Below are 72,089 nucleotides of genomic sequence, written 5' to 3' on the forward strand. Positions count from 1 at the left end.
TTACCAAGAAATTATCATAAGTCTTGTTCAACATGGATAATCATCAATTTAAGCATGGACAGTGCATAGTAAGAGTCACTACAGTCACAATATAAGACTCACGGGCATGCTCGATACCAACTTATAGATACTCGTCACCACACTTATACGTCGTACTCAACACTAACACATAGCAAATAAGACGACAACACCTATTCCCTCAAGCTAAGGTTAGGCCAATACTTACCTCGATTCCACAGCCAAACTCAAGCCTCAAATACCGCTTTCCCCTTAGATTCCTCTTCCAATTCACTTGTATCTAGCCATAATTAACTTAACAACATCAATAAATGCTAAATAATTTAATTCCAATGCTTAATTATAGGTTTTCTATCATTTTCTCCCAAAAATAAAAAATCGACCCCGGACCCGCTTGATCAAAACTCAAGGTTCGGACCAAAACACATTCACCCATTCACTCACGAGCGCAAATGTGTAATTAGTTTCGGAATCCGACCCCAAATCGAGATCTAAATTCCCAATTTTGTAAAATTCCTAATTCTTCCCAAAATTCCTAATTCTACCATGAAAGAACAAGATTTAGGCCTAGAAATCTAATGGGTGTTGATGTAAAATGAAAAAAAATGAGTTTAAGAACACAAACCTATGATTTGGTGTTGAAATCCCTCTCCAAAAATCGCCCAAGATCGGTTTTTATGGAAGAAAATATGAAATTGTGGAAGACTCCCGTTTTGATTCTGTTTTTAAAACACTGGACAGACCTTCTTCGCGTTCGCGATGGTCTTTCCCCCCTGACCATCGCGTTCGCGGGCCTTGGACCGCGTTCGTGAAGAACAACTCGGAGACTCCCCCAGCCCCCCTCCATTACACTACGCGTTCGCGTATGGTCGGTCGCGTTCGCGAAGAGCAATCCCCCAATGCTCCGTGTCCGCGACCAAGGCCTCGTGTTCGCGTAGAAGAAACCCCTCCCCAGCCCAGCTTGCACTTCGCGTTCGCGAGAGTGGCTTCGCGAACGCGAAGCACAAAGCATCAGAATACTAGAAGCAGCAATACAACCGAAATTCCTAAGTCCAAAACATCCCGAAACCTATCCGAAACTCACCCGAGCCCTCGGGGCTCCAAACCAAACATGCACAAAAGTCTAAAAACATCATACGGACCTGCTCGCGCGATCAAATCGCCAAAATAACACCTAGAACTACAAATTTAGCATCAAAATCAATGAAAATCTCAAGAACTCTTAAAGTTTCTATTTTCACAATCGAGGGTTCGAATCACGTCATATAAACTCCGTTTCTTACCAAATTTCACAGATACCACTTAAATACCATATTAAACCTGTACCAGACTCCGGAACTAAAATATGGGTCCGATACCATCGAATTCAAGCATCATTAAATTTCTAAAAACCATTATATTTTCAGTTAAACAATTTTCTTCAAAATTGATTTCTTGGGCTAGGGACCTCAGAATTCAATTCCGAGCATACGCCCAAGTCCCATATTTTTCTACGGACCCTCCGGGATCGTTAAATTACGGTTCCGGGTCCGTCTACCCAAAATGTTGACTGAAGTCAACTTAATTCAATTTTAAAGGCAAAATTTAGCATTTTTCTCAATTTTTCACATAAAGGCTTTCCGGATATACATCCGGACTGGCGCACGCAAATCGAGGTGAGACAAAAGGAGGTTTTTAAGGTCTCGGAATACAGATTTGACATCTAAAACAAGAGATGACCTTTTGGGTCATCACACAGATAAATGAATGAATAAATGATCAACGTACGTACAAGAGGGTCGGTATATCATCGTTAGAAAAAGAAAAATAAAAAAAATAAATTTTATTAAAAGACCTCTTATTGAGCTTTGGCTATAAGCCACCAATATTGTTGAGCTGCCCTGCCATACATTGTCACCTCAATTTTATTAATAACCAGGTAAACTAATTAATATTAATGTTCACTTGCCCAACTCGACAGTGGTGGAAAATCAAGAATTTGCTTAAAATAAATTAGCATCTCCTATCCTCGATACTCCAATATTTAGATGAGCAGCCTTCTTGTCTTTATCATGAATTTTAAAATTTTGATGGATTGTGATTTCCAACCAAAAGTGCAAATTTGGCGTTTATGCCAAAAGGGTTGATCGAAAGTTGAAATTCATTTATAGGGAAATCATTTTCTTTGTTTGGTGATGTAACAAGAGCAGCGTGCACGATAAGATTTTCTATTTTGCGTAGGTCATTATCTCTTAATCAATTAATTAGTCCATTAACTAATAATCTGACCAAAACCAAAAAGAAGAGAACTTAAAAGGAGGAAATAAGTAGATATAATTTTGAACTCTTTGTTATTTGGATTATGTAGAAGATCTCTATTTTGCCTCCAAGTGGCAGCTTTTGTACCCTCTGCAGTTTTCTTTTTCCATTATTTGAATATTTTGACCTTAGATCAAAGCATATCAGACCTAAGAAGAAGACAAGGACTAGGTTGTATTAACAAGAGGCGGAGCCAGAATTTGAATCTTGTGTGTTCGGGATTCTAGTTTGTTTATATTACTAGATTCTAAATTAATAATTTATATATATTTAATAAATTTTTTAAAGATAAATATAGATTTTGGACCAAATTTACTGGGTTCAGCCGAACCCGCCAGCGCTACTGGTTTTAACCTTTTTGCTTAAGTCCAACTGCATGTAAAATCAAAGAAATTTTTACTACCCTATGTTTGCACATCCTTTTCAATATAATTCTATCATTGCGACTATCAATAATAATCAATTTAAGGACATTGATTTCCTCATCATAGTTGTGAAAATTTCAATTTAAGTCCTAAGAGTTGTGTTGTGGCGAAGCCAGAAATTTCTTCAAGAGTGTTCGAATTTGAAAGAAGAAAAAAAAAATCCCGAAAAGAGTGTCCAATATATGTTATATACCTCTAAAACCTAATATTTTACAAATATACAACATGCATGCAAATTTTCAACAAAGGGTGGTCAATTGACCACCATTAATCCAACGTAGCTTCGCCCCTAGGTTGTGTACTTATAATTACGATCAAGAGCGAAGCTGCATGCTTCAAAGAAGGTTCAATCTCTTCGTTAAAAATATAATTACATATCGCAAAGAGATTGAACCTTCTTTGAAGCATGCAGCTTCGCTTTTGATCGTAATTATAAGTACACAACCCAGGGGTGAGGCTACGTTAGGTTAAGGGTGGTCAATTGACCACCCTTTACTGAAAACTTACATGCATGTTGTATATTTGTAAAATATTAGGTTTTAGAAGTATATAACATATATTGGACACTCTTTTCAGAAATTCTTTTTTTCTTCTTTCAAGTTCGAACACTCTTGGACTTAAATTGAAAATTTCACAACTATGATGAGGAAATCAATGTCCTTAAATTGAATATATATATATATATATATATATATATATATATATATATATATATATATATATATAAACAGTTGAATCCTTTTCATAAAAAGAAATTTCTTGCTAGCAATCAAAGGTGGTTCAAAAATTGCTTCAAATTGTAGGTTTTACCTATGATGCTCTTTTATTTTTTGAATCCGCTTGTAATAATTTCTAGCTTCACCACTAAATATGATTTGGAAATTAAATACTTAGGATATAACTCATTTTGATCCATACAAATTTTAAAATTCATAAAATTTCATTCTTGACCTAGTTATTATAGTATGTTATAATATTCACTTGTTTTTCAATTATGAGGGTTTGCAGCACGAGTTCTCATGCTATTTACAGTTTGTACTTTATTAATGTACCGTTAATATAGCATAGGTAAATCCATTAACTTCTCCACTTAAATGCCCGGCACAGGAGAATACAAAAATAGCAACCAATTAGGGTTGTGGTAGAGTGGTAAGTACTCCTTCATCCTTAACCAGATGTTTCAGATTCGAGTCCTTGGGTATGGAGTCGCCTTTATTAGGGAGCGCTTTACCCTCCAATGTGGGACTTCCCGGCGCAATTCCGGATTTAGTCGGGTCCCAATGTGGGTACCGAACACCAGGTGAGAAACCAAAAAAGAATATAAAAATAGCTCATCTTTCAAGTTTCCATGAGGGATTGTTCCCATGCTTTAGGAATTTGTAAAAAAAATAAAAAATTAACAATATTATCTTAGATCCAAAACTCTCCTAGTTATGACCAAATCAACAAGGATAGATTAAACTTTTGAAAATAAAACACTATTAAAATAGGGAAGAATGAGTCATCCTTCAATACTAATACCATCTTTATTTTTTATTTGGAGATAATGAAATCAGAATATTACCTAATACAAACAAACTTACAAACATAGGAAAGCAACAGAATATGAGACAAGAGCACAACTTAACTTTGATTTATAGGTATCTCAGATATATATAAAGCTCACATTAACAGAAACAAAGACATGTAGACAACTTTCTCCACTACTATCATTCAGACCAAAGAAGCCTCAAATACTCCTCCTCCTCCTCCTCCTCCTCCTACTACTACTACTACTTTCTTCTCCCTAAAAACCTTTATTGCAATGGAAATTAACTTCCAAAAACAGCAGCAAAAAGAGGCAAAAGTGACCAAATTGAAGGGCAGAAACAATAGAAGTAACAAGTTTGTTGGTGTGAGGCAAAGGCCTTCAGGGAGATGGGTAGCTGAGATCAAAGACACAACACAGAAGATAAGGATGTGGCTTGGAACTTTCGAAACTGCTGAAGAAGCTGCTCGTGCCTACGATGAAGCTGCTTGCCTTCTTCGTGGATCAAACACACGAACCAACTTCGTTACTCGTGTCTCAGTTGATTCACCACTTGCTTCGCGGATTAAAAATCTCCTCAACAGCAAGAAAACTGCAAAACAAAAGAGCCATGATCAGAAGGAGCAGCTTTCAGCTTCTTCTACAACTAGTAGTCACAACATCAATCAAAATACTAGTAGTGTGACTAGTAACAACAGCAATAATTCAAGTCCAATGATCACTACTAGTTATTTTGATGATTCTGTTTCTAGTCAGAATATAGAACCAATCCATCCTCTTGAACATCCAACACAAGCAGAAGATTACATGGCTTATGACCAAACAAGACTTTCTTGTAATCAAGAATTGCAACTACAAGAAAGTCAACTGTTTGATGACACATATAAGCCTGATCTGAGCAACTGCTCTGATGAATTCGACGTGGGATATTCGTCTTCTTCTGGTTCTAATTCATTTTCTTTTACTAATTCCTCACAGCATGAAATGTCATGGAATTTTGCACGAGGCTATGAATTTGCACAAGAATTGTTGGATCATCCCAAGAATGTAGTTTTGGATGAGACAGCTGAGATGGGGCTCACAGAATTTGAGAGAATGAAAATGGAAAGGTCTATATCCGCATCACTATATGCAGTGAATGGAGTTCAAGAATACATTGAAAATTTCTATGATCCTTCTGAGCCTCTTTGGGATCTTCCCCCTTTGTGCTCTTTGTTATGCTAAACAAATTCGAGGGTCATTTTTTAATATTAGCTATCTCATGTCTTCCTATTTATTTGATTTTACCTTTCATTTCTGGTCCTCTATCCTTGTCAACCAAGAGAGAGTGGGCAATTGAAATGTAGTTTTAGAATTGATTGCAAAGCTAAATCAAGGATAAACATTTTAGAAAAAAGGAAAGGAATATGAATACCCTTAATATGTTTTCTTGCTTCAGTTGGCACAGAATTAGACTAGAATATTATGGATGTGGAGCCTCCATGACATCGGTCTAAACAATTATTCTGAATTAAATATGGTTTATATGACTTGGGATTGTGAAAACTACCTCTTTCTTACATTGTTATTTTATAGACCTTCTCCTTCTTACATTGCTATTTTATTTATCTTCTCCTTGAGTTGTTATAGCAAGTGAGTACTAGTTAAATGATTATCAAGTACTACAGAAGTTTAAATGGTAATAAAAATAACGGCAAGATTAGAGTCTCGGAAGCAGGTAAAAGAAGAGCAAAGCTGATGTGGAAGCTACTCCCTTTAATATCAACGCCAGGTTTCCATCCTGGGACCTGTGGGTTATAGGCCCACCACGCTTCCGCTGCGCCACTCTGTTCTCAACTTGTGTTCGAAAAAAATTTCTGCAAAAGTAAAACAAAACAGAATAGAAACTGCAAAAATAAAACAAAATATTCTGTAATACCGGCAATGGAAATTACAGAACATTTTTGGTGCTAAAGCAAATTTTTGGTGCTGAAACCACTTCTTCTTAACTGTGTAAGAGCTAGAAGATGTGCTTCTCTAAATAAGCACAAAGATTTTCTTTCCATTGTCTGATGAGGAACAAAGTACATTGGTAAAGGAAACAACTTCAAACTTTTTGTTTCCTCCCAAATCGTTTCTCTCCATTTCCCATTGACACCTCTTAACTAATTATATTAAAACCCAACAATTCCAACCTAACCTGGGCCAATAGGTGTTCTCGCAGATTCAAAGCATAAGAGAGAACTGACACATACATGGATATCTGGTATCTATTTGCTCAAATTGCAAACTATGCAAGCACAGCTACTTGTATGCTAAATTTTGCTTACTGGGGCTATCTGATGCCATAGCATGTCATTGACTAGCAAACATTTCTGGTATGAAAGTCCGTACATGTCCTCGTGCATATTGTTATCTTCAGATTCAGATTCTTGCTCATCGCATCATTTATTGAGAATAATTGCTAAATGAGAGGGAGAAGAAAGTGGATAAGGCTATTCATCCAACTTATAAATATAATTTACTTCCAGAACATCCTTGTGCTAACAATTCAAGAAAGCATATATAGACTACTTTGCCTTCAAAAAATTAGAGACCATCAAAGTAAAATAAAATACACAAGCAAGAAGATTTGCCCGAGGCACACAAATCATCGTCGTCGTAGCAAGACCATTTTTAGTATTCTTCCCCTTTCTCTTCTTCATCAGCACCTTCTGCTCCAACTTCCTCGTATCTTTGTCGAGGGCAGCAAGGTCCTCCGGGGATTCTGACAATTCATCTTCCTCCATACCTTCGCCAACATACCAGTTGGCATACATGAGGTCAAACTTGTGTCAATTTAGGAGAAGATCTCAGCAACGACAGTCTTGTTGCTAATCATGCAGAAAGCACACTGTACACAAGCAAGATCACCACCGTTGGAGGCTGATAGTTGATGACACACTTGAAATCAGGTGGGGCACCTGAAATTAAAAGCAAGTTCATTGGAGAGATCGAGCGAAAGGAAGGGGGATTGGACTGGACAATCAACAAACTGAACTATCCGTTTTGCCTAATGGTAGCAAAAGCAGTGCTTAACATCCTTAGGAACAACACATAACAGATAACTGTTCATGGTAAGTGTATTGGGAAAAAACTGAATTTATATTAAAAGATGATGTGGCATGACACGTGGATTAGTTAAATGGTCAAAGCGCAACAATTGACTAAGAGGCACGGATAGAAACAGTCACGAGAAGAAGAATTTAAATAGGCACGAGACAACGTATAGATACGAGTCTCGTACCAATTTAAATTATCTACAGCCAACGGATAGAAGGCATTGAAAGCAAAGATCTGGTGACAGAAAGGAGTCCAAATTCATTATTAAATACTTGATACGTTATGAAGTCGGTATTTAATAGGAATGATTGTATAACGGCTTATTTAATGTCATTTATTACTCATGATTATATCATTAAAGCTGAGGCTTCATTCCTTTACCTAGAATTATCTATAAAAGGAAGAAGTATCATCATTTGTAAGGACACGGAATACTATTGAGAATTTATTGAAATATACATCTATTTGCTTCTTTACCATCGTTCTCAAAAGTATTTTATTTTTGTCTCCTGATTATCAGTAACCCGAATTTCTTTTTAGCTTTGACCAAAGACTCAGATTTTTGGTTAAACAAATTGGTTCCGTTACCGGGAATCTGATAATCTTTCCTTTTAAGCTATATCTTATCTATTGTCGTCACCATGTCAAACAACAACGCCGACAACAATAGTAATAACACATTGGGAAACCATGAGAATCAAATACATCAAAATCAAGATGACGTGGTTCCCTCTCCTCTAAATTCACCACGTCAATCTCGTGAAGGCACTCCTGTTACCGAATCACGTGCTGATCAACAAGAGCAATCTGAACATTTTGAAGGAGTTACAACTGAAGCTTTGCAAAAGCTAATTGATGCACAGGTCGGCAAAGCTCTTCAGGCACTTGTTAGTCGATTGCCTGTTGCGCCACCTACACCAACTCCTAATAATAATACATTGGAGAACCCCCGTTCTGGTCTTGATAATTCTGGAAACGGAGCAACCCCCAGTGAACCACAAGAAGGGGGACCAGGTAATTTAAATAATTCGTATTTGCAAAATTTAGTACTAACCTTGCAGAAACAGCTTAAGGAACAAAATGAGCGTATTGAACAAATCCCTGGAGTTCCACCTGTAATAAAAGGAGTAGACATGGACAAATACTCACAACAACCATGGAAGCCTAGTGCTGCTCCCCTTCCAATTCCGAAAAAGTTCAAAATGCCTGACATCCCGAAATATGATGGTACTACAGACCCACGTGACCACGTAACTGCATTTACAACCGGCGTAAAAGGCAACGACTTGACCAAACAAGAAATTGAATCAGTATTGGTCAAGAAATTTGGAGAAACACTCACCAAGGGTGCATTAACCTGGTATTCTCTTTTATCTGAAAATTCTATTAATTCTTTTGCTGAGCTTGCAGATTCTTTTATTAAAGCACATTCGGGAGCACAAAAGGTTGAGAAAAGGATGGAAGATATTTTCAAAATCAAACAAGGGGATTCAGAGTTGCTTAGAAACTTCGTTGACAGATTCCAGCGTGAAAGAATGACTCTACCTCGTGTGCCTGACATTTGGGCTGCTATAGCTTTTGCAAGTAATTTAAATGACAAAAGTTCTGAAGTCACGAGACGACTCAAAGAAAGTCTTAGAGAATTTCCTGCAACCACATGGAATGATGTTTACAACAGATATAGCACGAAGCTGCGGATCGAAGAAGATACCGTACCTAAGCTCCATCATGAAGAAAGGGGCGGTACTCGAAGGTCAGAAACCGAAAAAAGATCAGGTAAAAACAGGTACGATCCATATATGGGACCCGCAGGAAAGGACCCACGGTCGAAGCAAGATAGCCAGCAATATGATCAAAAATCAAGGAATCGGGATTCTGGTTCTTCTTCAAAGTTCAGGAATGATCGGAACAGACAAGAATCACGAGATGATGACAGGAGTTTAAAGGCACGATTCGGTGGATATAATTTTAATGTCTCTACCTCCGAGCTCGTAGCTGTTTTAAGAAGCATGGGAGATAAGGTACGGTGGCCAAAAGAGATGCGGTCAAATCCAAGTAGACGCAATCCGGATCATTGGTGCGAATTTCACAACGATCACGGGCACAAAACTTCAGAATGCAGATTCCTGCAGAGTGAAGTGGATCATTTATTAAAGCAAGGATACCTTACTGAGTTATTTTGAGAAAGGAAAACAAGCTTATATGAAAAACAGAAAAGAGCCACCACAACCTCCTTCACCCAAAAGGACAGTGAATGTCATAAGCGGGGGAAAGGACATTCACGGCGTAACCTATACAGCCTCCAACAAGGTTTCTAAGGTAACAATTACACACGGGAAACGAGTGCGGCAGGTCCTTGAAAATGAAAGTATTTCATTTGATGACGCAGATACCGAAGGAGTAACAACTCCACATAATGACGCACTGGTAATATCTTTACTTGTACATGATACTAATGTAAAACGAGTTTTGATTGATCCAGGGAGTTCTGTAAACATTATATTATTAAGGGTACTACGAGAGATGCAAGCTGAAGACAAAATGATACCCAAGGCGCACACCTTGTCAGGCTTTGACAATTCAAGTGTAGTAACAAAAGGTAAGGTATTTCTAACAACTTTTGCTATGGGTGTTGTGAAGGAAACTAAATTTCAGGTAGTTGATATGGAAATGTCCTACAATATGATCATGGGGAGACCATGGATACACGATATGGACGTTGTCCCATCAACTCTACATCAGGTGATTAAATTCCCATCACCATGGGAAATTTGCCAAATTCGTGGGGATCAGCAGATGGCTAAAAGTGTCAACGCTTTAACAAGTACGAGCACCGAGAATAAAGAAAAGTAGCAATTACAGGAAACAGTTGAAGGTAAAAAAGATCAAACTTCAACTGAACAGGAAAAGACGGATTTGGACTCAAGACCTGACACAATTCAAGAACCTGAAGAAAATGAAAGCATCAAAACGACAATTGAAGATCTTGAGGCAGTGATGTTATTTGATCAATGGCCTGAACGGAAGGTTTATGTCGGGGCCAATTTAAGCACGAACATGCGAGGTATGATAATCGAATTTTTAAAAGCTAACTTAGACTGTTTTGCTTGGTCCCACGCTGACATGACAGGTATTCCACCAAATGTGGTCACTCACAAACTCAATGAGGACCCCTCTTTCACACCAATAAAGCAAAAGAAACGGAAATAAGGTGCTTTCAAGAACCAGGTGATTCAGGAGGAAGTCCAAAAGTTATTAAAAATCGGATCAATCCGTGAAGTAAAATATCCTACTTGGTTAGCTAATACGGTGGTCGTACCCAAGAAAAATGGTAAGTGGCGTGTTTGTGTAGATTATACCGATTTAAATAAAGCCTGTCCAAAAGATTCCTTTCCCTTACCGCATATAGATCAACTAATTGATGCAACCGCAGGTCATGAACTTTTAAGTTTTTTAGATGCATACTCAGGATATAATCAGATTAAAATGGATCCTGGTGATGAAGAAAAAACTTCTTTCATCACAGACAGGGGGACTTACTGTTATAAGGTAATGCCCTTTGGTCTCAAAAATGCTGGGGCAACCTATCAAAGGTTGGTCACAAAAATGTTCCAAGAACATTTAGGGAAAACGATGGAGGTATATATAGACGATATGCTCGTCAAAACCCAGCAATCTCACGACCATGTTTCTCATCTATCTGTTACTTTTGAAATTTTGCGAAAATTTAATATGAAACTCAACCCAGAAAAATGTGCATTTGGGGTGGCATCAGGTAAGTTTTTGGGTTTTCTTGTTTCTAATCGTGGTATTGAAGTGAATCCTTCTCAGATCAAAGCAATAGAAGAAATCCCGGATATACTTACTAATAAAAAGGAAGTACAAAGATTAACGGGAAGAATTGCAGCTTTGGGGAGATTTATTTCCAAATCCTCGGAAAGGTGTTTTAAGTTTTTCTCTGCACTTAAAAAGCAAGATCATTTTGAATGGAATGAAGATTGTCAACAAGCTCTTAGAAATTTGAAAGCTTATTTGTCAAAACCACCGTTGTTGGCAAAACCGAAGGTGGGGGAAAAACTTCTCATTTATTTGGCCGTGTCTGAAGTCGCAGTAAGTGTTGTTTTAGTCCGCGAGGACCAAGGTAAACAATCTCCTATTTATTATGTAAGTAAGCCCTTATTGGAAGCTAAGACACGATACCCATAGCTAGAAAAATTAGCATTAGCTTTGATCATGGCATCTAGAAAGTTAAGACCTTATTTTCAATGTCATCCCATAGTAGTTGTTACAGCTTTTCCACTTCGAAATATATTGCATAAACACGAACTTTCAGGAAGATTAGCAAAATGGGCTATAGAACTAAGTGAGTATGAAGTTATTTATCAACCCAGGACCGCTATAAAGTCTCAGGTACTAGCTGATTTCGTGGCTGATTTTAGCCAGAGGATGCATTTAGAAGCAGAAAAAGAATTATTAGTTTTTAATGGTGCGAACCCGGGGACTTGGGTTTTATACACTGACGGTTCATCTAATGTAAAAGGGGCAGGCTTAGGAATAGTCCTCGTACCACCTGCGGGTGAGACCATTAGACAGGCTATAAAATGTCATTCTATAACTAACAATGAAGCAGAGTATGAGGCTGTAATTGCAGGTTTAGAATTGGCACGAGAACTCGGCATAACACAGATTATAATCAAGAGTGATTCTCAACTCGTGGTTAATCAGATGCTGGGGACTTATACAGCCAGAGAGTCACGAATGCAAGAATACCTCGCAAAGGTACGGGAGTTAATAAAGCAATTCCAAACTTGGAAAGTAGTGCAGATCCCAAGAGATGAGAATGTAGAGGCAGATGCTTTAGCAAACCTTGCATCCGCAGCAGACGTGGCAAACAATACAGATGCTTCAGTCATACATCTATTTCATTCCGTTCTTGAACCTGATAAAAACGAGGTAAATTTTAATCATCTAACATGGGATTGGAGAAATGAAATTGTTGCCTTCTTACAGCACGGAACCGTGCCTAATGACAAAGGAAAGGCTTACGCGCTTCGCAAAAAAGCTGCACGATATTGTTTATATCAAGGTAATCTTTATCGAAAGATGTTCGGCGGACCACTAGCAAGGTGTCTCGGTCCCTCTCAAACCGAATATGTCATGAGAGAAGTACATGAAGGACATTGTGGGAATCACGCAGGAGGACGGTCACTGGTAAGAACGTTAATTCGCACAGGATATTATTGGCCTAAGATGGAAGAAGAGGCAACCAGTTTCGTGTCCAAATGTGATAAATGTCAAAGGTACGGCAATAATATGCACAGACCAGCTGAGTTACTACATCCTGTTTTAGCCCCTTGGCCCTTTATGAAATGGGGAATGGATATCGTAGGTCCACTTCCACAAGCAAAAGGTCAGGTAAAATTTCTACTTGTACTTACAGATTATTTCACTAAATGGGTAGAAGCAGGGGCATTTAAACAGGTACGAGAAAAAGAAGTTAAAGACTTCATATGGCGAAATATAATATGCCGCTTTGGAGTACCAAAGGAGATCGTGTGTGACAATGGACCACAATTTATTGGAGCACAAGTTACAGAATTTCTTCGAAGTTGGCAGATCAAAAGAATAACGTCTACGCCATATCATCCAGTGGGGAATGGACAAGCAGAATCAACTAACAAAGTTATTATTAATAACTTGAAAAAGAGGTTACAAGATTCAAAAGGTAATTGGCCTGAGGTGTTACCTGGAGTACTATGGGCTTATCGTACAACGACCAAAACAGGCACTGGAGAAACACCATTTTCGATGGTTTATGGTACGGAAGCCTTAATTCCAGTTGAAATAGGTGAGCCAAGCACACGATACGATCAGGCAACGGAGGAATCTAATAATGAAGAAATGCGGGTTAGCCTAGATTTACTTGAAGGAAGAAGAGAAGCTGCTTTGATAAGAATGGCAGCACAAAAGCAAGTAATAGAACGATATTACAATAGGAAAGCACGCCTCAGATTTTTCAAAATTGGGGACTTCGTGCTTAAAAAGGTGTTCCAATCTGCAAAAGCTGCTAACTCAGGAAAGCTAAGTCCAACATGGGATGGACCATACAAAGTCCGTGGCATTGCGGGAAAAGGAGCATACCAGTTGGAAACAATGGATGGTAAAATTTTACCCTCACATTGGAATGCTGTCCACTTAAAAAGATATTACTTTTAAGAAAGTACCTACGGTCAGGTATCATCATGTTAAAATTTCTCTATTGGTTTATTAATATTTTACTAACGATTTTAGATGCTAGGCAAAATATCCTAACTCGTGCCAAATGAAGAATCACAACCTGCAAGGCAAAATGGAGTATTCTTAAATTCCTAGCCCAGGATTGCAATTAATCTGATGGAAATACACACGAGTTAGGCAGTCTTAATCTATAATCGCACCGTCGAGTCCCGTATATCTTTCTGTTTCAGGAAAAGGTCCAAAGTAAAAGAAATAAACAAATGCTCGAGGCTTCATACTTCACCGCTCAAACACTTGGGGGACTACATATTATACGCAGATATGTGTAGAAAGAGACAGATACGAGTATCGAAGAAAAATCGGCTACAAAGAAGCAAGTGTTGAGAAAAAGTTACGAAGTCTTCAGCATTCATGAGAACAACAGAGTCATCTCTCAAACTCATAAACAAAGTCACCTCTCAAACCCTTCTTAACATGTAAAGATAGGGTCATGACTATGTACTGAAACAGGTTATGAAGAAAAACCTTGTTTATTTTATGTTATTTACAAATCTGTTACAAGAAAAACAGTTACGAGAAAGTTGTAGATGTATTGTAATACATGTAACAGTCAAACACTTGTTAAAAGTTTATGAATAAAAACTTGCCAAAGTTGTTTCATATAAAACGTGTGTTTTCCTATTACTTTCATCGTATTATAACACCATTATGAAGTTGAGACGTCTTCTTCATTAAGTGTCGATAAAATAAAAGGGCCCTCTTTTATAAGCCTCATGTTAATAAGTCATGAGAAGAATCATAAAGCATTTTCAAAGGATAAAAATGCTAAACTATTCTATAAGTCCTAAATAAGTAAGGTAAAGGCAAGAATAGAACACATTGAAGTACTAACAAAACTTCTTAATATAATTAAAAAGACTAAGTAGAAACTTAGTCAATAAAAGTTTATACAAGTGCCCCATTATGATAACTGGGGACTTTCACCAAAAAATCCCTTAAAAACTAAGGGATAAAACCATCATCCAATTGAAGGGGTTGTCACGGAAGCTTCAACTTCCACAGACTGGGTTATAGAAGTTTCACCCTCTGAAGCTGGAATAGCAACATTTTCAGCTGAAGCAGGAATTGTAATCCCAATTGCTGTAGTATTCACTTCCTCATTTAAAAGTTCTTCTGTTCCAGGAACTTCAAGTGCAGGAGAAGGAGTATTAGTAGACTGTTGGCTTTTCTCGATGGTATCTATGACTTTGGCCAGTTCAGACTGCAAGTCAAAACCTTCTTGAGCAGCTTCCGTCAAAGCATCACGACGAGAATTCAGGAAAGCCCAACTCACTTCTATGTTAAAATTTTCCTCTAGAAGTCCATATTCCTTTTTCCCACATAGCAAGATCGTTTTTTAAAATTTGATATTCAGCTAAATGGGAATCAAGGGAAGCTTCAAGAGAAGCATGAGAATTCTTCAAGGCATGAATCTCGTCAGAAGAAGTCTGTAAGTCAGCCTGAGCTTGAGTCAAGCTTTGCACTAACTCTCCTGCATATTCTTCCTTCCTAGCCAAAAGTGCCTTCAGCTCTCTAACTTCTTCACTAGCCCTGGATAATTGTTCTGACAAAGAGCATTCCAAAAGCTCTTTGTCTCTTTTCAATTGGCTTGAAGAGGCTTTGACAGTTGCCAGTTCAGAAGTTAAACCACGGTTTTGCTGCTCCAGGAGATTTTTATCTTCTTGCAACTCTTCTATGGTCCCTTGAGCATTTTCGAACTGCTCCTTCCAATTGGTCGCTTCAAGCTGGGCTCCCCTAGCTATTTCCTCAGCCTCGTGGACAGATTTTTCAGACTCACGAGCTTTTCTTTCCAGTAGGGAAATTCTTCTCATTAATTCCGTGCCAATAAGGTTAGCCTACAGAGGTAAGTCATGGAAATGAGAGATTGAAGATAATTTAAAAAAAAAACTTGTTGGTAGAAATACCTTCAAAGTAGAATGAACTACGTCATTCATCAAAGTTAAGCAGCTATGGCTCTCCATCTTCTTCTTCTCGATATCTCCAATTAGAGGTTCGAGCCAAACATCGGCTATGCCGGTCTTCCTCAAGAGGCTATGATTGGCAGGAACCTCCAAAGTAACACTTCTCATTGTCATATTTCCGCTGCTAGAACCTGTCTTTGTATGATGAACAGAGGGAAGAGGAGCAGTGGAAGGAATGGAGGGAAAAGATGTATAAACCAACACCGGAGCGGAAGCAGGTGCGGTCGAAGCAGCCAAGGGAACGGATATAGAAGCGGTAGAAATTGGCAAACAAACGGAAGTTGTCAAAACTGGTAAAGAAATACTTACGGCTGGCAGAGGAATGGAGGAAATAGGAACAAATGAGGAAAGAGGAGCTTCATCAAAAATAGGTCCGAGCTCGCCACTCCCGAAACCACTGTCAAAAAGGTGCTGAATTGACTCATTATTATCTCTTGGTTCGGCATCCTCATCAGATTGAATCAAAACAGGCTCGGTGGCGGAGGTACGAGCAGGAGTGTTTTCAATTTCATTATCAATGATTATTCGTCTCCTGGCTCTTGGCCTGGTAATTAGGGAGGTACCCTCCTCTTCTTCTTCAGAACTTTCCTTTGTAGCTTTTCTTTTAGGCAGTAAGGCTCGAGCCTTATCTAAATCCAGAGCAGCATTCGCAGACATGCGAATGGCCATAGCTACTTCAGCCGTCATTCCTCTAATGCCAAATCCTGATTAAAGAATGGATATACATGATTAAAGTTGAGGAAAAAGTGCTTAACATGTAAAACAAAAATTTTTAAAAAGGGGGGATACCATGTGTTTTGACTTTCCAGCCATGTAAAGAAGAAATTGATTTCCAAGTTCTCTGCTCCCTAGTAGCAATCTTCAAAAGTGAGTCTACCCAACCACGAAAGTTGGGAATAGGTTCCACATCTCCCATGGTTGCTACAAAAAACCAAGAAGGGACGAGGTTAAAAACAACATTCTTTTGAAATTCTCAAAAGTAGGTACGGTAAATAAGAGGAAACTTACGTTCAAAATTCCACTTCTCAGGAAAGGGAATATTTGTTTCGCCAATCAAATCCACTGTACGGACAGCAACGTAACGGATATACCATCCACGATCTTTATCATCCTCAGGATTTACCAAAACCTTTTTGCTCCTTGCAGTTAAGGTAAAAACCCCATGGCGTATTAAGTTAGGATGGTATAGATGAATGAGGTGAGAGAAGGTGAAATTGACATTGGCCTTGGAAGATAAATATCTCAAACAAGCCACTGTTCTCCACACCAATGGACCGATTTGGGCCAAACAAATTGTAAAGAAACGACAAAAATCGAGAATAACTGGGTCAATCGGAGGATTGAAACCTAAAGTGAAGGGGTAAGTGTAAACAGAAGAATACCCACTTCTAAAAGAGGAAATTCTTTGATTTGGGGAAGGAATTGACATTCGGAGACTATCCTTCCAGTTACAATCTCTTCTTATGGTGGGGATTGTAAGTTCGGTTACTATTGTTGGGTAAGTATCGGCTCTTTCTAAATTTTTAATTTGTTTTTGAAGAGACGTTTTGTCACTTTCAAAAGACAAATCGCCGGGAACTATATCATCAACTGAGGGTTCTTGAGAAGGATCAAGAATTTCCCTACTTTTAGAAGAAGGGGCTTTTGGGATAGAACTCCTTGAAGAAGAACCAGAGGAGCCGCCTCGCGTAGATTCTAACCCTGTTCGAAGCCTACCTCCTCCGCCTCTTCTGTGTCTAACAGGGGCGTTGGGGAATTGATCTAGAATTGAAACTTTTTTACGGTTAGGGTTTGAAGAAGACATTACTAAGAAGGAAGTATGTGCTGAAGATTTGTGAAGAAGACAAAGGAGGACAAAGTTATGTGTAAAATGGGAACCGTCAACTTTTTAAGGGTAATGATGAAAAGCCTATAATAAAGGCAGCTATCACTTCGTAAATAGTGAGAGTGAAGAAGTCTCGAAAAAGAGTATGAATAGTGGAATCAATTAGAAAATGACACATGGGCAGAACATTAAATGGAAAAGACTGATGAGACGTTAGTACTGTCATGAGCATTAATTGTGGTAAAAATTCCTTTTACATGAAGATCCACTTCCCAATTATTTAATTGATAAAAAAAATGGAAAGTGGGGGGACTATCTGTATTGGGAAAAAACTGAGTTTATATTAAAAGATGATGTGGCATGACACGTGGATTAGTTAAATGGTCAAAGCGCAACAATTGACTAAGAGGCACGGATGGAAACAGCCACGGGAAGAAGAATTTAAATAGGCACGAGACAACGTATAGATACGAGTCTCGTACCAATTTAAATTATCTACAGCCAACGGATAGAAGGCATTGAAAGCAAAGATCTGGTGACAGAAAGGAGTCCAAATTCATTATTAAATACTTGATACGTTATGAAGTCGGTATTTAATAGGAATGATTGTATAACGGCTTATTTAATATCATTTATTACTCATGATTATATCATTAAAGCTGAGGCTTCATTCCTTTACCTAGAATTATCTATAAAAGGAAGAAGTATCATCATTTGTAAGGACACGGAATACTATTGAGAATTTATTGAAATATACATCTATTTGCTTCTTTACCATCGTTCTCAAAAGTATTTTATTTTTGTCTCCTGATTATCAGTAACCCGAATTTCTTTTTAGCTTTGACTAAAGACTCAGATTTTTGGTTAAACAAATTACAGGTGTGTATGATGGAAGCATGAAAGTATTAGAGGATAAGGTACAAGGTTGGTTTCTAGCTCTGTGATTTCCATATTAACGGCTCCATCAAACCTCGAGGAAGAGGTCAATGATGAGACTTATTCCACTTTTTTCACTCCATCATTCTCCTCTCTTCTATTACTGCTTAATGCCTGTGATTTTGACTGCCCTTTGACACACTATGACACTATATATATATATATATATATATATATATATATATATATATATATATATATATATATATATATATATATATATACCATATAATTAAAGGAAATGGTAATATATATATTACCATATATATATATATATATATATATATATATATGGTAATATATATATTACCATTTCCTTTAATTATTTCAGGATTTATTTTACCTAAAGTTGGGGATTAGATTTCATTTATGAAAGTAATTTTGCAACAGCTCAACACGTGATACTCATTAACTAGCAATATGGATACAACACATGCAGGACCAAAGAAAAAAACTTACAACTCAGGGTCTCTAAAATATGTAGGAAAGAAAGCTACCTGAGGAGACGGATAAATGGTAAAGCCATGTTTTTGGCTTCTTGCCAGTCCATCGATAGTTAAGATGCAACATTTGACTGCAGATGAAACTGATTTTAACTTGAGTCCTTGATAGAATGAAACGTTGCCTGTATATTGTCCCATGGAAAAAACATCCTCCTTGACGGTTCAACATTATCAACTAAAATTTTGGTCCATTCTTGTGATGAGATCATATTTAGTACTAAGGATAAAGCATTAAGACTTTTTATGGTTTCTAAATTTGATACAGGGTATATCAAAAAGTGTATCTACGGGATGACACGTTTAGGAATCACCTATGTAAGTGTGAAGTATTAGCCGCTTCAAGGAGAATTTTGCAAGGCCAGTTCTCTACACACTTATGAAACCAGACAGTGTTCATGATTGAAACGAATACAACAATAAGAACCAAAGAAGGTTAAGGGTTGATTGTGTGACTTATGGTTGTCTAGTTATATGTTAAAGTTCGACAATTCAAATATATCAAATCTACCGATTGATCGAGTATATCCAACATAAATTCACTACGGAAAGTTCAAAGGGAAACTTACTTTTCTAGATGCGATTAATCCTTGCTTGTAAATCACATAGTTTTTCATGCATATTTTCGTGATACAACATTCCCCATTCATGTAGGGGATTGTTGGGTTTAAGCTTGTTAGAGCTTAAAATAGAGTGAATGGGAAATGAAGGGAAAAATAAAATTTTTGAATTTACCTCTCTAACAAAGGGACATTGTCCCATATTGGAGGAGGAAACGAGTATTGATGGTTATTGATAACGCCCAACTATGCCTTTTAAAGGACAAAGCGGTCGCTGCAAATATAATCCGGTTTTAAGTCAGGAATCGAATCTTCAGGGAACTAACCTTTCTATTACACTCTTCGGTAATGTTATTATCAACTCAATCAATCTCTAGATGCAAAATTTTTGATCAACAAAGATTGGGTTTTTGTTTAACTACTTCAACTACTATTAAAAACAACAGTAAGCTAAAACAAAGATAATTCAATAGTAAAAAGGTCTAGAGCAGTGATTTTCCCAATTGCTAGTTTAGGTCTTGACTCTTCCGCTATAATCTCGCCGTAATACTCTATGAAGATTAAGAGTTATGGGTTATTATAATTATCTCTCGATCAACTACAATAATTTACTAGAGTATTCTCTCGAACTACTCTAGCTGACAATAGTTATGCAACTCTAAATTATCCCACCAAAGTTTTATTATCTCTAAACCCACTTTTAAGTTCAAGTAATGAATCTCTTCAACTACCCAAAAGTGGTGTTGTTTAACAGCTATCTAACCTAATATTCTTTCTCAAGCAATATAAGATAATTAGACATGATTAATCAAGGGCTCATTCAATTAATCACCATACAAAACGTAGTTGAACAATCATATCATAACTCTGGCTCGATTATAACAACTTGAGTCAAAACTTCAACCAACAATTGGTTCCATCAACCCTAGATAAGTGTTTAGCTACTCATAACAAAATAAGAGAAAACTACTAAATTGTTCATAATGTAAAATTGCAAGAATTAAAAGGAGATAGAAAAACTCTAATGTTTGGTTGATCTTCTCACTCTTGTTCTTGCCTCCAAAAGTAGTTTAAAATTAGCTTAGAATCAAGTTTAGCGAGTTTCTAAAGCTTATAAGGGTTTTACAAAAGTTTCCCCGAAATTACACTTTGGTCCTCAAACTTCTAGCTGCGTGAACAGTGCACCGCAGTCACGACCAACTGCGGTCGACCGCGATGAAAGATCACCTTTCTGCCTCACTTCATTAACCTGCCGCAGTCCACCGCGCTCGTGGTGGCCTTCTTGCCCAGGCTATTTTTTTGCTTCTTTGTGCTCGGGTACTTCTCGAGTGAGTGTTTTCTTCACACTATCGCCTCCAAAACACTCTATGTTGCTTCCTCTCATATAATATTCCCTGTGGCACAAAAGAACACTATTTAGAGCATTTTGTTAGCAATTTATCTATAAAACAACAACAAAGTATGGTCATCTTAAGGTGTAAATGTCAACTATATAGCCTACTATCAGTTATATATACAATTGCACTTCTTCTAGCTCCGAAAGAGTTGAGAAGAAGGCAAGCTTCGCCTCGTTGTCGTCGCTCGCTCGACTTCGGCTTCGGTCAAATGATTTGACTGATTGATTGGACCAAATTTATTTGTTAATAGCCGTTTCTGTAACTCCCATAGATTTCCTTACGAAAATTATGATTTCTCCTTGTTAGAAAAGGGAAAGTTCAAAGAGAAACCTACTTATCCAGATGCGATTAATCCTTGCTTGTAAATTATACAGTTTTTCATGCATATTTCCGTGATATAGTCATTCCCCATTCATGTGGGGGATTGTTGGGTTTAAGCTTGTTAGAACTTAAAATAGAGTGAATGAAAAATGGAGGAATAAATTAAATTTTGAATTTCCCTCTTTGACAAAGATAAATTGTCCCATATTGGAGGAGGAAAAGAGTTTTGATGGGTATATATACAATTGTACTTCTTCTATCTCTTAAAAAGTTGAGAAGAAGGCAAGCTTCGCGCCATCATCATTGACGCTCGGCTTCAGCTTCGGATTTGGTCAAATAATTTGACTTAGTGGACCAAATTTATTTGTTAATAGTCATTTCTGTAACTCCTATAGATTTTCCTTATGAAAATTCTAATTTTGATTTCTCCTTCTTTCTTCTGCATTGTTTTTAACAGAAAGAAAGCAGGAAATATGATTTGCTACTGTCTTTGAGTTCGTTGGTCACTGGAGTTTGAAGTACCAGGGTAATCCGTTCTAATAATCTTAAATCTCGGGTACTAGGAGGAGATTAAGTTCCTCAATGAAACATTGAGAATTAAGTGGGCTCGGATTAATTTCTGTTCTTCAACGTTTCTGATTTTACTTTGTGTCTGGTTTTTTGAATATATTTTCGAATACGGATTACTAACAAAAACATCCTTCTAACCTATGCGTAGCTATAAAAAATATATACATTGCTCAAGCGAAAAGAAGTCCAAGCTGAAATTGTTGGCTGTTAGATCTTCATTACCCGAGAGATAAACACATAAAACAAGAATCGATTAATTTTTACTGTTGGAGTAAAATTACTAAACAACCCAGCATCCACGGCAAAGAACTGGCTAGTCCAAATCACAATATTTGACACGGCAAACTCAGAAAAACTAGAGCTATTTTCATACCAATACATGTGATGGAAGATCATTCAACTAGAGGCAAATGCAAATTCAAGAATCTATATATACCAGTATCTCCAAAGGAATATATACACCATTACCTACAGCTTACAATTATCTTCTTTATAAAGAATTCTTTTCATTAGATATGAAGTTCCTAGTTCTTCTTTTGGCAATTCTTGGATATGGGCTTCTAAAACTACAGCAAGAACACTTGCAGATGAACCTCTGATGCAAAAATATGAGCAATGGATGATTCAATATGGACGCGTATACAAAAACAATGCTGAAAGAGATAGTCGTTTCAAGATATTCAAGGAGAATGCAGAGCGAATTGGAGCTTTTAATGATGCAGCAAAACCGGCCTTACAAGTTGGGAATCAATGCATTTGCAGATTTAACTAATGAGGAATTTAGAGCAGCTCGAAATGGTCTGAAGATTCCATTTTGTGAACCAAAAATTACCTCATTCAGATATAAAAAATGTGACAGCAGTTCCAACAACTATGGATTGGAGAACAAAGGGTGCAGTCACACCAATTAAGGATCAAGGACAATGTGGTAAGTGGTCTAGCCTTACATTTATAATTGCCTTAAAAACGATGGATTTAATTTATGTACACTGAAAATGTAAATAACTTTATGCTATCAATATAACCTAACATGTGTTAGAATATACTATAAGCCATGCGTATTGTTATAGTATTCTTTATGAACAATTATTTATTTACTTGTTTAAATTCAATAAAGTTTCATTTTAAATATCATGTGTTGGTTTGTGCATCCATTGCTTACATAGTAGATGATTTAGTGTATAGAGTTTAGCTTATACACGGAAGATTAAATCATCGGTTCTTGTAAGACATAAAAGTTAATGTTCACAATCTAATGATGGAATTGGACAAATCATCGGAATGATTGTAGCACAAGATTAAATATAATTTATCTTGATTATGAGAATGGTTTAATTCCAACTTCTTGTGCTAGTACATTTTGTATGTATTGAACGGATCAAGTAGAGATGAGTATTTTATACTGACTTTATAAAATAATTTCTCTAGTCCATTTAATGTACTTATACTCTTAATCCTGATATAATTATTATTAGCTGTGTATGTCACTTGTTGTTTTGATTTATTAAAAGGCGAGATTCTTTCGCGAGTCAATAAGCCTGGTAAATTGGATAACAATGATATACATTGGCGAAGTAATAATTAGTTGATGGAATCCATGTCTCGATTTTGAGATTGATGATACTCCTTTATGAAAGCTTATAAGTTTTCATGTGTAAACCCGGCCGGTGGATTTTGTATCCGACACATGAAATAAGTTAAGTGTAAGTCTAAAGGAAGTAATCAATAAATTAAATAGTCAGTAATTTAATTTGATTGATTAGTATCTGAATCTTAACATGGGGAGTTAAATAAGGTTTTATGGAAGAATTTCGAAATTGAACTAAGGAGTGCAATTACGAATTTTTAGTGGAATAATTCGTAATTTATTATGATGGAAATTAGTTTCAGAATTTCGAAATTAATATCATAATAGGAAGCCTTGTTAATTAAATTCTGTGGTCCCTACTGTGCCTAAATAATAGAAAATAGTGGAAACTGTTACTTAGTGGGAAAGAAAACGTGGAAACCGTCCCTTAGTGGGAGAAGGAAACCTAACAGGTTTTGAAAACGGTTTTGACCTAAAACGCAATTATATATATATGGATATAAAGGCTGGACGTTTTTGACAAGATTCTGACTACGGTTTCTACTAGAATTTTGCCCACCCAAAATTCTCCATTTTTCGGTTATTGTTTGGGTAACACAGTAGAAGACTGTGGAAATCTGCTGGTGTGTTTTCAACTAAGGAACTGGAGAACGACATAGATTTGTTGTGTTTACGCTTCAAGAGGTAATCCTAAAATCTCCATACGTGCTAGTTGTTTAGATTACACGTGAATAAGATTCTGTTATTGCTTCCGCTGTGGTATATATTCCTACAACATGTTGTAGGAAGTTGCTTACTTTATTTTCTATATTACTAGTTCCACTTATTAGTGAGAAGTACATGTAATTATATTTTAGGTGCCACGACACTATCAGTCCACATTATCGTTAATTTGTGGTCCTTTTTTTCTATCACAAACAAACATGGAGCTGTTGGGCATTTTCTGCAATAGCAGCAACAGAGGGGATTACCAAACTCTCAACAGGAAAGTTGATCTCTCTATCAGAACAAGAGTTGGTGGACTGTGACAGAAAGAGTGAAGATCAAGGATGTGAAGGCGGTTACATGGAAGATGCATTCGATTTCATGGTGAAAAACAAAGGCATTACAACTGAAACATCTTACCCATACGAAGCTGCTGACGGAAAATGCAACACAAAAAAGGAGTCTTCACATGTAGCAGATATCAAAGGCTACGAAAAAGTACCCAAAAACAATGAGAAAGCACTCCTCAATGCTGTGGCAAATCAGCCAATTTCAGTGTCTATTGATGCCAGTGACTTTACCTTCCAATTCTACACGAGTGGAGTTTTTACAGGCACGTGTGGAATGGAGTTAGATCATGGTATTACAGCAGTCGGATATGGAAAAGCTGAAGATGGTACTAAATGTTGGTTGATTAAGAATTCTTGGGGTAGTAGTTGGGGTGAAAATGGATATATAAGGATGGAACGTGACATTGATGCTAAAGAAGGGCTATGCGGGATTGCCATGGATGCTTCTTATCCAACTGCTTAAGTATATAGCTAAATCAAAGGCTTAATCTTTATTACTATATGATATGTCAAGTGAAGTGTTAAATTTTTCTTGATTATGTAAATGTGCTAAAGGAGCATGCCTTGTGTGCATATGTTTCATTTTGAAGCTGCTTCAAGCTTCATTATCTGTACATAACTTGTGTTAAAAACTAAATTATGAAATAGATACTCCTAGAGGCGGACCCAAGATTTGAGCATCACGGGGACCACGATATGCTAATAACTATAAATAAAATTCGGCATACAACTCTTTAAAAACTTAATGATTATGATGACTTATCTTCTAAGTATAAGCAAAATGAAGTTCGAAAGAAAGAGAAAGCACCAAACATAGAGGGGTATTTCTTTTCAAAATGGGTACGGGGAGGGAAGGTGTTTGCTTTAAGCTTGTTTCAAACTTTAAAGTTTCTAATTTTTTTCTCAAATAATAAGGGACCAATGATCAAAAGGGTATTCAATAAGTGACCAATTTGTTTTGGGTCACCTATTAAGGAAATACTAAATTCTAGACGAAAATAGTTAGTGTGACTAAACTACCTTTCATATGTTGCACCATAGTTATAGTAGTACTTACTTCTTTTCTCAAATGTGAGGAGTAAATGACTTTTTAGGAATACGTACATAAGGGTAATGTTGGAAAAATAAATTGAATTTTTTCTTGATTATATAAATGGACACTTATTTTGAATCAAAATAAAAAAGTAAATTGGTCACTTATTATGAACCGGAGGGAGTAGTTCTGTTTGTGACACTGTAAATGAGCTAGCCTTTTTTGTTTGACATTCCGAAACTACATTCACCAAAAATCAGGTTAATCGCAGGGCCACTAAATTTTACTCACTATAACAACAAAATTATTTTTAAAATAATAATAATAATTTGTTCCGTTAATGTAACTGAATGTGTGAATTGCTCAAACAGCTAACCGCCATGTCAGTGCGTTGGCACTTTATAAATTCCACCTCAGAAGATAAAGAAATTTCATCGTGTAAAAATGGAGTTTGATTTGTCAATTTTCTAGAACTGAACTTTTAAAGATGTTTTTTTTTAATTGTCTGTTTAGAAATCACAGAAAACAATTCACAGTTAAAATAATTAGAGTATCACATTGAATACCCATATAACATAACCAACTACGGGAATATATCTCAAAATTGGCCACTTAACCCTAGCTTGTACAACAAAATCATATACACAAACTTTAACTTATATTAATATTTTCATTAGGGGAGGGGGCTTAAGTATTTAATTTTGAAATATAAGGGGTGTATCCGTAATCAAGTAAATTAACTAAACTGAAGTCACACATTCAAAACGAAATAAATTAAAAATTCATACATATTAAATTCTATAAAACTTATACAAGAGATTTTAGTTGTGTTTTCATATATAGGTAATTTTAGTTTATAATTCTGAAATATAAGGAACATTACATCTGCAAATAAGTAATCCCTCCGTTCCAATTTATGTGAACCTATTTGACTGGGCACGAAATTTAAGAAAAAATAAAAACTTTTGGAATTTGTGATCCTAAACAAGTGAAAAGGGGGTCCAGAGCACTTGTATGGTTATAAAAAAGCTTCTCATTAATGGTAGAATTGTAAGTTTAAGCTAAATTGCTACCAAATTTAGAAAGGAGTCATTCTTTGGAACGAAGCAAAAAGGAAATAAGTCAGTAATATTATAGGGGTGTTTATTACAAATGTCTAGAACGGTGGAATAGGAAGTTTAATATCCTAATTCTTCCTAAAGTCGGCTTTCTATTGCTTCCCGCCTATAGCCCAAACCTACGTATATAAGTAGCATCAAATCGGCAATATCTTTTCTACATTAAACCCTCAGTAGCTCCTTTGTTGTTCTTCACTTCACCAATTCATTCTTGAAGAGTGTTGTTAGTGTTCAGTTAAAGTATTTCCTTTCTATTTTCAGGCTAATTTCTTCCACTGAAAACAAAAAACATGACTATCATTAGCCATAATTATGGTCCATATCCAGTACTGGGAATCAGGTTTCGACCCACTGATGAAGAGCTTGTTCGCTATCTACTCAAATTCGTCTCTTGCAAGACTTTCTCGTGTGATCATATTCGAGTTGAGGATCTTTACGGGAATAAGAAGCCATGGGATATATTCGAAAACAATTTTCTGGGAGATGATACAAAGGTAAACTATTTCTTTACTAAGTTGAAGAGAACAAAAGCGGATGGTTCAAGGTTCAGTCGAGGGCTGATTGGAGGAGGCTGTTGGAAAGGACTTGACAAAAGTAAACCAGTTTTTAAAGGGTCAAAGTTGGTTGGGTTCAAGAAAAGTTTTCAATATCAAGAAAAAGATAGCTGCACGGAGAGATTAGGTGGCGATCAAGTTAATAATATTGTTTGGAATATGAAAGAGTATAGTCTTGATGACAACATCCTAAAGGTGTTAAGACAACGAAATTCAATTCAGTATGAGGACTTTGTTTTGTGTTGCATTAAGCGTAAATCTGTACATGATCATGATCATGAGGAATTAGGAGATCATATGGTAATAGCGGCCAGTGGAAACAACGTTGTTGCTGTTATGAATGCCATGCTTTTGACAACTCAAGAACATGAACTTGAGTATGTTACAAGTTCTTCAGAGGATCACGGGACAGGTTTTCATGATTTGTGTCCTTCTAATCAATTCTCATCATCTGAACATAATAATGTGTTTCAGTTGCAACAAGACCAAAATATTGAACAATTAGTGAATGTAGAAGCGCAGAATATTGAAGAGATGGCACCTTCAGCTCAAAGTCATGTTGAATATGTTGGAAGATCTTCAGAGGAAGGGACAACTTCAAATCAATTCACATATTCATCTGATAATAATGACTTTCAGTTGCAACAAGATCATAATATTGAATGTGATCATAGGGATACTGTTCCATCAACATTGGCTGAGATGATGGAAAATATTGATCATGTGGATAAGGAAAGTGTACGAGTACATTGGTAGTTTACTAGCAGAAAAATCAAATACTGCAGAATCTCAGTTGCCTATCTGCATTGATGAGCAGAACATCATACGTCCAATGGCTCAAGGAAGTAGTAGTGCTGGATTTGTGTCTGATCAGTGGTCAGTACAGCAAGTGCAGAACATTGAAGAGAGAGCACCTAGCACTTTTACTGATATGTTAACATCATCAGATTATTATGCTGAGCCATCTTTAGTTATAAGCAGCGACGAGTGCTTCACAATGGAGGAATTATTGGGTTCTGATGATGATGTTATTGCAGCAGATCTGAGTTGGCCATCTTTGGATGATCATCTACAGACAAGCTGATGCACATAAGCAAGAGACCAAGAGAAAATAGGAAGCAACTGACAGTAGTCTCTTTTTTTAATTCACTCTATATACTCTGCTTCTTGGTTTTTAAAAATATAGTAGCTAGTTTTGATTAATGTATAATGTAAACAAGATTTGATGAATAATTACTTTTATACATGGATATGAGCTAGTCCTCACTTCATCCACAATAGCAGGCTCCAAATCAAGAAATACAGCTCCAAGCAATATTATGTACTGATAAATTTGAAAATGCTCTGCAGTTGGAAAAGCTACTTAAACATCCCCACTTTGAAAAACTTAACTTACAAGCTTTTTTCGACGTCCATAAACAAAGAAATTCATCCTAACAAAAATTAAATTTGGGAGATCAAAGTTCTCTAGAAATTTAAAACTCACTGAAGCCATCAAGATCATAACTTATGGAGTAAACAAGAGAGTAAACATATTAACCAATGCTTCTATACACCAAGCTTGAAATTTAAAAAACAACCACATTTCTTGTAAAAGTGGTCGATAGAACTAACTCATAACCTCATTACTCTGATCCGCATTTTTATATTCAGTTAAATTTTCATGAAGCAGCTTCATCAATCACAAGGCTTCCATTTCCTCGAGAGAGGAAATGGCATCGATTCATTCCTTTTCCAGCATTTGCTTCATATGTCTCTCAATTTACAGTTTTCTTCCCTTTCTGCTTTAGTCATTTGCTCGGCTGCTTTAAGAGACTCGTTGAGCTTAGCGGCCTCTTGGAGAGCAACATCCCGTTCTTCTTCAGCTTCTCTTATACACGCGATGAAGCTCATTTCTTTCCCATTCCAAGCCACTAGTGACTCCTCCACCTCTAACTTCAATCTGTCCGCTATATTTCTATATAGTTCCGTCTCCTCTTTTGCTTCATCCATAAGCTTTTTATATCTAGCCTTAATGCTCTTGATCATCTCCTTCAGATTTCCAGCCTCCTTTTTCACTTGTCCGAGTTCTAATTGTGTAGCACTAAGTTTCTCTTTGGCCTCACATGCTTCCGAAGCAACTTCCTTCAATGCTAACGCTAAATCATCTAACGCCTTTCTGCTCTTTTCTTCTGCCTCATTTGCCAACTTCATTTCATTTTTCAGCAAGCTCATCTCATCATTTAAAGCCTTGGCCTTTGATGATGCCGCCTTCTCGTTCTCTTTTGCCAATTCAAGTTCATACTTGATATTTTCCATTTCCTCATTGCAAGAATGATCAAGATACCTTCCATTTTCCTTGAAAGTAGTGTCTAAAAATTCAATCTTTTCATGAAGAGAAGCAATCTCGAGCTTGGATTCTTCGAGTTCAATCTTGATTTGTTCAAACTGTCTTGTCTTTGACAACCAAGCATCAAATATTTTGGACTCTGATAACTTCCTGTTCTCCAATTCATCTTCTAATTCTTGAATCCTTCTTCTAAAATCAGACAACCAATCTGTTACGCAAATCTTGAATGCTTTTACATGACTAAATCCTTCTTTCACTTTCCCTAAATTTGTATCTTTCTCTAGTAACTTGAGCTCACATTGCCTCGCCTTTTCGAGCTCCAACTTCAAAGACTTGATATTCTTATCTTTTATCTTCAATTCTTCTTGTTTGTGAGTAAGCAACTCCATCAAAGTCCTAACTTCTGCATAAAGTTCTCTTGATTTCCTTGGCGATAATCCATCGGTCGCCTTCACATTGGTCTCATAGGCTACATGTTTCATCTCACTAAGTTCATCAATGGCTCTGCTCTTTTCTTCTTCAACAAAACTTAATTGCTCTCTTGTCTCTCTCAGCTCCTCCTCAAGTTTCCTCGTTTGCTCTTGCACGATCAAAAATCTATTGATCCCATTCTACACAAACAAAAAATAAATATAACAAATAAAATTTAATATTTTTGGACAAAACTTATTATCCATATCCACCAAAAAATCACTTCCCAAAAAGGAAAAAAATCAAGATTTATTTGCATAATTCCTTATAATGCGCTTGAATAAAAAAATGAACTACTCCCTCCATACAAAAGAATCAGGGTTTTGATGTATGAAAGTCGAACCATCTAAGTTTTGTGTCAACTTGATACAACTACAATTACACCACAATCCCATTTTTATATCAATTTTCGCTATCAATTTCTCCATTTTTATGAATTAAATATCAATTCTTTGATATAACATTCGCCTATTGAGAACCTAAATAAAAAATAAACCATTACTTTATAGTTGGAGCATCAAACATGACATAAAAAGGTTTTAATACCTCGGACGAATGCTTAATAGTGGGTTTTCGTTCAAGAGAAACAAGGGCATCTGAATCAATTTGTGATCCCATAGCATCACATCTGCAAAGCTTGGATGCAGAAATTGTTCTTGAAAAGATAGAAGCATGTCTCCTCTTTCCAGGCTCAATAATGGATCCAGCTCTACAAATCCTCCAAAAACATAAAAAATTCAGTCTTTAAACAAGATACAATAGAAAAACATGCATGAATATTCACAACTTCAGGACATCAAAAGCAACAAATGAAATCCAAGAACACAACTTTAATCCAATAAAATTGTCACCCTATATAAATGAGACGAGTACAAATTATAGGAGATCATGGTCTGTCTAAGTCTTGGTGGATAAATTCTAGTACATTTGGCTGGTGGGAGGTATCAGGTATCTGCTCCGACATCACCACTACAAAAAAACGAAAAGCAAAAATGAGACAAATATGTCATGAATATAGCAGCAAATAAGAAGCACCTTGACTTAGAACGTAACATCATCTGTATGCGTTTGGAATCAATATTCATTTAGTGTGTATATTGCACAGTGGTGGTGGTCTGATGGGTTGAGGGAGACACTACGTATATGATAAAGTTGGGAGTTGGCTGGTTTTATTTGCAATTGTGATCGACAAAAATCTCCAGAAACTGCAACAAATAAATAACAGTAAAAGTTGAAAGACAATGAAGAATGACTTTCATAGGACTGATAGATGATATATATGTTATTGACAAAAATGCCTGGTTTGAATTCAATACACAATTTAATTACATGAATTGTTTTTCAATTTTTAATTGTAACCTAAACCCTTTGTTTTCAAATGTAACATCAAACTGCCTTTTGTAGATTTTGTGTAATAAGTTCACATTAATACTTGCAAAGGAACCGTTTCAATCTTATATATCTAAGTTTGTTAAGATATAATTAAATAAATAAATGTATCACCTTTCTAACAGCTTAAAGATGATGGCATCACACATCCTAACAAGATACTCATCTATATATATCTATAAAGCAGGGGCTAAGGGAGGTGAGGTGCCACTCTCATCGTTCATCTTTCGCATTTATCCCTGTTGTCAAATTTTTCCCTTTTTCCTTTAACAAATGATTTATAAAAAAAATAAAAAAGGCAGTTCAACAGTCGCTACTTTTCTTTACAAATGAATCTGTCATTTCTTTTAAGAAAGAATTACAAGAAAATATATTTGGCTTCACAACAAAAAATGGCCCATATTTTTAAGTTTTACCCGACCTAGCCCATATTGTACATATTTTGAAAGCACTAGTAAATTCAAAATCTGTTTTCTTACCATCATTGCTTCTAAAAGCTATAGAGTTAAATTTATGTTCTCACAAACATTGCTTTCACTCTCTTTTCTTCTCACATCTTCTACATATGCTTCAAGGGGCCGTCTGCCATTACTGCATCTCCCCTGTGTCACCTAGTTGCAATGTAAGAAAATTGAAGATTCAACATTCCACCATTGAAGGCCATTCAAAGCTTGGCTTTCAAAAAAAAAGATTTTTTGAGTTTGTTAGTTGTTTGGATTGGTGTTGTTCCAATTGATTGAAAATATCAAAAGGAGTTCAAAATTTAAATTTGAAGTGATTTGGAGTAGATTTGAGCAAGATTTGAGTTAAATTTCAAAAAAAACGCAAGGAAGAAGACGAAGTCAGTTTTTTGTATAATTATGTATAATCTTGTATAAACACATCTTATACACCATTATACATCTTTATACAAGCGTCTGCAGACGAACTTCTTCCACGATTTGCAGTTGCAATTCTTGTTCAAAATTAGTCCAAATCTCCATTAAATGACTTCAAATTTTATATACAACCTCTTTATACTATTTCTAAAAATTCTAAATAATACTCACTCCAAATTTCTCACAAAATCAAATTTGAAATCTAAACCCACATGTTTAAGCTTGTTAAAAATCTAATTTTCACCATCCAAATGGATTTTGTTTGTTGAACTAATATTTGGGTTACTGTGATGACCCAAAAGGTCATCACTTGTTTTAAAAATAAATTCTGTGTTCCGAGGCCTTAAAAACCTCTTTCAGCATCACCTCGATTTACTTGCGCAGTCCGGGCGCATAGCCGGAAAGCTATTATGTGGAAATCTCTGAAAATGATGAATTTTGACTTTAAAATGAATTTAAGTTGACTTCGGTCAATATTTTGGGTAAATGGACCCCAACCCATGATTTGACGGTCCCGTAGGGTCCGTAAAAAAATATGGGACTTGGACATATGCTCGGAATCGAATTTAGAGGTCCCAAGCCCGAGAAATGAATTTTTAAAGAAAATCATTTTCTGGAATATTTATAAGTTTTTGAAAATGAAATGTGTTTAAAACTTGATGGTATCGGGCCCATATTTTTGTTCCGAAGCCCGATAAAGGTCTTATATGTGATTTAAGATGAATCCGTGAAATTTGGTAAGAAACGGAAGTCGTTTGAGGTGATTCGGACCCGTAGTTGTGAAGATTGATGCTTTGAAAGTTTTGAGATTTTTCTTAGATTTCTATGCTAAATTCGTTGTTTAAGAGGTTATTTTGGCGATTTGATCGCACAGATAAGTTCATATGATGTTTTTGAGTTAATATGCATGTTTGGTTTTTGAGCACCGAGGGCTCGGGTGAGTTTCGAATGGGTTTCAGAAGGTTTTGAACTTAAGAAAAATTGCAGGTTTTTGCTGTCTCAGGTGCACAGAGGGTTTGTTCTTCGCATTCGCGTGGTTCCACTCGCGAACGCGTAAGGCAATTTCCTCAGGTGCCAGTTTTTTCTTCGCGAATGCGGAGCTTGGAACGCGAACGCGAGGCTGTGAGGGGAGTACCCTTCGCGAATGCGTCTAGGCACTCGCGAACGCATAAGGTTAAAGGTCGGGGGGTTTTCACATTTGATATACGCGAATACGGCCATCTGACCGCGAACGCGAAGGCTCTAGGAGCTGAAGCTCCGTGAACGTGAGTCGTCGAACGCGATGATCAGCTGGACCTGACCCATCGCGAACGCGACAGGCCTATTGCGAACGCGATGAAGGCCTGCTCTGCAATTTTTCATAAGTTCAAAACCTTCCGAAACTCACGCGGGCCCTTGAGGCTCCAAACCAAACATGCATACTAACTCAAAAATATCATATGAACTTATCCATGCGATCAAATCGCCAAAATAACCTCTTAAACAACAAATTTAGCATAGAAATCTAAGAAAAATCTCAAAACTTTCATAGTATCAATCTTCACAACTACGGGTACGAATCACCTCAAACGACTTCCGTTTCTTACCAAATTTCACGGACTCATATTAAATCACATATAAGACATGTACTGAGCTCCGAAACTAAAATACGGGCCCGATACCATCAAGATTTAAACACATTTCATTTCCAAAAACTCATAAATATTCCAGAAAATAATTTTCTTTAAAAATTTATTTCTCCGGCTTGGGACCTCGGAATTCGATTCCGGGCAAATGCCCAAGTCCCACATTTTCCTACGGACCCTCCGGGACCGTCAAATCACAGGTCCAAGTCCGTTTACCCAAAATATTTCGAGGTAAGTGTTTGGTCTAACCTTAGCTTGAGGGATTAGAAGTCGTGTCTTATTTGCTATATGGTAGCTGTGGAGTACGACGTATAGGCATGGTGACAAGTATCTATACTTCAGTGTCAAGCATGCCCGTGAGTCTTGTATTGTAATAGTTATGACACGTTGTGATTTATTGCGCTTCATATGAGGATTATCATTATTGTTCCCTTGCCGGGATGTTATTATCATTATTGTTCCCTTGCCGGAATGTTATTGTCATATTATTGTTCCCTTGCCGGGATGTTTGTTTTGATATTATTATTCCCTTGCCGGGATGTTATTGTAATATTATTATTCCCTTGCCGGGATGTTATTGTAATATTATTATTCCCATGCCGGGATGTTGTTATATTGCTATTGTTCCCTTGCCGGGATTCCTTTATGATTGGTGTTGATAAATGAAATGGGAGCGTGTTGCACGCCGGCAACGGTAATATATGAAATGGGAGCGGGTTGCACGCCTGCAACAGTAGTATATGAAATGGGAGCGGGTTGCATTCCTGCAACGGTATCATATGAAATGGGATCGGGTTGCACGCTTGCAACGGTATTACATGTGTACATGTTCTTCTATTTCCTTATCTTTGCTGGTGATTGATTTATGGCATTCCTTATATTTCTCTATTGTCGTTCTGTTGTTACCTGTTACTCCCCGCAGCATGTTTCCCCCGCCCAACTTTAGTTGTAATTATCTGCTTCTATTTCCTCTGTATATGATTTAACTACACAGGTTTATTTGGTAGTCTGGTCCTAGCCTCGTCACTACTTCGCCGAGGTTAGGCTAGGCATTTACCAACACATAGGGTCGGTTGTGCTGATATTACACTTTGCACTGTGTGCAGATACTGATACCGGAGCATTTGGACCGCAGTGAGGGTGCTGTCTTCAGTCCACGTAGGTGACCCGAGGTAGTCCTGCAGATGTCTGCGGGCCTTGGCGTCTCCTCCTATATTTTCTCTTACTATTTTTACTTATTCAGAGACAGACTTATGTATTTCATTCAGACCTTGTTTGTAGTATTCTTAGACTGTCTGTGAAGCTGTGACTCTAGTTCTGTGTAGTCTTGTTTAAACAGTTGTATTGGATATACTTAGTAGTTTTATTGTTTTTCTTTCGCTTGTCATAAATTCCACTGTCTTTAAATTATTGCTTTTAATTGTTAAAGGATTTAAAATGGGAAAAAGGCAAATTGTCCAAACAGTCGACTTGCCTAGCTCACATTAGTAGGCATCATCATGACTCCCGAAGGTGGGAAATTCGGGCCCTGACAGGTTGGTATTAGAGATCTAGGTTACATGAGCCTCACAGTTCATAGACAAGCTTAGTAGAGTCTGAGGGATCGGTATGGAGACGTCGGTATTTATCCCCCAAAGGCTACAGAGTTAGGAAAAAACTTCACATTTATTCCTTTCTGTCGTGCGGTTTGGTTTCTCAATGCTAATTAAATTTCTACTCTGTTCTTTCGCAGATGGCGAGAACACGCGCTTCCTCATCCACTGACCAACAGCCCGAGCCCCCAACAGCAGCTCCTACGAGGGGAAAAGCTTAGCCCAGAGCAGCAGCACCAGTGGTGGAGCCTCAGGTTGACTTTGATGATGAGGTTCCGGCCCAGATAGTTCTGGTTGGCCCAGTTCAGGACCCATAGGGGTTTATTGCTACCCCGGTACTCCAAGATGCTCTGGTCCGTCTAGTGGGCCTTATGGAGAGTGTCACCCAGGCAGGCTTGCTTCCTGTAGCACCAGCCACCTCTCAGGCTAGAGGAGGAGCCCAAACTCCTGCTACTCACACTCTGGAGCAGATGGCTCCCCAGTTTCAAACTCCAGCAGCTCAGCCAGTTGGAGCAGTTTAGCCGGGTGTGGTAGCTCAGACCGGTGACGGAGCAGCTATGTCTTCCGACGCTTTGTGGAGATTGGACAGGTTCACCAAGATCTTCACTACTACTTTCAGCGGTGCATCTTCTGAGGATCTCCAGGATTATCTAGACAACTATCATGAGGTTCTTAGGAACATGGGGATAGTGGAGACCAATGGGGTCGACTTTGCTACTTTTCGCTTGTCTGGATCCGCCAAGACTTGGTGGAGAGATTATTGTTTGGATAGGACAGCCGGATCACCAGCTTTGACTTGAGAGCAGTTTACCCAGCTATTTCTGGAGAAAGTTTCTCCCTATCACTCAGCGAGAGATCTATCGGAAGCAGTTTGAGCTTCTCCAGCAAGGTTCTATGATCGTTACTTAGTATGAGACCAGATTCATCAACTTGGCTCGTCATGCTCTTATCATACTTCCCACCGAGAGAGAGAGAGAGGGTGAGGAGGTACATTGAGGGACTTATTCAGCCGATTCGACTTCAGATGGATGGGGAGATAGGGAATGAGATTTCTTTTTAGGAGGCGGTCAATGTAGCCAGGAGAGTGGAGATGGTTCTATCGCAGGGAGGTGGTCAGGGGTCCGACAAGATGCCTCGTCATTCAGGAAGATTCAGTGGCGCCTTGTCTGGAGGTAGGGATTCATATGGTAGAGGCCATCCTCCTAGGCTTTTTCAGTCAGCACTTCAGGGTTCTCACGGTGCTTCAGGTGGCCGTGGTTCTCATATGCAATATTCTGATCGGTAGTCCTACAGTGCACCACCAGCTCATATCAGTGCACCGCCACTTTAGAGTTTTTAGGGTCGTCATCCCCAACAGCCGAGGGCTTGTTTTACTTGCATCGACACGAGGCCATTGCTAGATATTGCCCTCGAGCACCGAGCAGCTCTCAGTCACAGTATTAGGGTTCCTGTGCTATAGTTCAGGCACCAGGTGTTCCACCGCCCGCTCCGCTAGCTAGGGGTGGGGGTAGAGGTGCTAGAGGTGGAGGTAGAGGTATTAGAGGTGGAGGTCAAGCAGCTAGAGGTGGAGGCCAACCAGCAACAGGTCATCCTAGAGATGTAGTTCAGGGTGGTAGGGCCCAGCCCCAATATTATGCTCTTCCGGCCAAGCCTGAGGTTGTGGCTTCCGATGTAGCTATCACATGTACAGTTCTGGTTTGTAGTAGGGATGCTTCAGTGCTATTTGATCCAGGGTCTACATACTCTTATGTGTCATCTTATTTTGCGCCGTATCTGGTCATGCCTAGCGATTCTTTGAGTGCTCCTATTTATGTGTCTACGCCGGTGGGTGATTCTACTATAGTAGATCGTGTTCATCGCTCTTGTGTAGTTGTGATTGGGAGTCTTGAGACCCGAGTAGACTTATTACTGCTGGGCATGGTTGATTTCGATGTCATATTGGGGATGGACTGGTTATCACCTTACCACGCTATCTTGGACTATCATGCCAAGACTCCGACCTTAGCCTTGCTGGGTTTACCTTGTTTAGAGTGGAGAGGGACTCCTAGTCATTCTACCCGTAGTGTTATCTCTTATATGAAGGCTCGGCATATGGTCAAAAAGGGGTGTTTGGCCTATTTGGCATATGTTCGTGATTCGAGTACCGAGGTTCCTTCTATTGATTCTGTGCCTATTATTCGTGAGTTCCCTGAGGTATTTCCTTCAGACCTGCCAGGTATGCCACCCGATAGGGATATTGACTTCTGCATTGATTTGGCTCCGAGCACTCAGCCTATTTCTATTCCACTGTATCGTATGGCCCCGCCTGAGTTGAAAGAGCAATTGCAAGACTTGCTTGAAAAAGGTTTCATTAGACCTAGTGTCTCGCCTTGGGGTGCGCCGGTGTTGTTTGTTAAAAAGAAGGACGGATCAATGAGAATATGCAAAGCTTGCCGGCAGTTGAACAAGGTTACAATCAAGAATAAGTATCCATTGCCGAGGATTGATGATTTGTTTGATCAGCTTCAGGGTGCCAAGGTATTTTTGAAGAGTGACTTGAGATCTGGATACCATCAGTTGAGGATTAGGGCATCTGATGTCCCTAAGACAGCTTTCCGCACTCGGTACGGGCATTATGAGTTCTTGGTGATGTCATTCGGGTTTACAAATTCCCCAGCAACTTTTATGGATTTGATGAATCGAGTATTCAGGACTTACTTGGATTCGTTCGTGATAGTCTTCATTGATGATATTTTGATCTATTCCCATAGCCGGGAGGAGAATGAGCAGCATCTTAGGGTGGTTCTTCAGACTTTGAGGGATAGTCAATTGTATGCCAAGTTTTTGAAGTGTGTGTTCTGGTTGAGTTCAGTTGCATTCCTGGGTCATGTTGTATCAGCAGAGGGTATTCAGGTTGATCCGAAGAAGATTGAGGCAGTTAAGAACTGGCCTAGACCAGCATCAGCTACAGAGGTTCGGAGTTTCTTGGGATTGGCAGGCTATTATCGTCGGTTTGTGGAGGGGTTTTCGTCTATTGCAGCCCCGATGACCAGGTTGAACCAGAAGGGTGCCCAGTTCAGATGGTCAGACGAGTGTGAGGCGAGCTTTCAGAAGCTCAAGATAGTTTTGACTACGACACCAGTGTTGGTTTTGCCCACAGGTTCAGGGCCTTATACAGTTTATTGTGATGCATCTCGTATTGGACTTGGTGCGGTGTTGATGCAGGATGGCAAGGTCATTGTCTATGTTTCGCGGCAGTTGAAGATTTATGAGAAGAACTATCTGGTTCATTATTTGGAGTTGGAAACCATTTTTCACGCGTCGAAGATTTGGAGGCATTATCTGTATGGCGTGACATGTGAGGTGTTCACAGATCACAAGAGTCTGCAGTACTTGTTCAAGCAGAAAGAGCTAAATTTGAGGCAGAGAAGGTGGTTGGAGCTGTTGAAAGACTATGATATCACCATCTTATATCATCCGGGAAAGGCCAATGTGGTGGCCGATGCTTCGAGTAGGAAGTCAACCAGTATGGGCAGTCTTGCTTATATTTCGGTCGGTGAGAGACCGCTTGCTTTGGATGTTCAGGCTTTGGCCAATCAGTTCGTGAGGTTGGATGTTTTTGAGTCCAGCCGTGTATTAACTTGCACCATTGCTCGTTCTTCATTATTGGAGCATATCCGAGATCGGCAGTATGATGATCCTCATTTGTGTGTCCTTAGAGAAACGGTGCAGCACGGAGGTGCCAAGTATGTTACCTTAGGAGATGATGGAGTTCTGAGATTGCAGGGTTGAGTTTATGTGCCGAATGTAGATGGATTCCAAGAGTTGATTTTAGAGGAGGCCCGTTGTTCCCATTACTCTATTCATCCGGGCGCCGCTAAGATGTATCAGGATTTGCGGCAGCATTATTGGTGGCTGAGAATGAAGAAGGGAATTATTGCTCATGTGGATCGGTGTTTGAATTGTCAACAGGTTAAGTACGAGCATCATATGCCCGGTGGTTTGTTCCAAAAGATTGAGATTCCTGAGTGGAAGTGGGAGCGTATTACTATGGACATCATTGTTGGACTCCCACGGACATCATTCTAGACCGGTAGGTTCGTCAGTTGAGATTAAAGAGTTTTCCTTCTGTTCATGTTCAGTGGAGAGGTCAGCCTGCTGAGGCATCAACCTGGGAGTCCGAGTCCGATATGCGGAGCCGTTACCCCCATCTTTTCCCCGACTCGGGTACTTTCTTCTTCTGTCCGTTTGAGGACGAACGGTTATTTTAGAGGTGGAGAATATGATGATCACTTGTTTTAAAAATAAACTCTATGTTCCTAGGCCTTAAAAACCTCTTTCAGCATCACCTCGATTTGTGTGCGCAGTCCAGGCACATAGCCGGAAAGCCATTATGTGGAAATCTATGAAAAATGATGAATTTTGACTTTAAAATGAATTTAAGTTGACTTCGGTCAACATTTTCAGTAAACGGACTCGGACTCTTAATTTGACGGTCCTGGAGGGTCTGTAGGAAAATATGGGACTTGGGCGTATGCCCGGAATCGAATTCCGAGGTCCCAAGCCCGAGAAATGAATTTTTAAAGAAAATTATTTTCTTGAATATATATGAGTTTTTGGAAATGAAATGTGTTTAAAACTTGATGGTATCGGGCCCGTATTTAGTTTCAGAGCCCGGTACAGGTCTTATATGTGATTTAAGATGAGTCCGTGTAATTTGATAAGAAACGGAAGTCGTTTGAGGTGATTCGGACCCGTAGTTGTGAAGATTGATACTTTGAAAGTTTTGAGATTTTTCTTAGATTTCTATGCTAAATTCGTTGTTTAAGAGGTTATTTTGGCGATTTGATCGCACGGATAAGTTCATATGATTTTTTGAGTTAGTATGCATGTTTGGTTTGGAGCCCTGAGGGCTCGGGTGAGTTTCAGAACGTTTTGAACTTAGGAAAAATTGCAGGTTTTTGCTATCTCAGGTGCACAGAGGGTTTGTTCTTCGCGTTCGCGTGGTTCCACTCGCGAACGCGTAAGGTAATTTTCTCAGGTGCCAGTTTGTTCTTCGCGAACGCGGAGCTTGGGATGCGAACGCGAGGCTGTGGGGGGAGTACCCTTCGCGAACGCGTCCAGGCACTCGCGAACGCATAAGGTTAAAGGCCTGGGGGGCGGGTTCACATTTGTTCTACGCAAACGTGGCCATCTGACTGCGAACGCGAAGGCTCTAGGAGCTTAAGCTCCGCGAACGCGAGCCGTCGAACGTGAACGCGATGATCAGCTGGGCCTGACCCATCGCGAACGCGACAGGCCTATCGCGAACGCGATGAAGGCCTACCCAGTGATTTTTAAACAGTAACAGAGCATACAGGATTTAACCCAAATTTCATAACTTCTTCTTCCAAACTCCAAATTGGGCGATTTTTGAAAAAAAAAACTTCACCACAAATCCATAGATATGTAATCTTAAACTTATTTCTTCTATTTTCATTAACACCCATTAGATTTCTAGGCCTAAATCATATTCTTAAGGGTAGAAAATTAGTGATTTAGGTAGAGTTAGGGTTTTTTGTATAATTGAGATTTAGACCTTGTTTTGGGGTCGGATTTTAGAACTAATTATATATTCGGGCTCGTGGGTGAAAGGGTGATCGGGTTTTGGTCCAAACCTCATGTTTTGACCTAGCGGCCCGGAGTCGATTTTTGACTTTTGGGAAGAATGATAGGAAATCTATAATTAAGCATTGGGATTGGATTGTTTAGCGTTTATTGATGTTATTAAGTCGATTATGTCTAGATACAATTGAGTTGGAGCCAAATTCAAAAGGAAAAGCAGTATTTGAGGCTTGAGTTGGCCGTGGAAGTTCGAGGTAAGTGTTTGGTCTAACCTTAGCTTGAGGGATTAGGAGTCGTGTCTTATTTGCTATGTGGTAATTGTGGAGTACGGCGTATAGGCATAGTGACGAGTATCTATACGTCGGTGTCAAACATGCTCGTGAGTCTTGTATTGTAATTGTTATGACACGTTGTGATTTATTGCGCTTCATATGAGGATTATCATTATTGTTCCCTTGCCGGTATGTTATTATCATTATTGTTTCCTTGCCGGGATGTTATTGTCATATTATTGTTCCCTTGCCGGATGTTTATTTTGATATTATTGCTCCCTTGCCGGGATGTTGTTATATTGCTATTGTTCCCTTGCTGGGATTCCTTTATGATTGGTGTTGATAAATGAAATGGGAGCGGGTTGCATGCCTGCAATGGTAATATATGAAATGGGAGCGAGTTGCATGCCTGCAAAGGTAATATATGAAATGGGAGCGGGTTGCATGCCTGCAAAGGTAATATATGAAATGAGAGCGGGTTGCACGCCTGCAACGGTAATATATGAAATGGGAGCGGGTTGCACACCTGCAACAGTAATATATGAAATGGGAGCGGGTTGCACGCTTGCAACGGTAGTATATGAAATGGGAGCAGGTTGCACGCCTGCAACAGTATCATATGAAATGGGATCGGGTTGCACGCCTGCAACGGTATCATATGATGGGATCGTGTTGCACGTCTGCAACGGTATTACATGTGTACTTGTTCTTATATTTCCTTACTTTTGCTGCTAATTGATTTATGGCATTCCTTATATTTCTCTATTGTCGTTCTGTTGTTACCTATTACTCTTCGCAGTATGTTTCCCCCGCCCAACTTTAGTCGTAATTATCTGCTTCTATTTCCGCTATATATGATTTAACTGCACATGTTTATTTGGTAGTCTGGTCCTAGCCTCGTCACTACTTCGCCGAAGTTAGGCTAGGCACTTACCAACACATGGGGTCGGTTGTGCTGATACTACACTCAGCACTGTGTGCAGATACTGATACCGGAGCATTTGGACCGCAGTGACGGTGCTGTCTTCAGTCTACGCAGGCGACCTGAGGTAGTCCTGCAGACATCTCCGGGCCTTGGCGTCTCCTCCTATCTTTTCTCTTACTGTTTTACTTATTTAGAGACAGACTTATGTATTTCATTCAGACCTTGTTTGTAGTATTCTTAGACCGTCTGTAAAACTGTGATTCTAGTTCTGGGTAGTCTTTTTTAAATAGTTGTATTGTTTTATTGTTTTTCTTTCGCTTGTCATAAATTCCACTGTCTTTAAATTATTGCTTATAATTGTTAAAGGATTTAAAATGGGAAAAAGGTAAATTGTTCAAACAATCGGCTTGCCTAGCTCACATTAGTAGGCGCCATCACGACTCCCGAGGGCGGGAAATGCGGGTCGTGCCAGTTACAGTTACTGATTTCCTTTTCTTTCTCATAATTTCCTCTCTGTTATTATAATTTCCTTTTCTGTCTCTTATTTGGTAGGCCTTTCAAGGTAGCAGAAGTCTGAGGATTTAAAATTTGAAGCAAATGATAAGATGAAAACAAGAACTGGTAATATGGTATGACATTCCTCTTTGTAAATTTTGCAGCTTTACAGTTTTTGTGCTGAAGAATTTCTGTTTAAACCCACTTGTGCGTGAGAATAGAAACACAGAAAAGTAATTTCATAATATGATTTTAGTTGATTAAGAATATGGTATCTGCGCACGAAGCCAACTTCACTCCATCCAGAAGAACAGAAGTATGAGTATATGACTAAGGTTTTCTTTTTAACGCCAGAGAGAAATTAGCGAGAAAACATAGGAAGAGTTTTAATACTTTCTTAGATTTCACTCTTTTTACTTTTTCTTTTGGTTCTTTTATTCTATCATATTTATTTGTCTACGAGATTATCAGGAAAAAAAAGACATTTGATATCATGGTGAATACCATTAATGTTTTTGAACGACTATTATTATATATTATAGTACTATGGAGTTTTTTCCTTGATTATCATTATCAGTCATGTATCATTTTAGTGGTCTTTTTCTTTTTTCCTATTTACCAGATTGTACGGCACTAATATATATTCTTGGTATATATCAGTGCTTAGTTTTCCTTTGGTATGTAATAAGGATAACTATTTTTCTTTTATTTTACCCTTTAAGACTGATTTTCCGCTGATCAGTGTGTGCCATTGGCATCATTGCTTTTTCTTCTTACATTGTTTATCTTCTTATCTTTTAAGGTTAATTGAACTTGAAACAACACAAGTCGAGAAGAAAAGGGAGAATTAATCAAAAACTTAGCAGAATCGATGAGAGAAATAATCATAGTGTTGAATTGACGAGAGAATCCCCTAATGTTGTATTAGTGGCTACTCCTTCCATACACCTCCAGAGAATTTCAAAAATGCAGGTTATTCCGTTTTTTTGTGAGGTTTTGTTTCGATATTGTTGTCTTTACATGATGACTATTGCAATGAAGTTAGGTACTCCCTTCGTTCCAATTTATGTGAATTTGTTTGACTGGGCACGGAGTTTAAGAAAAAATAAAGATTTTTGAAATTTATGGTTCTAAACAAGTCAAAAAGGGGCCCAGAGTATTTGTGTGGTTATAAAAGCTTCTCATTAAGGATAGAATTGTAAGTTTAAGTTAAATTATTTCCAAACTTAGAAAGGGGTCATTCTTTTTGGAACGGAGTAGAGGGAGTATCTATTAGGTCGTGTCATTTGTTAGTAATTTGAAGAATCTGTGTATTGCGAATAGAAGTGTCATCGGTGTAGTGCAATATATCAGTTTTCTTTTGCTTTTTTCTCCTTAATTAAGCAATTTCAGTTTTATATCTTGGGTTTTTACTCGTATCACCTTTCTACCTTTCTTCCTCCTTTTACTATGTATTATTCTTGCTTTAATGACTACACAAATAGAAAAGTTAAGTGTTTCTGATGGAGTCTGATGTGAATAGGAGAAGAGGATTTCTTTTTGTTACTCCATTATTGCATATATCTAAATTATTTTTAAAACTTTTATATCTGAATCATTATTGTATATCAATTTATACATTGCTACTTTAAATTTTAATAGTCCTGATTGAGATTTGGTGGTAAGGAGATGATGCCACTATAGTGTTCGAAAAACTATAGCCATTAGTGCAGCCTGAAATAGAAGCTTGAATTCAATAAAGTTCCGCTAAAGAAACAAGTGTAGATTCGTTTTTGTTCTGTTTTGTTCTAACTAAGGAGTTGTGCAAATAATTGGATAAATAAGTTCGTTATAAATATATAATAGTTTGTTTACTCCTTTTTTCTTGCTTAACTGATCGTAGTAGAAAAATTGTACATGAGAGTGGTCTCTTTTCGCTAACCATGTTTTTGCAGCTTTGTATAAAAAGAAAAGATGGGATCATGTCCTAGCCCTCAGACAATGTGACTTTTCCAATAATAAAGAAAAGACTTGACTAATGGAGTTTGAATAAGCAGATTTCTTTGAGGTTACTTCTAATTTGGTGATGATGATTGCAAGTGGACACATATTATTGGTCGATCCAACATACTGTGAGCGCCAAAACTTTCTCACAAGAGCTACATAGTGCAAAGAGGAAATATCTTAACATAGATTGAATATTTCAACACTTTATGTTGCAGTTGTGTTAGTCAATATTCCATCCCTGCATTCACTATTGGTTCTTGTAACTTCATTTGGGTCTAAAAGAGGATGATTGTATCCGAAAGATAAACGATTTGTAGGATGTGGAAGTTTATTACTCCGAAGGAAAAAAAGGTTGATTAGTTGAGACATGTTTATTTGTGTATGAGTTCTGTCAAGATAATCTATAAAAAATATATATGATACTTTTTAATTGCTCTGTTTTATGTTTTATCTTGATATGTACCTTCTATCTTATATATTTGACTTTTTAATTTTTCATATTTATGTCTTTCATTATTTTTTATTGCTTCTATATTAAATTAAGAAAAAAAAAATTATATTAAACTGCGCAAAGCGCGGATAAATTAACTAGTTATATGGAATTTAGAAATTTTCGTTTTCTAATTGATTCAGGGCTGCTGTAAAACTACATATATATACAATTAACTAGGACTAAAGTGTAAACAAAAAAAGAAGCTATAACTAACTACATGTGTCCTATTGTAATAGTTACCTCACTAACTAACTCTTATAGACAAAATAAAAAATGGAGAATAAAATTCCTATACAAATCATGTGCACTAGGTATAGAAAATTTTGGAAAATTTAAGTTGCTTCGTGGGTGTTCGTCAGTCGATATGGTATGATATTTAGATATTTTGGTTCGATATTTTCAATATTCGATTTCCTATAATGCTATACCAATACGGTACCTAATTAAGTTCGGTATAGTTTGGCATTTCTCTTTTCGATTTCGGTTTATTCGGTACGGTAATTTCGGTATGTTCGACTTTAATATTAGCTAGTGCATAGAGCCATAGACTCTAATATTCTTAATTAAAGTACTCGCGAATATAAAATTAAATACATTCTAAGCTCACATGACCGTTGATAAAAAAAAATCAAAAACCAACAAGTATCAACTCATCGAGAAAAAAAAGATACATAAAGAAATAAATTTAATCATTGAACATGTCTTATTACTTGCTTAGAGATAATTGCTGAACTTATAGAATACAACAAGGATGTAACAACCCGACCAATTGTTTTGAGCTTTAGCATTTCATTCAGTGGTTTGAGACTTAGAGTAGCTTCATATTATGTATGATGATCAATATCGGATCAAAATGACCTCTTTTCGATGTTTGAGAGCGCGAGCAGGTTCGTAGCATGTTTTATAATTGAAATGTATATATGGTTTGTGTCTAGAAGGTTCCGGATGAGTGTTGGTTGCTAAAAGGAAGATTTTGTTATTGCTGATTTTTTTTCTAGTGTAAATAATTACGAAAATGCCATTGAAATTTTAAGATTTCTTTTAAAATTTCAAAACATCATATCTCCCTTATATTAAGGCCAAATTGGGTGATTCAAGAGGCTATCTTGGGTGTAATCTCGCAAGGATTGTGTTGGCCTTATCAAACATGAGTTTTAGAATCATCTAGGACCTGAATCAAGCTGGGACAACTGCTCCATTTTTTTCTTATTTCGAAATTTAGTTACTTTTTCTCACAAAGTTTTGAAGCTCGATTTTGGGCGATTTTGCAAGGGATTTTTACTGCTTAGATTGAGGTAAGTATTTTTGACTCGTATTTGTTATTATTTCATGATTCCAACCTCGATTTAGTGTTTGATTAATAATTTGAATTGGAGAAATAAAAAATTGAAGATTTTAGTAAAAAAACTTTCTAAAAAATAAATTGATGGTCTGAAGGCCGGTTTGAGGTCAGAATTTAATAATTTTGGTATGATTGGACTTGCATAGGAATGGATGTTCGAAATTTGTGAGTTTTATGGGATTCTGAGGAACAAGCTCGGGGTTGACTTTTTGGTTTTCATTAAAGATCAAAGCTTTATTATCCGAAATTATTTCCTATGGCTTTTATTTATGATATTAAGTTATTTTGGCAAGATTCGAGCAGTTCGGAGGTTGTTTCACACGGAAAAGGATTCTTAAAGTATTGATTTAGCTTTTTGAGATAAGTATCCTGCCTAACTTTGTGGGGGGAGGGGAGGGGGGAACTACCCCTTAGGATTGGGTTGTGCTATTTGTGTTATGTGAAATTCATGTACGCAAGGTGACGAGTGGGTACATGGGTTGTATGTTGTATTTGACTGATTTAGGCTATTTAGACTCTTTTCATGCCTTTAATTAAATTGTCATAACATGTTATATCTTTCATTGGTAATCTACCCTTACATGTGTTAGTCTATCCTTACATGTTTTATTTGACATTGTTAACACTTGCTCTATCTCTTACTTGTTATTTTGCTCTTACATGCTTTAGTTGAAGTTATTGCCTTACTTATTGTCTTGTTAATTCTTTAATTATTGAATTACCTTACTTGAAGTTGTTATTTCATGGAATATCTTCTTGTTGAGTTATTGGTATTGAAGTTGTGAAAGCCGTTTTCACATTGAGGCAAAGTTGTTAGTTGTTGAGATATCTTTCTTGTTGAGCTATTCACCTTTATTTTGTTATTATTGATATTCTTGTTCATATTATGGTTGAGCCGTGAGCTATATGTTGTGAAAAATTTGATACTGATAATTTTTGGCAAGTTGTGGCATATGAGCACTTGTAGTGCGAGTTGTTATTGTGTTGTGATATTGATGTGCATGCGGCAGTATAGGGATAGGGGTTAATATGCATGTGACGGCATAAGGTGGGATTTATGTGCGTGTTGCTAGTAAGAGAATTACGTGAAGCCACGTGATGACATAAAGGGGGCTAAAGTGCGTGTAGTTATTTCGAAAAAAAATATTTTCAAAACTATCTAAATATAAAGCTCACGCGGCGGTATAAGAAAAGATTGTGATTATGACTTGTGAATTGTGATTTCGAAGGGTACCTCGGTTGTGATTCTTGTTGTACCTTCTATGTTGGGACAACTTGTTGATTTGAACGGCTATTGTTCTTCCTTCAATCTTTCATCCACATTTTGATTATGTTTGGTTATTCGTTGTTATCTTGGTGTTGGAACGATTGTGACTTCTTGTGTGAGTCATGCATTATACGTGATATTATTGTATTGATTTAACATGCTAATATGTGCCTCCATTATAACTTGATAAATTGATTGTCAATGTGAATTTAGTTGTGTATAGTAATTATATCATATTCTGTTGAGTTGGTGGTAACATAGCGATTTAAATAATAGAATTATTGACATGCTTTATTCTATGTGTCTCTTAAGATAGAACTTGTTATCTCACTCGGTGACTTATTATTTTAAATGGTTATCGCCCTTTTACTATAATTAGGTTCTCAAATTATACGCAACACCTTGTTGATTGGTTACCTTACTTAAAATCGTTATCACGTTTCTCTTTTAACAAATTCTATATTTAATTTGTTAATTTAACTGATGTTATGCTTTGTTTAAATATGATATTTTACTTAATTTTATTGATTTCTAAACTAAATCCATATGATACTCTATTTCGTATAAATTATATTTTATATTTAATTAATTTTTAAAATAAACTCATTTTTTCATTTGAAGCCTTAATTTATTCAAGATTATTATTATGCTTTATGGTGTTTAAATATAACTCTCAATCATTTTAATTGATATTTATTACGGTTGCAATGTACATGGTAGCACGTGGACCTTGCCATGTGAAGGTAATTGTTATTGTGGGCACGAGGTGCCCTACGTGTAAAATTTAGAAATTGTGGTCCATGATTGTGATTTACGAGGTGTGGTGCCTCGGGGTAATTCGTATTTTATGACCATGCGTTGGGAACAATTTGATTATTTGAGTTTTCATTGGTTCCTCCTTATTTGAGTTCATCCATATCTCATCGGTGTCCTGATTATGTTGCTTCTCTATTATCCGTTTACTACTTGCTACCGTTTGCATTTCTATTGTTTCGTTGTTGGTTGTAAATCAATAATCTTTTCGATGTTAGCCTTACATTGATGTTCTTTCCATTGTTAGCTTCATGGATATCTTGTACAGATTTTATGTCTAGTAGGTGTCTTGACCTGGCCTCGTTACTACTCTATCGAGGTTAGGCTTGATACTTACTGGGTACCGTTATGATATACTCATGCTACACTTCTGCACATTTTATGCAGATTTAGGTTTTTCTAATTGTGATATTAGGAGTTGCGTATACGCGGCGGAGACTTCAAGGTATACCTGTTTGACACTCGCGGGCTCGGAGTTACCATCCTACTTCCTTGTGCTACTGTTAAATTGTAAATCGAAATAATATAGTATTTAAAAGTTCTAGTATATTTCAGTAGAGTTTATGACCCCGTACTACCGGTTTTGGGAAATGGATAACTATTGGTCGTTGCAGTTATGTATGTCATTTACTGGTTTATGATTTAATGATTAAATAGTTTAATTTTGTTATTAACTCAACATGTGTTACGCTTATCTAATCTAGAGACTAGGTTCCATCATGACATCCTAAGGTGGGAATTTGGGGTCGTGATAAGTTGGTATCAGAGCTCTAGGTTCATAGGTGCTTCGAGTCATAAGAAGGTTTGTAAAGTCTTGTGGATCGGTACAGAGATGTTTGTACTTATGTTCGAGAGGCTACAGAACTATTAGGAAATTCCACTCCTTTCATTCTTTATCGTGCGACACTAATTCAGCTTGAAACATACATCTTATATTCCTTTACATCCACTCGTATGTGATGATGTGCACTCGGTATCAGCTATGCTACAATGGTACGGAATGCTGCGAATAGGATATAAGGGGGCCAAGGATGCTCGATCATTGTCTCTATTGTCCAAACTAAGGACGCGAACATATTGGTATATCTCCAGTTGTTCAGGTGTGGGATGCAACAGGTTCTTGTCTCTGATTAGTGTTGTACTATTGTGGATCATCAAATGTTGTGTCCTATGGCTTCGTGCCAAGTGGAAAGTTTACTATCAACAAACAGATTGCATAGGCAGGTGTTATATCAGCTTTGGGTCTGAGGTATATATGCGGTATATCTGTATTACTGCTAAATCTAAATTTCAGTATCAGAGAGGTTAAAGAAGCATCTTCAGATTCACAGAAGATCTTTTCAGATTAGGTATCTTAGTTGCAGCATTGTTGGGTGCTTCAGAGGAAATATAGAGGTTTATGGGCCTTCAGATGACTTGGTTCGTGCTAGGATCGTCTGCAACGAACTTTGATTTGGAATCATTGTGTACCGATGAGCAAACGTACTAACTTAAAGACAAATCAAGGAATATTCGAGCAAGTATGTCAACTTGGTGGTGTTGGGTCAGCACGGTAACAAAGGTAATTGGTTCTTTTGGTATGGTAATACCTTATCGACATTTTTGTGGCAGTACTCTTGGGTTTGGCGGCTTGTGTGACTTGGTTGATTTGGGGAAGTTCAGTTTTTATGGCTTGGTGGTAGTGGACGGGTCTCAAAGAGTTCTGGTAGTGTCGACCATGGCTTGAACCAGATGTCTTCTATCGACATAAGGAACATGTTGCGTGTTACGATTTTCGCTTGGATGGGGTCACAAGTTCAGACAGCATGGATGATTTTAGATATGTAGAAGAATGCTAGCATCATTTGGTACCACCTGAGAAGGGTGCGCACTCTGCTTCGACTTGCGGATGCCTGACTAGTATTACGGTAATCGGCTGATTGATCGACCGCGGATGTTCAGATTTTTCTATATGGCACAAAGGCATATTTATCATGGGATGATCGTATATAATGAAGGTATCAGTCATTTGAGTAGTGCAATTGTGATTGGATATGGATATTTTGGCATTTTAAGGATCGAAAGACTAAGAAGTTTCTCAGAGGAAACTTATTCCATAGTTGCGGACGATAAAGGTATGCTAAGAGGTTGGTGACTGATGATATGTGCTATAGATATGCTATAGTGGCCTTTTTGGAGGCTATCTACCTATTTCGGAAGGATCAGAATTGATTTGGAGACCACTGGTAGGCTTAATGAGAATGTATATTCTACATAAGGTCAGACTTGTTTACTCAGCACAGTTATTATAGCGAGTGGTGTCATCAGTTAGAATTGACCTTATTCGTGTTCTGATGTGTTCTATGTGTTACTGTTCTATGCCACGACGGATTGTGAGACTCTTGACTATTTACATATGATGCAGTTATGTTTGGGCTTTGTATCGAAATTCAAGCGAGATTTCTCTTGGGGTGTTGAATGGTTGATTGTGCCTTGGTTATGGTCTTCCTGTTTCTGGTATATTGTGATATCTGTATCTCCATGGTTATGGTCATTTGCTTCGTATGTTTGTTGTTGATATGGTTATGGTTATTGATTGTGAGTATCATGGCTCGACGTATTCTAGGTGGACCAGTGTCAGATTGGGTCATGCATCGCAACGACGTTATGTTAGGATATGATCCTTTGTGCTTATTTCATGTGTTATGTTTCTCCTTGTATGGTGTATTGGCAACATTGAGCTTCATGGTGGTATATGTTAAGCTGGTGGGATGGTTCTTTCATTTTCATTCTCTTTCCATCATTGGTATATCTGAGTAATTATTTATTGGTGCACAGATTGCATGGTATGTGGCTCTAAGTAGCATTTGTATGACAGGTCAGTCGAGTAGCTTGTATTGGATGAGGTGAGGTTATTGGGCTTGAATGAATGCCAACGGATTTGATTAATGTATGTTTGGAAGAATAGTGTCACTAGTCGGCTTAGATTTTGGCTATGGTTACTATCGGGCAAGAGAGCTCCACGACCTGTTGATCTGATGGGTGGTAATGAGTTTCTTATGTCTCTTTCATCATTGGCAGTGTACGAAGGTTCAGAACAAGGGTTTAGTTGATATGAGATTTGTTACCAGTGTTGGGTTGGTTATCGAGCAGCTATTGCGGTTGGAAATTATTACTATGAGTATTTGAGTTATGTGGTATATCATTTGATTATGTAAAGAGATATGGTTATGGACTGATACGGCTTGTTTAGAGTTATACGGTGCATAGATGCAAGAATAGGATCATATAATGAGTTTCGGATGTTGGGGATTTGGGTTTTAAGGTTTATGGAGTAAGGTTAAAGTAAGGTTCCTCTGTTAGGTGGTGTTTTCAGGCTTATATGGATTGGGGCGACGTGGTTTCACCGATATTTATGTGTATGGTGAGGTTATATGGTAATTTGTGGCTTTGGAACGACTCTTGGCACGTTCGAGGACGAAGGTATGTTTAAGTGGGGGGGGGGATGTAATGACCCGACCCACCATTTTGAGATTTAGCATACCATTCGGTGGTTTGAGACTTAGAGTAGCTTCATATTATATATTATGACTTTTTTGTATGGTTCGTTCGGTTTTCGAGCGGTTCAGGATTGATTTGGAAGAATGGTTCTCATTTTTAGAAGCTTTAAGTTGGAAGAATTAACCAAGGTTTGACTTTTGGGTAAATAGATTTAGAATCGGATTTTTATTATTTCAATAAGTTTGTATGATAATTTTGGCCTTGTACGTATATTCGGATTTGGTTTCAGAGGTTCCTATAAGAATTCATCACTATTAGTCGAAAGTTGGCAATTTGAAAAACTTAAGAGTTCATAAGTTTGACCAAAAGTTGACTTTGATGTTATTGGACTCCAATTGGTATTCTATATAGTTGAATTGAACTTGTGTGCAAAGTTTGTAAGTAATCTGAAGTATTTAAGTGTGATTCGAACAATCTTTTGAAAGAATGAAGATTTAACAACTTAAGAGAAATTCTATTCGGTTTGATCCTCGATTCTTTGTTGTGGTATTTCCGTGGGTTTTTTGAGGATTTGGATAAGTTTTATGATGTATTGTTACTTGTAGGTATGATTGGATGAGGCCCAAGAGTCTCGGGTATATTTTGGAACATTGGTTGAGAAACTAGCTAAGTTAAGGATTTGAAATTTGACCATGGTCAATATCAGATCAAGATGACCTCTTTACGGTATTTTGAGTATGTGAGCAGGTTCGTAGCGTGTTTTCTGATTGAAATGCATATATGGTTTGTGTCCAGGAGGTTCCGAATGAGTTTGGGTGCTAAAACGAAAATTTTCTTATTGCTGGTTTCTTCTAGTGTAAATAATTCCGAAAATGTCATTGAAATTTTTAGATTTCTTTTAAAACTTCAAAACATCATATCTTACTTATTTTAAGGCCAAATTAGATGATTCAAGAGTCTATCTTGGGTGTAATCTTATAAGGATCGTGTTTGGCTTATCAAACGTAAGTTTCGGGATCATCTAGGACCTAAATCGAGTTGGAACAACTGCTGCATTTTTTTTCCTTATTTCAGAATTAGTTACTTTTCTCATAAGGTTTTGGAGCTCGGTTTTGGGCGATTTTGAATGGGATTTTAATTACTTGGATTGAATTAATATTTTTGACTCATATTTTTTACATGATTCCAATCTCGATTTAGTATTTGATTAATAAATTGAATTGGAGAATTTGGGAATTTTAGTAAAGAACTTTCTTAAACATAAATTGATAGTTCGAAGGCCGATTTGAGGTCGAAATTGAATGATTTTAGTATGATTGAACTCGTATCGGGATGGGTGTTCAGAATTTGTGAGTTTTGTTGGATTCTGAGATACGAGCTTGGGGTTAACTTTTTGGGTTGACTTTTTGTTTTTTATTAAAGGCCGAAGCTTTATTATCCGAAATTGTTTCCTATGGCTTTTATTTATGATATTAAGTTATTTTGGCTATATTCGAGCCGTTTAGAGGTTGTTTCACACGGGAAGGGCTTCATAAAGTATTGATTTAGCTTCTTTAAGGAAGATATCTTGCCTAAGTTTGTATGGGGAAACTTTTTTTTTAAAGCAAATCCACTAGCGCGAGGTGCCTAGGGCTAGTTTTATTAATAGTAAAAAGCAAACCACATAGGAAGAGTAAAAATAAGGGGGACAATAGCACCAATAGTGTTTCCTCTATGCCTTGGTTATATAATCACTCATCTGCGCCTCACATTGCCTTATGATGGTAGCCTCATGTAGAGGATCATGGTGTAGGTACCGGCAAAGTCTCACGAGGGCATATAATCTCATATCCATTAGGATATCTTTCCAAAGCCATAGGACAAGAGCAACACAAACTAGGCTAAACCATACCTTACTAATCCTATCGAGGCATAAAAAACCTCCACTACTAGCATGCATGTAAAAAGTAAGAACTAGAGAGTACAAAATATTCTATGATCATCGCAAAGTTTATAACATACTCTGTGATGATATTACAAATGAGTATACTAACATAGTGGTAGAATAAAGTGTAGTAAGAGTTAATGTGTTGTCCCTTCTTATCTAAATTTGCAACTTCTTCAAGTTGTAATTCTTTTTTATCTTCATCAACCCTCTTCAATATGTCTTCAAACTTCATGATTTCTTGTTTGAACGGTTGGATCTCGTAGATGTGGTTGGGGCAGCCTGTTTTTGTTTGGCAACTCTCATTGGGAGTCGTCTAACGTTTGCTTCCTCATTCACCTTGTCGTCCCAACTCTTCTTCCTTGTGTGAGTCTTCTTTCTTCTACACTGTGCATAGGTGATAAATCACCTTTTTTTGCTACCTCTTGCCTGCATTTTTGTAGCATTTCATCTTCCTCTCCATCTTCATACATGTCTCTTCCTACATTCATTGGATTTGGAAAGTTTTGGATAGTGTCTTGTGCCATCAAAACATTTGCGTCTTGTGACTTTGTCATGACTGCCTTGTCTTAATGTTGCTCAACAATTTGTGTATTGCGTCTGTTCTTTGCCATATGTCCAGTGCTTAAATTATGAACTGAATTCACTGAGGGTTTAGTACTTACCAATGCATCCAGCAACAATCTATCCTCCAAAGCAATGACTGGAGTGTTTGCACGATTTTGCTGCTGCCCGGACTTTGGTGTTATTGTTGCTTTTTGATCATCAGCAGTAATAACATCTGAATTAATCTGTTGTTGCTATCAAGGACTTGATATTGCTGCTGCATATATAGTAGTTGGATTGTTAGCAATAACCTGCTGATGTCCAGTACTTTCTACTGCCTTGGCCATCGAAATAGCACCTACTGTGCTTGTTCCAATCTATTGCTGCCTATTTTTAGGGATAAAATCTGGGGCATTTGCGTTTGACTTGCTGCCTGAGTTCAACTTTGAAGAGCTACCAATTTTTGGCAAAGATGGTGAGCCAACTGAAAGCATCTCCTCATCTCCACTACATCGCTCACCTTCATTAGTCGAATCCCCCGCAGTTTCAGCACCCCAGTCTTCTTCATCATCATCCTCTCTTTGGTCAGCCCAAAGTTTGGATTTAATTACCATCTTCCTCACGTTGGCTTGTATAATTTCGTTATTGTTTCCAGTGGACAGTACTAACTGCCCAGACTCCCCACTATGCTTGCCAAACGACTCAGAATATTGGGAAGGAACTGTCCCTTATGATTTAGGTTGATTGTGCTATTTGTGTTATGTGAAAGCCGTGTACTCAAGGTGACGAGTGGGTACACGGGCTATATATGGTATTTGACCGGTTTAGACTATTTAGACTCTTTTCATGCCTTTAATTGAATTGCCATAACATGTTATATATCTTTCATTATTAATCTACCCTTACATGTGTTAATCTATCCTTGAATGCTTTATTTAACATTGTTAACACTTGCTCTATCTCTTACTTGTTATTTTTCTCTTACATACTTTAGTTGAAGTTATTGACTTTATTATTATCTTGTTAATTATTTAATTGTTGAATTACCTTACTTAAAGTTATTATTTCATGGAATATCTTCTTGTTGAGTTATTGGTATTGAAGTTGTGAAAGTCATTTTCACATTGAGGCGAAGTTGTTAATTGTTGAGATGTCTTTCTTGTTGGGTTATTCACCTTTATTTTGTTATTATTGAGATTCTTGTTCATATTGTGGTTGAGTCGTGGGCTATATATTGTGGTAACTTTGGTATTGATAATTTTTGGTTTGTGACATATGGATACTTCTGGTGCGAGTTGTTATTGTGTTCAGAGGCGTATCCAGGATTTCACGAGAATGGGTGCACCCAGGGCGAAGCTATGTACGACGAACTGACTATCCTTTGCCGAAAAATTATACTATGTATAGGGTAAACTATTACTTATTTTTAAAAAAAAATAGACTTTGAACACCCTTGCATAGCCCACTGGCAAAGGATGTTAAACATTTAAACACCATTATTGAATTTTCTGGCTTCATGAAAGTTATTTTTTTTCAACCCAACTTCATAAATCAAAGAAAAAAGATAAAGAAACAAAAGAAGAAGTGAGATTGATAAAGAAACTTGAAAAATATGTGACTTTTGTTTGCAGAAAAGTTGGTATTTTGTTGATTTGCAGAAGACTTAGAGCGTTAGAGAGTTTTGTGTAGAGAGGTATTTTTAATTTAGGGATTTTGAAAGTATAACTGAAAGACTAAAGAAGCAGTTATGTAGTAATAAAGAGAGGAAAAGAAAAAGAACGTGTGTGCTAAAGAGCATGGGAAACTTTAAACTGCGGGCCTAGGAGCATGGGTATGTAGCCAAGTTATTAATTAAAGAGTGAAATAATGGATAATTTTAAAAAGGGTATTACGGGGATTCGAACCACCTACCCGGTGGATGGAAGGTGCACTTCTCTACCAGTGCATTACAATGTTCACTTGAGGATGGGTTCACCCATACAAATTCAAGTATTTTGTGCTGAAATTTACTGGTGCTATACAAGGTTTAGGGAAAGGAGGATGGGTTCACGTGAACCACCCCCTCCCATGTAAATTCGCCCCTGATTGTGTTGTGATATTTATGCGCATGCAGTGATATAAGGATAGGGGTTAATGCGCATGCATCGATATAAGGTGGGATTTACGTGTGTGTTGCTAGTAAGAGAATTACTTGAAGCCACGCGGTAACATAAGGTGGGCTAAAGTGCGTGTAGCTATTTTGGGGGGAAAATATTTTCAAAACTATCCAAATGTAAAGCTCAAATCGGCAGTATAAGGAAAGATTGTGTTATGTCTTGTGAATTGTGATTTCGAGGCGGTACCTCGGTTGTGATTCTTGTTGTACATTCTATGTTGAGACAACTTGTTGATTTGAACGGTTATTGTTCTTCCTTAAATCATTCATCCGTATTTTGATTATGTTTGGTTATTCATTGTTATCTTGGTGTTGGAACGATTGTGGCTTCTTGTGTGAGTCGTGCATTCTAAGTGATTTATTGTATTGCTTTAACATATCAATCTGTGCCTCCATTATAATTTGGTGAATTGATTGTCAACATGAATTTAATTGCGTGGAGTCACTATAACATATTCCGTTGAGTTGTTGGTAATATAAATATTTAAATAATATAATCATTGACATACTTTATTCTATGTGTCTCTTAAGATACAACTCGCTATCTCACTCGGTGCCTTACTATTTTAAATAGTTATCGCCTTTTTACTATAATTAGGTTCTCAAGTTATACTCAACACCATGTTGATTGGTTACCTTACTTAAAATTGTTATCACGTTTCTCTTTTGATAGATTCTATATTTAATACGTTAATTTAACTGATGTTTTGCTTTGTTTAAATATGACATTTTACTCAATTTTATTGATTTCTAAACTAAATCCATATGATGCTCTATTTTGTATAAGTTGTATTTTATTTTCCTTTAATCAATTTCTAAAATAAACTCATTATTTCATTTGACGCCTTACTTTATTCAAGATTTTTATTATGTTTTATGGTGTTTAAATATAACTCTCGATCATTTTAATTGATATTTGTTACGGTTGCAATGTACATGGTAGCACATAGGCCTTGCAGTGTGAAGGTAATTGTTATTATGGGCATGAGGTGCTATACGTGTAAGATTTAGAAATTGTGGTCCATGATTGTGATTTACGAGGTCAGGTGCCTTAGGGTAATTTGTGTTTTAGGCTCATGCGTTGGGAATGATTTGATTATTTTAGCTATCATTGGTTCCTCCTTATTTGAGTTCATTCATATCTCATCAGTGTTCTGATTATTTTGCTTCTCTATTACCCGTTTACTACTTGTTGTCATTTGCATATCTATCATTTCGTTGTTGGTTGTAAAATAATAATATTTTCGTTGTTAGCCTTACATTGATGTTCTTTCTATTGTTAGCTTCATGGATATCTTGTACAAGTTTCTTTGTCTAATAGGTGTCTTGACCTGGCCTCATCACTACTATATCGAGGTTAGGCTTTATTTTTACTGGGTACCGTAATGGTGTACTCATGTCACGACCCAAAATACAACTAGTCGTGATGGCACCTAACCCAACCTGCTAGGTAAGCCATTTAGCAACAATCCAAGTCAAATAAGATTAACTGAGAAAATAAATGATGAAATAACTAAGTTTTTATATAAAATCCCAAGGACTAGTAGTACGAATCATGAGCTTATAAGACTTAAAGTTCACAAAGATGGTATTAAATAAATACATCATCTGTTCGAAATGTACATAAACAAATTTTTATAAATCTAAAGCTTCCATGAACAAGAGACATCTACAATTGGAACGCAGGTACATCTTCAATGCCAGCTTCTGCCATACACAGCAATATCAGCTCCAAACTGTGCACGCAAAGTGCAAAAGTATAGTATGAGTACAATCGACCTCATGTACTCAATAAGTAACAAACCAAACCTTAGGTTGAAAGAAGCGACGAGCTTGGACAACGGACAGAGTCCAACATCAATAGCCAAGAACAATTCGTAACAATATAATGAAAACAGTACAAGTAATACTCAAAGATATGATGTTCAGCTTGTTCATCGATACGAAAAATAGGCATGCTTTTCAGGTATAACAATAAAACCCAAATCTTTCACCGAAGTCACCAAAATGTGAGTATGTCATAAAACTGTGATTTACCCCAAAAAATTTCAACAACGGATAGGATGTTTCATTATCAGATGGCATGAGGAAAGTACATCTCTATGCCTATATGTCAATGTGTATGTGAAGTCATGAATGTCACAATATTGTACAACATGAGGGAATGCATCTCTGTGCCTATATGCTAAGTATGCATGTAACTGTAATGCACCACAGTGATAAACTCATGTGTTCATGCTCTCGGAGCAGTCAACCTCACTCAACACGCTCAATCACTCAGTCCTCTCAGTTACTCAGTCCTCCCAATCACTCAGTCCTCCCAGTCAATCAGTCCTCCTAGTCACTCGGCACTTGCACTCTCGCACTCGGCATTCACGCTCGGCACTCGCACTAAGTAGGTACATACGCTCACTGCTAGTATGTCAGACTCCGGAAGGGCAGATCCTGCCCAAGCGCTAATATAAGCCAATCATGGCATGCTACAACGTGAAATATCACTCACAATCAGGCCCTCAGCCTCACTATGTCATCAATCTCTCCAGCCTCTCAGGCTCACAAATCTCATGCCAATCAGCCCAAACAATGATAACATGATGTGACAACAAATGATAATACAGCTTGAGATATAATATGCAATTGAATGAATATGACTGAGTATGTAATTGCAATTTAAGCAAATAACTCAACTGATGTTTTTAGCGTCAATACCACACAAGAGGAGGGTGATTTGTGTGGTACCCAATTTTCGCTTAACTGAACTATAGAAGGACCTGGTTCTTCTAGGTGTTCCAACTACTACTGTTTGCGGAATAATAAATACAGAAAATAAAGAACACAGAGATTTTTACGTGGAAAACACCTGGCTCAAAAGGTGAAAAAAATGACCTACTACTCAGTAGGATTTTCCCAAACTTCCACTAAAATCATTGAGCCAAAACAGCATTTACAAAAACTCTTTATAAACCTAAGGATTTACTCTAATCCCGTTGTAGCACACTGCCTCAACTGTTGCGACAACTTCAATTTAACTCTTAACTTGAATACTCTAGGTACCTAATACAATTGCTTCTATGAAAGCTGAAAGGTACAATGTAAAATCACCTATTACAATTAAACTGCAATAAAAGATAGACACATGGAACTGGTTCTTCTATCTCGTTCAAGTAGCTTCAGGTTCGTACACTCAAATCACACATAAATTGCTTGCAAAATCGCCTTGATCTTTTGCTCTCAATTTAAGTTTAACTTATGCTTATGTGCATTACCTATAAAAGAGAACAACACTGACATTTAATAGGTTAGTAAAGAGTTTGACTAGGATTCAATTGCTACTCTTCTATCGTAGAAGAGTTCATGGTGATCTCAAAACACTATCTTCTTCCTAAACTATGTTCTCTTCATGTAAGGAGTCTTTTCTCCTTATCCAATATGCAATCTTTTCGATCAGATCAGGAGATATTGTTTAATGATCAGTTAGATTTATCTCCTTCACGTGCATCTCATATGTATAGGTTGATCATAACTGTGCTTCACAAGATGGACCTGGTCCATGTCTGAGTTCTTTTGTCAATCTTCAAAACTTCACCTGTTCTTGGGCCAACAAATTCCCCTTTTTTGATGATGACAAACTCTGTGCTTTTTACTTACTTGGATCATGTAAGAACTCAGTTGAACCATCAATTCAAAGTTTAGAAAATTCACTTATCATCAAGGACCAAGTTAATTAGGTCATAAATATCACTTAATTCAGAATGTGTGTAAAGCACTATCTCTTTCCCCTTTTGGCATCATCTAAAAGTTGCATACAAAGTGTGATTCCTAGATTTTAATAAGTACTCATGGCCACTGGGGCAACTGCAAGTACAATCATAGTTTAATCATCAGTAATCAGGCAAACATATTTAAACTATCAAGAAAAGATTAACATCGAACAAGAGAAAAAAATAGTAGATATCATTGACAGAGGATATGTTACTACCACAATCCACAACCAGAAAACAGAAAAACATTTAAACCATGAGCAAAAAGATAGAAAAATCCCTAATCCGGGTCACTGAAGGTACTAGAAAGGTTCAGGAGACAAAAACTAGAATTCCTAACGCTTGAGGGAGCTAGAAGGTTGGTTTTGGGGTTGGAGAAGATTCAGCATATTATGAAGAATTCCATCATTCTTCTCCTTTTCCTTGGCAAGCTCAGTTCTGAGAGCATCCCTCTCAGATTCCACCTCTGCTACATGAGCCTTGAGCATAGCTATCTCAGCATCATTGGCTTCACATTCCTGAATAAGAGCCCTGACTTTACTATTGATAGGAGTCTTCTTGGATGAACCAGGTTCATTTGGGATGGCATTGACCAAATAGTCACAAGCAATCAGAGTGTTAATGCCAAAGCGATCCTTGCTCGAAGCCATTTCCCATTTCTTCAAAGGAACATTGCACATATCCAGAATCGTACTCAGAATAAAGGCATAGGGGGTAGCATGAGCCTTTGATCCATTGATGACACTGTCTAGCAACTTGATGATGAAGGCAGGCCAATTTATTTGCCTCCCACTTTCCAGGCACTCCATAAGAACTAGGTTCATATAATTTGCAATATGCCTTCTCTTATGTCTGGGCAATAGGCACTTATTGACAAATTCAAACAAGACCTTGTGTTGAGGCCTCATTTCATATTCTGAATAGCCCTAGCCTCATTCATATATTCAGCATCACAAACCCTCCTGGTAATGTCAAGGTAGTAGGAAGGGAGTCCATACAAGGCCACCTTTGCTTTGTATAGTCATCAAACCCTTCAGAGGGTATATCAATGATCTCTCCTAGTTTTTCTGCATCAAAGGACACTTGAACTCCTTTCACCAGGCTGTTAACCTTGCCATCCTTAACCTCTGCATCTTCCATAAACTCGATGATCTTATTCCTAGATAGCCTACCATCCATCTGAAGGACCATGTCCTTCCACCCCTGAGCAGCTAAGGCATCCACCAGTCTCATCATTCCCGGTTCCACCAGGTCTTTCAATAGTCTACCCTTCAAAATCTTTCTTTTGCCAAACATGGCAAGCTTGTCTTGTTCACCATCAGACTCATCATCTTCTTCTTCTCCACTCTATTCCTTATCTTCAAAAATTCTTACTTGTTTACTTTTCACTATAGACCTTGTCCTCTTGGCTAATGAAGGTTCAGCAGTCTCAGACACAGAGGAAGACTTCTTGGAAGAAGTCTTGGACGTTTTGGGCTTAGGGGTCTGAACCTGCACTGTTTGAACTTCCTCCTGATGGACTTGTTCCATCTCCTCAACCTCCACATCCTCTGAGGACTCTGTAACCTTCCCTTTTCCTTTAGCCAGCTTTTTCTTCTTACTCTCAGCTAGAGCCTTTTGAAGATCACTCTCACTCTGCCTCACCCTGCTTCTTGTAGCTCTTCCCTTTGGCAATGAAATTTCAGTAGGTGTTGGGGATGAAGCCTTTCTTTTCTTGGAAGGTTTAGGAGCACTGAGGGCTTTTGGTGTGGGAGTTCTTCGTTTCTTAGGATCATAACTCGCCCCAACCTTTTTCAACAGGTTAGCTAGGGTCTCTTCAGTAGATGAACCAGGTTCATCTCTTTGTGTGCTTAGATGAACTAACCCTTCAGCAGATTCACCAGAAGAACTTCCCCCTGACTTCTTCCCACTCTTTTATACCTTTTCTTGTTCAACCCTATAAATAGCAGGCACAGGCAAATCAGCAATGGGTGAATGATCAACCACTCTTTTCCCATTTCCCCTCTCTTCACCACATGTACCCTCTCTCTCTTTCTCTCTTTTTTTCCAGATTTCTTTTTACCTCCACTCCTTCGTAACTCAGGTAATTCTATATCCTTAATAGGTCCAACCAGAACAAACCTAGTTTCTAGATTTTCACACACAGAAGAACTTACCTTAGAAGGGGATTCTTGATCTTTTTCAGAGTCATAAGACCCAGGTCCTTCCCCCTCACTGGCGGATTTGTATGACTCAGAATCAGAGTTAGAGTCAGAGTCTTAGACCTGTCTTGCCTTTAATTTCTCATTTAATTTCTTTTTGAGAGCCCTAGACGCTACTGTTTTCCGAGCAAGCATTTTTACCCTTCTCAGCCTGGGTTTGGGAGATGTACTGGGTGGAGGAGGGGTAGATGAATCAGAGGGAGTGGGTTGTGGTGGAGTTCCAGGATTAACTTATGGGTTTGTCATGATTGCTAGTTTCTTGAGAGAATTGGTGAGTTAGAGTTTTGGAGAAGAAAGCAAATGAAAGTGAAGAGGGATTTTTTGACGGTATAGAATTATGGAGATGGCAGGAGGTAATGATGTGTATTTAAGGAGAAATACACATTTAATGTATAACGACAACTTTAGTAGTGGTCAATTAGAGGTCTAATCAACCTGAAATTGCAGGTTTGAATGATCGGTTAAGCTTCCCTAGATTTTAGGCAATTTTTGTGGTTTAGAGTTCTAAGGCAGACGGAACTGGTTCAATGCTAACGGATAGTATTTTCTAAGGAATTGAATCAATTGTAGGACTTCTGCTTATGATTTAAATATTTATATTTCTAATTGTGCAGAGTATATAAAATATACCTTAGCTCTCAGATGAACCCATACTGATGAACCAGGTTCTTCATTTAGAATTCTCTTGAACATGCCTCAATTTGCCATAATATAGAAAATTTTGTAAGAGATCAGTAAGTCATATTAACACATGTCACAGGATTATACTAATTATAGTATGAAGCTGAGTAAAAATTAATCTAGATATTTACACAAGTTTAGATTTCCTAGCCAAAAAAATATTTTTTTTCATTTTTTTTCAATTTTTTGTCATTTTTTTCATTTTGCATTCTGAGCTGGTCCTATTAGGTAATCTTAATCATCCCTAATTTCAACCTGTTCCTCTCAAAGTTTTCTCTACTCAATGCTTTAGTAAAGATGTCAGCAATTTGTCTATCAGTAGCACAGAATTCTATGGAGATCAATCCTTTCTCATAGTTATCTCTTAAGAAGTGGTGTCTAACATCTATGTGCTTAGTCCTCTTATGATGAACAGAGTTCTTTTTCATACTTATAGCACTAGTGTTATCACAGAAGATAGGAATGCAACCAACTTCAATGCCAAAATCTACAAGATGCTGTTTGATCCACAGTAATTGAGCACAACAAGAGGCAGCAGCAACATATTCAGCCTTAGCAGTGGATAAGGCCACTGAATTTTGCTTTTTAGTGGCCCATGATACAAGAAATGAACCAAGAAAATGAGTCATACCTAAGGTGTTTTTCCTATTCACAAGTAAGCATGCATAATCAGCATCAACATACCCTACTAGATTGAAATTACTACCTTTAGGGTACCAAAGACACAGATCAGTAGTGCCTTTCAAATATCTCAATATCCTCTTGACAGCAGTCAAGTGACATTCCTTTGGATTAGCCTGAAAGCGAGCATAGAGCCCTACACTAAAAACTATGTCAGGTTTGTTGGCAGTTAGATACAAAAGTGAACCAATCATACCCCTATACAACTTCTGATCAACTGATGAACCAGGTTCATCTATGTCTACTTTAGTGGCAGTTGCAATGGGGGTATCTATTTCCTTTGATTCATCCATTTTAAACTTTTTGATCAGCTCATTTGCATATTTCTGCTGATGGATCATGGTTCCATTTGGGCTTTGTTTGATCTGTAAGCCTAAGAAAAGTTAAGCTCACCCATCATACTCATTTCAAACTCACTCCCCATTAATTTGGCAAAATCCTTAATCAGTTTGTCAGTGGTTGCCCCGAAAATTATGTCATTAACATATATTTGTACCATAAGAAGATCCTTACTTTTTTCCCTCAAGAATAGAGTACTGTCAATTTTACCTCTTTTGTAGCCATGCTCAAGCAGGAATTTGGACATTCATACCATGCTCTAGGAGCCTGCTTGAGTCCATAGAGAGCCTTGTCTAATTTGTACACATGTTCAGGACACTCCTTGCTTTCAAACCCTGGAGGTTGTTTAACAAATACTTCTTCTTTTAGGTAGCCATTCAGGAAGGCACTCTTGACATCCATCTAATGAAGAGTGAATTCCATGTGTGCTGTAAAAGCTATGAGAAGTTTTATTACCTCCAATTTTGCAACTAGAGCAAAAGTCTCATCATAATTTATACCCCCATCTTGGCTGTAACCTTGGACCACCAGTCTTGCCTTGTTTCTTGTAACTGTTCCATCTTCATCAAGCTTGTTTCTGAAGACCCATTTTGTTCCAATCACTGATCTGTCCTTGGGTCTTGGAACTAGATGCCAAACTTGACTTCTCTCGAACTGATTGAGTTCATCTTGCATTGCATTTACTAGTCTATATCATGCAAAGCCTCAACAACATTTTTAGGTTCAGTAAGAGATAGAAAAGCATCAAAATCACACAAATTCTTTAATTATGATCTAGTTTTGACTCTAGAGGTTGGATCAGTAATTATGTTCTCAATAGGATAAGAACTTTAATACTTGTGAGGTTTCACAACCAGCTGATTTCTGCTTGATGTTTCTCCCATGTTCTGCTGCTAAGGAACAGGGTCATGAACAGGTTCCTTTACGGTATTGGTTTCAGTTCCTCTTTGATCAGTTCCCCCTGTCATGTTGCCCTGGATGGAAGAACCTATTCCATCACCTGTTCCTTCTTTTGGAGCCACTTTATCTTGAGCTAAGACTTCACTCAAATCTTTTACCAGTCCAATAGCTTCATCTTCATGTTCCTGTCTTTCAGAAAGAATGTTAGTTTCATCAAACACTACATGTACACTTTCTTCTATACACAAAGTTCTTTTATTGAACACTTTATATGCTTTGCTATGTGAATAATATCCTAAGAATACTCCCTCATCACTTCTGGGATCAAACTTACCTAGGGAGTTCTTTCCATTATTGTGCACAAAGAACTTGCATCCAAATGCCCTAAGATGGGATATATTTGATTTTATCCCTTTAAGTAACTCATAGGGAGTCTTCTCTACAAGAGGTCTAGTCATGCATATATTTATGATATAACATTCAGTGTTGATAGCCTCTGCCCAGAAGCTATAAGGAAGTTTACTAGAAAGAAGCATAGTCCTAGCCATATCTTCAAGAGTCTTGTTCTTCCTTTCAACTACTCCATTTTGTTGAGGAGTCCTAGAAGCAGAGAAGTTATGATCTATACCATGCTCATCACAAAATTCAGCAAACTTAACATTTTCAAATTCAGTTCCATGATCAGACCTGATGGATGCAAGTTGATTACGTAGTTATTTCTGAGTTTTTCTAACAAAGGCAGTAAACATGTCAAATGCTTCATTCTTAGATGTTAAGAATAGTACCCATGTAAACCTAGAATAATCATCAACAAGTACCATCACATATTTCTTACCACATCTGTTCAATGTTCTCATTAGACCACAGAGATCCATATGAACCAGTTCTAACGTCCTGGTCGTGCTTATCAGTTTCTTGCTTTTAAAGGATGATCTTACCTGCTTCCCCTTGCACAGGCCTCACAAACTTTGTCTTCCTTGAACTTGATGTTAGGTAACCCTATCACCAAGTCCTTGGAGACTAATTTGTTGAGTTGATTCATACTTGCATGACCAAGTCTTTTGTGCCACAGGAGGGGATCATTGTCCAGCACACTCAAGCAAGTGAGTTCATTTTCTGAAAGAGTGGACAAATCTACAATGTAAATATTATTAACTCTTTTTCCCTGCAAAACAATCTTGTCAGTGGTAAGGTTAATCACAAAGCATTTGGTAGAGGTAAATGCTACAAGGTTATCTCTGTCACACAGTTGTGATACACTGATTAGGCTATCTTTCAAGCCATCAATCAAGTAGACATTCTCAATGGAGTGTGACATTGTCTTACCTACCTTTCCAACCCCAATAATCTCACATTTATTCCCATTTCCAAAGGAGACATTACCTCCTTTTAAGTCCTCAAGTGAAAGGAACTGGTTCTTGTTTCCAGTCATATGTTTTAAGCAGCCACTATCCATGTACCATATTCAGCTACTTCCCTTCACTTGGACCTACAAAAAGAAATCAGGGGTTAGTCTTAGGAACCCAAACTAATTTGGGTCCATTTCTATAGGCAAAGGGATAAATCAAATTCCTTTTAGCCCACCCAGGCAACCTTATTTTTCCTTGAACAAAAGCTTTGTTCTTTTGACTGGCCTTTTCTTTTACATTACATTCATTTTTGTAATGACCAGTCTTGCCACAATGTGTGCAGATTTTATTTTCAGGAAGAGTGAGGTACTTGCTTTTGGGGTCCCACTTAGGTGCTTGTGCCCCATAGCCAAGTCCTCTCTTGTTGCTACTGTGATGTTCTTGTAGCCAGGATAATGCATCAGAGGCCTTATTCCATTTGCAAGTGTTGTCTACTTCATGCTTTACCTTCCCTAGGTCTTCTTTTAAGACTCTTATCTGCTCATCCTTCCTATATAACTCATCCTTCTTTTTTTCCTAGGTTTTCTTCTAAGATGAGTTATGTGTGATCAGCTTTCTTCTTACCTGTTCCTAATTTTAGTTTTAAATTATCAGACCTAAGTTCTAGGACACTAGTGTCAAGTTCAAGAACCTGGTTCTTCAACTTAGAATTTTTACTGTCACTCTCATTAGCCCTAAATTCTAGATTTTTGCACTTGGCTTTTAAGATCACACACTCCCTAGACAACTCTTCCTTCTTATTTTTAATTATTTCAGACTCATCGATGAAGTCCAGCAATAGTTCAGACAACCTTTCTTTAGACAGAAATTTAATCTTGTCTTTGAGATGAATGACACTTACCTCATGTTCATCATCTGATTCTCCGATGACCATAAGTGCTTGTTCATCTCCAGCTTCATCTTCTGAATCCTCATCTGATGTTTCTCCCCAAGCAGCAACCATAGCCTTTTTTGATCATTTGTTCCTTTGGGGTTGAACTTGTTCCTTTTTCTTGTTCCTTCATTCAGCCCTTTCCTTCTTCCATTCAATTTCCCACCGAGGACAGCTCTTGATCATGTGATCAGTCTTTCCACATTTGTAACAACCCTCGTTGGTCTGTTTCTCAAGAGCCCTTGGTTTGTTGAAGGTTGTACCTCTTGAAGAACCCTTTCCTCTCATTAGTTACTTTTTGAAATCCCTTGTAATCATGGCCATTTCATCATCCTCCAAATTTACACCTTCAGCTATTCTGAGAGCCAGACTCCTCTCCTTCTTACGTACATCCATTTTCATGGTTTGCCTTCTCAGTTCATAGGCAGTGAGGTTTCCAATCAATTCATCCAACTTGAGAGTAGCAATGTTCTTTGATTCTTGAATAGCAGTGATTTTGCTTTTCCAAGTCACTGATAAGACCCGTGTCAAGATTTTCTCAACCTTGTCTTCTTCAAGGATAATTCTCCCAAGAGATTTAAGTTCATTTGTTAGTGTTGTGAACCTTGTGTACATCTCCTGGATAGTTTCTCCTTCCTTCATAGTGAAATTCTCATATTGAGAATATAGCAGTGTTCCTCTTGATCTCTTTACTTGAGGAGTTCCTTCACGAGCCACTTGTAAAGTGTCCTATATATCCTTAGTAGTGGTACAACTTTGAATCCTGTTGTACTCATCTGGACCCAGTCCACACACAAGCCATTTCTTGACCTTGGCATTCTTCTCCCATTTCTTCAAGTCTACAACAGTGCAGTCAGCTCTTGTCTTTGGCACATCCACTCCTTCAGCATTCTTCTTTGTAGTCGCCAGGGGACCATCAGTGACTATGTCCCAGAGTTCATATATTTCTCATATGATATGATCTCTCATCCTGTTCTTCCACTAAGAATAGTATTGACCATTAAAGAGTGGAGTCCTAGCAGTGGATTGTCCTTCCCAGTTTCCAGATGGTACACTCATCTTGATCTTTTCCTAAGGTTTTAACCTCTTCAAGGATAACCCACTCTGATACCGATTGATGTTTTAAGCGTCAATACCACAGAAGAGGGAAGTGATTTGTGTGGTACCCAATTTTTGCTTAACTGAACTATAGAAGGACCTGGTCCTTCTAGGTGTTCCAACTACTACTATTTGCAGAATAATAAATACATTAAATAAAGAACACAGAGATTTTTACATGGAAAACACCTGGCTCAAAAGGTGAAAAAACCACGACCTACTACTCAGTAGGATTTTCCCAAACTTCCACTAAAATCACTGAGCCAAAACAGCACTTACAAAAACTCTTTGTAAAACTAAGGATTAACTCTAATCTCGTTGTAGCACACATCCTCAACTGTTGCGACAACTTCAGGTTAACTCTAACTTGAACACTCTAGGTACCTAATACAATTGCTTCTATGAAAGCTGAAAGGTACAATGTAAAATCACCTACTACAATTGAACTAGAATAAAAGATAGACACATGGAACCGGTTCTTCTATCTCGTTCAAGTAGCTTCAGGTTTGCACACCCAAATTACTCATAAATTGTTTGCCAAATTGCCTTGCTCTTTTGCTTTCAATTTATGTTTAACTTATGCTTATGTGCATTACCAGTATAAGAGAACAACACTGACATTTAATAGGTTAGTAATCAGAGTTTGACTGGGATTCAATTGCTACTCTTCTATCGTAGAAGAGTTCATGGTGATCTCAAACTCTAACACTATCTTCTTCCTAAACTGTGTTCTCTTCATGTAAGGAGACTTTCTCTCCTTATCTAATATGCAATCTTTTCAATCAGATCAGGAGATATTGCTTCTTGATCAGTTAGATTTATCTCTTTCACGTACATCTCATATGTATAGGTTGATCATAATTGTGCTTCACAAGATGGACCTGGTCCATGTCTGAGTTCTTTTGTCAATCTTCAAAACTTCACATGTTCTTCGGCCTATTGATACCCAATTTTTCCCTATATATTTTTAATATTCAAAATATCATATATATGCATATATAATCATATCCAAGGGTTTTATTATTTTTTCCATAATTTTAAGATTTTAAAATTAATTTATTTTCTCCTTTTTTATCCATAAAATACCCAATAATTATTTCCAAAATTATTATTTTAATAATTCATCTATTAGATTTCTATATTTATACCAAAAATGGCTAAGGTAATTTTTACATATTTTTATAATTACATTTAATATTTTTAAAGCTAAATTGCATATAATCGCAATATTAGCCCTTTTAAGGTTTAATTGCGTTTTATATGCATAAAAATTGGATCGTGTATTTTTAAATTGCCAACTATGTATTGTAAATCATTTTAGCATTTTAAAATATTTTTCAGAAATAATTTACTATTATTATAAATTAAATAGGGAAAAACTGGCTATTTAAATCATAGCCAAATTGGCTTTCAATTATAGCCAAATCAGGACCCCAATCCCCAGGCCAATTTTACAATTAAGACCCGACCCATACCCTTTTAACCCATACCCAAACCCGGAACCCCACCTACCCTTTCTAGTCTCGACCGTTGATGTGGCACATTACTTTTACCATTTTTAACCTGAACGACCCCCTAACCTAATTCATTCTTACTAAACAGTCACCCTAGAATCCCTAAGTCCTCTCCATCTCTCTGAGACCTAGTCCTAACCCTAGCCGCCGCCACCCAAAACTAGCCTTAATCTCTTCGATCCTCACTCGATCCATGGACTCCCATGGCTGTTTGAGACATATACTTGCCTCTTATGTCTCCTGGTTGCTTGTTTTTGTGATTTCATGGAGGTATCTTGAAGAGATCTAGTCCAGATCTTGTTCAAAACCCTCCAAGAGCCTATCCATGGTCTTTCATGCCATTTTCCGGCCATCCATGGATGTTCGAGTCAGATCCACAACTTTTCCAGCTAAAACCGATAACGTTCTAAGGTTTTCTCATCTTCTCTGGGTTCTTTGAAACCCTAACTCTTAAAAAATTCACTTTTCTTTAGATTTGTCTTAGATATAGGTATATCCATGAGTTTTTAACCGATTCTCTTTATCTCTACTATTTTTTAAAACCCTAGTTTGCTACTACTCGATTCATCTCATATCTTTATAGATCCGAGATGATTCAAGTATTATTAAGAATTTTCCTCTAAAAATCTCCGGTTTCAACTAACTATTTCAATTTTAATCATTCTTTTTCTAAAACTAAGGTTTCTCGGAGTTCTTTTACGCATGTTATGACTGATTTCGTTATGATTAAACCCTTTCCCTTGTTTGTTTTGACCGATTTTGTGCTCTTATTGCTTTTAACTTGACTCTGTTAAAAAGCTTTTTTTAAGATTTTCTTTACTTTGTTTCTATAATTTTCCTTACTTTGCTTCTCTTAGTGTTAGCATGCTTTCTCTACTTCGTGTTTGTGTGTTAGCCTGCTTACTTGAGTCTTGTGATTATTCTACTTTAAATATGTTTTCCTCAATCCCTAGCCTACTTATGTCGCTTTTGTATGAATATGCTCGCTTTGTTTGTTCATCTTTTGCTTCTTTCTGTGACTATGCTTCAAATATGTTTTTCTTGCTGCATCTGTGGACCTCCTCTATTTATATGTTGAAAGTATAGAGTCATGACTCCCTTTTGATCAAGTCTAGTTTCCTTAATCGATGGTGATTGAAAATTTTCTTTCAAAAACCCTAAAAGCTTTGCCCCGTCTGTTAAGCTGACTGATTTCCTTACCCTATTTTGCTATGATACTTATTTTTCTACTAAGTTGTGGCCTTAATCAAGGCTTTATGAATTTGGCCCTACTCTATGCTATTGAATCTCGGCCCTTACCTTTTCACTTAATTTGATTAGTTGCTTACCTTAATTAATTCATTTTACCTTGTCTGCATTGCTATTGATTGTTCATTGGTTTGAAAACTTTCTGAACCTAGCCTTAATTACCTGTTCTATACTGGTATTATTTTTGAAATCTTTCCTTATCTGTTATACTCCAACCGTGTATGATTTCTTTCCTTATTTGTCGCCTGCTCTTTACCATTCCCACTGACTCCTTTAATCAAAGGGAGATCCGAACCAATTCTTTATACTAAGTTCTATAATTACTGAAGAATTGATTCTTGCCTTATTTTAACCAGTTTTCAAACTATTATATAAACGACTCTCTTCTACAGTCTTAACACACGAACAATTAGTTCAAAAACACACACACACACACACACACATACATAAAAACTCTCCTCTCTCTGCTACTTGTGCTAATTGCTTGTCTAGCCAGCTGAAAGCCAAGGCTAGATTGTGGAACTCTACTTGCTTTACTTTCTACACTTTGCTTCCTTAACTGGTATGTCCTAGTTTAAGTTAAGCATCAATAACAACATGTTTCTATTCCTGTTTCGGTTTCTTTTATTAATGGCCTGCTTTTATTTGTGGTTTTTGTTGTGAAGTTTGTATCCAAGCACGCTGATATGATCCCCCCTCCCCTTTAAATTCATGCGACTTAAGCATGCCTGGACGATTGTATTCTATACTCTTACC

General features: G+C 37.4%; 3 protein-coding genes and 1 pseudogene across 3 annotated transcripts; 3 read left to right on the plus strand and 1 right to left on the minus strand.

The window, feature by feature from the left end:
- Window positions 1–4,459: 4,459 nt before the first annotated feature.
- On the plus strand, window positions 4,460–5,791 carry LOC104210374 (ethylene-responsive transcription factor ERN1-like). Its single transcript, XM_009759268.2, has one exon. It carries the CDS (start codon window positions 4,546–4,548, stop codon window positions 5,491–5,493), a length of 948 nt encoding a protein of 315 aa, XP_009757570.1. The 5' UTR covers window positions 4,460–4,545; the 3' UTR covers window positions 5,494–5,791.
- A 9,961-nt stretch (window positions 5,792–15,752) lies between these two features.
- On the plus strand, window positions 15,753–24,947 carry LOC104234894 (senescence-specific cysteine protease SAG39-like; annotated as a pseudogene).
- A 1,854-nt stretch (window positions 24,948–26,801) lies between these two features.
- Window positions 26,802–27,821, plus strand: LOC104234893 (NAC domain-containing protein 68-like). The gene has a single exon (XM_009788533.2). It carries the CDS (start codon window positions 26,802–26,804, stop codon window positions 27,819–27,821), a length of 1,020 nt encoding a protein of 339 aa, XP_009786835.2.
- A 990-nt stretch (window positions 27,822–28,811) lies between these two features.
- Window positions 28,812–54,486, minus strand: LOC104234892 (putative WEB family protein At1g65010, chloroplastic). Its single transcript, XM_009788531.2, has 3 exons — window positions 54,269–54,486; window positions 30,412–30,574; window positions 28,812–30,005 (listed from the first exon to the last, which is right to left on the minus strand). Exons 1-3 carry the CDS (start codon window positions 54,484–54,486, stop codon window positions 28,812–28,814), a joined length of 1,575 nt encoding a protein of 524 aa, XP_009786833.2.
- Between the last annotated feature and the right edge of the window lie 17,603 nt (window positions 54,487–72,089).

This window comes from Nicotiana sylvestris, chromosome 12, assembly GCF_000393655.2.
Source record: "Nicotiana sylvestris chromosome 12, ASM39365v2, whole genome shotgun sequence".
Classification (NCBI taxonomy): Eukaryota; Viridiplantae; Streptophyta; class Magnoliopsida; order Solanales; family Solanaceae; genus Nicotiana; species Nicotiana sylvestris.

Excerpts from the sequence above, each read along its gene's own strand:
- LOC104210374 (XM_009759268.2), top strand. The coding sequence starts at position 4,546 with ATGGAAATTAACTTCCAAAAACAGCAGCAAAAAGAGGCAAAAGTGACC.
- LOC104234893 (XM_009788533.2), top strand. The coding sequence starts at position 26,802 with ATGACTATCATTAGCCATAATTATGGTCCATATCCAGTACTGGGAATC.
- LOC104234892 (XM_009788531.2), bottom strand. The coding sequence starts at position 54,486 with ATGACAAAGTCACAAGACGCAAATGTTTTGATGGCACAAGACACTATC. Across the intron at positions 30,575-54,268 it reads AGAAGAGTTGGGACGACAAG|AGCTGGATCCATTATTGAGC; the intron begins GTGAATGAGGAA and ends GAGGATTTGTAG. Across the intron at positions 30,006-30,411 it reads CTATTAAGCATTCGTCCGAG|AATGGGATCAATAGATTTTT; the intron begins GTATTAAAACCT and ends TTGTTTGTGTAG.